Here is a 72089-nt window from a genome sequence, read left to right as displayed (position 1 = left end):
GTATATTCCTGGACTACCTTGAATCCCCATGGTCTCAGAAAATTTTACCTAGGTTCCTTAGTTGGGAAATTCTACTTTACCCTAAGTTAATGCCAAGTTACTGAGAAATAACCTTTTACATCTTTCTCGGGGAAATGACAGGGGTCTATTTTTTTTTCTTGCTTATTCTAACCGAGTATCCTATTTTGAAAATGTACAGGTCACAATGCTTGGAAGTTTGCTCTGGGTCTTCCTGTCAGTGTTTCTGCTGGTGGAGGCAGGTTCCACCCTCAAAACTTGACAAAAACATTTGCCTGCTTGGTTGCCTCAAAGCAATTTTTAGGAGGCTGTTTTCCTTCTGTAAAGAAGTAATAAAGAGAGGCCTTTCATTCCTTCCAGTCTTTATTTTAACAACACTGATTTTTTTCCAAAAGAGTCTAGGCCTGTTGTCTTATCGAATGTTTGACATTCTGTTATTAAGCAGTATTTTCTTAGGAGCCTGCAAGCCCCACAATGTGGGATGGATGTCCCTTCAGTAGAATGCATTGTTGGGGGGAAGTTGATTAGTCTCGTACTGGCTTCTGAAAGAATCCACACTGCAATTAAACCCGCCGGTTACTAAACGTGGCTTGCTGTGCTGCTCCCTTGTATAACACTGCAATTGCCTTCTCTTCTATTCATGTCCCAGATTCCACGGGCCAAGGCTTTTGTTTTCATCATCAAGACTTTAACTGAAAGTATTTTGGATAAGAGAGAATAGTTGCATTACAGACTGGAACAAGTTTAAGACTGAATGTCAGATATCGCTATTCCTGTATACTCACTGGCCAAGCTCCACCATAAGGAACTTCTCGGTAGATACATTCTTCACTAGATTCCGGCCTTCCATTAAGATGCTGGTTTCCCTAGCCCTTTAGAACATTCTTTTCTTCTCTCTCCCTCGCCTCCTCTCTCATCTCTAGAGGCATGCACAGAGCACCACGCTGCAGCCCCTCTTACTTTACTTCAGAGGAAAATTTACCCTTTATCTAAACCCATCTAAACTAAGTTATACATCATGCAGCTCCACCCTTAGTAGTCAAACAGGGATACTACCATTATTTTCTAAAACAAGGAAGAAATTGTCTCCTCTGCCATTTTCTTCTAGGCTAATGGTTCAATCTGGAGTTAGCTCTTAATTTATTTTTCTCCCTGGTGTAGTGTTAGGTAAAATATGTAGAAGAAATAAATTGTACTCACAGAAACAAATATGTTCTAAAGACATTCTACAACATCCAAAGCAAACTGTGCTCTACCAGTTAACTAACAAAACAAACCCTGGTGCATTTGAGAAGACAGGGCTCGTGGATCTGGTTCAGAACCCGGCATGGAGGAGAGGGTGACCACCACTTCTGCCAGCACTCAGATGCTCACAGGACGTGCCAGCGGGTCCTCTGAAGCACGTTGCTGACTGGGATGCATAGCTTCCTTGTTGGCCTGCGCAGTCCTTCCCGACAACAGAGTCCTTTCCCAAGGAAAGTCAGGTATAATGAAGTTTTAGAGACAGGCTGCAAGTGGTGTAGCAACTTCATGTCAAATAGAAAATACATCTCTTTGCTTCTATGTGATCAGCTTTTGCAGAACTTAAAAAATAAAAATAAAAACACTCGGTTAAATAAACTTGCTTTTTACTCTGCTACAAAGGAGTAAGAAAAATAGCACTGAAAATTTTCTAAGCATCAAAAGCTGGGGTAGCCTCATCAGTTGAATATATTATTGTAGCTGTTGTCAGAACCCCACCTAAGCCCCCTCATACATTCCCCTTCAGCACAGCCTGGCCTGACTCCCTCTTGCCGGGCACCTACATCGCTGTGCCTGAGGGCTTTATCCTGTTGTCAGAGCCTGATTTGCTGGGGCACAGCAGGCCAGAGGAGCTGAGGAACTGACATCCTCCAGAACAGCCCTCAAACATGATGGTTGAGGTTCCCGGTATTTCAGGGGATTGGGCACTGTTCCCCACAGTGCTGGCTGGCTTGGGCACCCCTCACTCGCCTTTCTTGTCTTACTCCCACCACTCCTACAGGTGTTCCTTTCACCCCTCATATAAACTCAAATACTGTTCTCAGGGTCTGTTTCTGAGAGATCTACATACATAGATAGTACCGCCTAAATAGTTGTAAAAATACTCATGCTCCTACAGTACAAACACGAGTCTTCTCAGATCTTTAAACCATTATTCAAAGCAGTTAACAAAATGTAAATTAAATATTCTTATTATAGTTCCCTTAGACACCCTAAATAAATTCTCTCTTGTAAGTAATTGATACACTTTTTACTTTCATTTTCTTGGAAGAAAAAGCAAACACAAACCAAATTGTTTTTGTTATTGTAATATTAAAATATGATTAAAAATTTCATGTGTTATATTTTTCGTAGGATAAACAATCAAAACCCAATTTATGTCTTCCGCTATAATTTAATATCACAATGGAAGAACATAACAGATTATACTATTGAGCAGTATAATTTAAATAAGGCAAATAGGGTTTAAAACAGCATAATATAAAGAAACTAGCAAACCAGTTGGAAAGAGTAGAAAAGTCAGTAGTTAACCATATTAAGGCACACATTAAATTTTCTCTTTCACATTTAAAAATCAATAATTATGGCTCCCTATTAATGAGTGCTCTTGAGTATAGGAGAAGAAATGTCCATACTACATTATGACAATTATAATAAACTGTTATTTAAATGACATGTTCTGACCTCAGTCTAGAAAAAAGGTTGGCAAACTATGGCCCTTACGCCAAATCCAGCTTATTACCTGTTTTGTGAATACTATTTTATTGGAACACAGTCATACCCATTTGTTTATATATTGTCTACAGACGTTTTTACATTACAACAGCACACCAGAATATTTGAGACAGAGACTTTGTGCCTTTCAAAGCCTAAAAAATTTATTAACTTCCCTTTACAAAGAACTTTGCTGATCTTTGCTTTAGAACACAAGAGTATAGGGTGTTTCTAAACTCACGCAAATTTCGTGAGTAGACTGCATGACTATATATCCTGTGACATGTTATCCTTTAAACTTTTATTTAGAAATAATTTTAGAGTAATAGAAAATTTGCAAAAATTTTTAATACAATGTTTTAGCTCAAATATATTTTTGGACTTTTGAAATGTTTTATAGCAGTTGAAATTTTAAATGAATTGAGTTTTTAGTAGCTGGTTATACTGAATTTACTATTGGAAATTTAAAGAATAGCCTATATCAAGTTATATTTAATATTTTTATTCCCATAAGCATTCTTTTGCTATTTGTACAAAAGGGCTGGTTTTACATTGATAGAATGTCATTTTCATCCAAATAGAATTACATGTCTTTTTAAAGTTGTAATTGTCCACTAGTCTGGTCACCACAGTTCTCAAGGACAACTATCTCATCAACGTCATGACCCTAAGAAAAGAACTCAGCACTGGTAAACAGGTAATATTTGGATTTGTTTATTTAAATAAGATGTTATACAATTTTAACTGATTTAAGGCAATATTGTATTCTTAATTAAACTTGTACCAGCTGAACATTTAAGTTTTCTTGGTTGCATTATTAAGGATTTTTTGTTGTTGTTATCAGGTATGATTTCATGCATTCGTTAGGTATTTATAAGGAGAAATTTAAAACTTAAATTCTTAGATTTTGTTAAATTAAGAATATTTTTTCTGTGCACTAATGGTTTATATCAAGAGTCTTTACACTTAATCACTCTGTAACAAAACATTACTTTAATAATTATTTTCTAAAATTTTAAATGGAAAATTTCCTAAAGAACAATTTAGCCACTTTTTATTCATCATGATCATATAACAAACTAATGAGTCTACAAAAGTTTTTATAGAATGATGTATATAATTTAAAGTATATTTGTGTTTATATATATGTAGATATACATATATATTTATATACACTGTATAAAAATATATACACACATATGTGTATATATATTTTACTTGAGAAAGATCACAATAGCACTGTTTTTACTTGCAGTTATAGAAATAGAAATACAGTAATTTTATAGCACACATATGATATGATTTAAGGTGTTCAAATTATTTTATAATACTATTAATCTCAGTTGAATAAATGCACAAACACCTTCTGCTCTGTGTAAGGGTCTAGTGAAGAAATTAATATACAGCCATTAAAACTTTTATTTCAAAGTGAAAATTTAAGGGAAAAATTTCACATATGACATATACACACTGCCCATTTTTGCTTTTTTTCCCCTCCCAGTTTGCTTTTAATATATAGTAAGGAAAGAGCCATATTTTGGCTTTATCATGCATGGCAGAATGCTGCGTTATAAAATGCTTATTATAAAATCCTATTTTACATGACAAGTGATTCCTACTACTAGACTCACAGCGTACATTACCACTGCTTTCCCAGCATGGAATCAACAAAACTTAGCTAACATTTAGCAAAGATATATTTTAAAGCCCTATTATCTAGTAATTATTAATAAGGAAATACAGTTTTTGGCTCAGGTAGATCAGTGGTTCTGGGGAGTTCAAGGACCCTGTTGAGAAGCTACCAAAGCTACAGTACTTTTTGTAGCTTTTAAAATTACAATGTACTGTAAAGAAATGCTTAGTAAGCATACTTCCCTCACAAGCATAATCAACTAATTTCATTTTATCCATTCTTAAATTTTACAACAACCACTGTTTTATGAGTTGTATAATTATCCGAACAATGTTTTGAAAGCCTTTGAAACATCCAAAAGACAAAGGAATTCTTTAACATGTGAAATAGCGACACAAACTCTGAACTTTATTACCACTAGAAGAATTCTTACCTTGTCTTTTTTAGGCTTCAGTTAAGAAGACCATCACCATGCTCCCTAGAAGCTTCCTACTATTCTTTATTTTTATAACAGCTTTATTGAGATATCATTCACATGCCATACAATTCACCCATTTAAAGTGTACAATTCAATGGATTTTTAGTATATTCACAGATCTGTACAACCATTATTACAGTCATAGGAATTTTTTGCAGGAGCAAGAAATTCATACATTTTCTCACACATGAGTACTTGACATTCAAAATCCCTGATCCTGTATTTGAATGCCTGCATAATATTAAGTATGCTGAATACTGTACTTTTTTTGCAGGAGACAACTTAGAGATTTTTAAATAAATCTCAGATTGGTATGTCAAAGCAAAAATTGCACCAAAGTTAAACAGGTAAAGGAAGACTATTCCAGGCTATTGAAACAGGGGAAAGCAGCCAGAACTCAGTCTGCATCACCTCTGCTGAAACAGAGGGCTAGAGTCTTTAAGAAGTGGAGTGGGGAGATTATTGGGCATTTGTGTTTCTAATCGGTCTTACCCAAAGGAAAAGTAAACATCCCCTATCTTCATGACCAGGCAGTAGTTTTACAACTTGGGACGAGGTGCCCATTTAATCTAGGCTCCTACTCTCTCTTTGGAAACTGGGAGATTGAGGTGCTGTCTTTTACGATTACATTTCAAAGGAATGGCCCCAGGTCCCTGAGAAAGTTCTGGGATGTAAAACTGTCAGGAAGCTTTTAAAAAGATTTACATCTCAAAGGGGCAGAGAAAAAAATTACATGTTTTTTAAGTTAAATGTTCTAAGCAAAAAAAAAAAAATAGGCTAGAGGCGATAAAAAGCCACTCTAAAGTTTAGTCAAGCTGGGGGAAACTTAAGGCCCCCTGGGTCAGGTATATGGTATAATAAATACGGTACTGCCCTCCTTAAGGTGGGGCTAAGTGAACCATTATGTAGGATTCTTTGTGAATAGTTCTCTGAGTTCGAGCTCACAGGGCCATACGACAGATCAGAGCAATTAAGTTCTACTGTTCCCTGGAGGATCAGATTCCTCCTCTCACTACTCACTCCTCAAAAGACAATTATAGGTGGAGTCATTACATTTAGAAAATTGAGATGTTATACTGAACTGTGACTTGGCTAATACTTGATATCCCACTACAAAATTCATATATCACTGCATTGCCTTTTGCTGACATCTGCTGGCCCTTTCATGAAAATATACTAGAATTTGGTTATTTTTTGAAAAATTATTCTGGAAAGAGACAGCCAGGGGTCCAGTCCCAGCTATGACAGAGTAACTGGTGTTGGACTTGCCTTCCAGTCGTAAGGGACCATAAAACTGGACAACCACACCTGAGGCAACAGTTCTCTGGCATTGAACAAAAGGCAGTGCAAGACCCAAGACCTTGCTCTTTGAGGAAAGACACAACGTGTGAACCACATCCGTCACCCTTTCTGCCTGGGGCATTTCTTGGCTACAGCCCAAGTGGATGGGGTCCTGCTGAGCTGAGAAGGCACAGCTGAAGTCCTGAATGCTGAAGTAGCTGGGATTTGTTGGACAGTCTATCAGAGAAGAGGCAGCTGTGCAGAGGGAGGCTGGGGAAGCCTGACTGGATTCACCCTGGTCTCCCAGGCTGGGTTGCGTGTGCAGGCAGGAACAGACCCTGCGAGCCTGAGCTGAGAGCAGCTGCAGTGAGGCTGACCAGGCCTGGAGTTTCCAGCCAAGCTAGAGTGGAGAGGGGCATTCAGTTGAGATTCCACGAAAGAAAAAAAAAGCACAAAGGCTTTAAAACTAAAGACCAAGCTCCAAAATAAGGACATGTGCCCTAAGATTAAGTTAAAAACTGAAATTGATCACCACAGTTAAGAATAATACCAAGCCTGACAAGCTCAAATGTAACCCCGGTTACTTAAGTGCCTGCCAGCACAAAACTCAGGACCCTTAAATGAAGATGACATAATCCACTCTCCTTATATCGCCAAGGTGTTGAGGAATTCAAATTTATTTATGAGTATTGAAGTTTGGGATGAAAAATGTTTGAATCAGAACTGGTTTTTCCTTCTCATTTAAAGTAATAGAATCTGAAAAAAATTGAGTGCCCATGATCTACTCACCCAATTGTCTAAACCCTGGTGAGGGATTTTAGGTTTTAATTAACAATTTGAGTGAAGTGGACAGTGAGTGGTATGCAGAATGCTTTAGTGCTGCCAGCTATGGGTGCTCAAGGCACAGTAATCCTTGAGGAATAAGGATGGTATTCTGACAGGCCTAATAATGCAAGTGGGTTATGGAGATGCTATCTTAGAAGAAATTAAGGTATGGTTGGGTTACAAACAACTGGAGTGATTATTCTGAAGTGCCTCTACTAAAATGCAATACTGGGATCGATTTAATAAGTGAATGGTCATGTTGTCCTTATTCTTTTTTACTGAGGATATTGTCTAGGTCTGCCCAATTTCAATTGATCAGTAACAACATTTAGAATTGCCTGGAGGGTATTCTTGTAAAGAAAATGGTTACAGTGGGTTATAATGAGAGTATTATTTCCTACTAAATCCCCTTTTAATATTCCTGTCTGGTCAGTATGTAAAGCAGACATTCTGGAGGTTAAAAGTAGGCTATAGAGAATTAAACAAGTTGCTATCTTTGATTCTTCACTGTATCCAATATGGAAAAGACTGTACTGGAAGTGTGAGCGATCAGTTGGGGATCTAATGCTTTCTTTTCAATACAAAATTGCAGCCCAGTCAGGCTCTGTTTGCATTCTTTTGGATGGAACCCAGTACACATTTGCTGTTTTCCCAAAGGGACATGTGAATTTATGGGCATATTGCCATAATTAAGTGAGGATGGACTTGGAAATGATAACCATTAAGAGCCAATTAGTGCATTACATTGACGATATCATGATAATTGCCTTCTTGGAGGAATAAGCAGGAGACATTAATAACTGTAGTCACTTATATGAAAAATAAAGGCTGACTGATAAATACAGCTAAAATTCAAGGCACATTGAAATTCTTGGTAATGACATAGGTTGGAGCAACCTATTGCCATTTGGTGGTTCAGGTCACAGACTACGGCTTTAAACTACAAATCTATTCTGGGGGCTTCATTTCATAAATGCGAAAACATATTTAGACAGTTAAGTTTACAGAGATACTTGAAGGCTAAGGAGAGACTAAAATCCAAGTTTTCTTACCATGAGTTTAGCTTTCTCAACACCACAATAAAATGAGTTTTTAATTCATTTATAGGGTGAAATATTTCGATCATATAGAGAAGATAGTTTAACAAATACCCATTCTCCCATCATTCAGATAAACTTTTTTTTATATTTGCTTAAGATAAATAAATATAACATTCCATATTCTGTTCAGATGCCCTTTGAAATGTTTATTATCTCATTACTCTCCCTCCCTCCCAGGAGAGAAACTGTCAATCCTGCAATTGTATATTTTACTTGCCCACATTTTAACATTTTTATTACATATATATGAATTCTTGTTTTTAGTTCTAGTCATCTAGAGATTTATTGATCTACTCTTGTGCCATTATGCCAGTGTTTGGATTACTTGAGTTTTGCAGTAAATTTTGATATTGTGTAGGGCAAGTTCTTTTTTCTTATACTTATACCTCAAAATGATTTGGCTATTCTTGGCTCTTTATTCCTTCATAAGAAGTTCTAGATCAGATTGTAAAGTTTCAAAAAATAAAGAACACCTGCTGAGAATGAAATCAAAACTGCTTTGAATTTACAGGTTAGTTAAAAGAGCATTCTATTTTAGATATTGAGTCTTCTTCTAGTTGTGCATACTCTACTAAATAAAATTTCACAGCATTTTATTTAGAATCAATGCCTCAATGTTAACAAAAAGTTTAGTATACATGTAATTTTATATTGTTGTTTTATTCTGGTTTTATTGCAATGGAATACATATGTAAAATGGATTGGGGGGGGTCTCTCTCCTTTTTTATTCTGTGATAAAGTAGTTTGAATAAAGTTAGTGTTATCTGTCCCTTGAGGGCATATAAGACTTATCTGTAAAACCACCAGGACCTGATATATGTTCTTCTTGGCAGGGAAGCAAAATTACTGAATCAATTTCTTTAATTTTTAAAAAATTTTCTTCTAATTTTCTTTTCTTCTTGAAAAAATTATGGTAAGACGTCTTTCAAAAGTACTGGCATTAGTTTTTGCTTTGAATTTCATTATGCTTTTTTTTTTTTTTTTTTTTTTTTTTTTTTTTTTTTTTTTGAGACAGAGTCTCACTTTGTTACCTGGGCTAGAGTGAGTGCCGTGGCATCAGCCTAGCTCACAGCAACCTCAAACTCCTGGGCTTAAGCGATCCTCCTGCCTCAGCCTCCCGAGTAGCTGGGACTACAGGCATGAGCCACCATGCCCAGCTAATTTTTTTGTATATATATTTTTAGTTGGCCAGATAATTTCTTTCTATTTTTAGTAGAGACGAGGTCTCACTCTTGCTCAGGCTGGTCTCGAACTCCTGACCTCGAGTGATCCACCCGCCTCGGCCTCCCAGAGCTAGGATTACAGGCGTGAGCCACCGCGCCCGGCCTATGCTTTAAAATTCTCTGTAGAATCTGCATTTGAGGCACCTTTTCATTGTCAGTGTTAACTTATACCTTTATGTTTTTCTTGATCATTTTGCTAGAGTTTATTTTAGTTATTTAGACTATCTGAGGAATAATTCATTTAGTAAGAGAATTTCAATTTTTAAAAAATATTTAACTTATGTCAGTCACATAGAAGTTGTATATTTTGGAGATCAAAATTTTCATGCAAGTATTTATCTTATTATGGCCTGATATTAGAGTTGTACATTCAGAGAGAGACAGTTTACACACATTTCAGGTTTCTCCAGTTTAAACTCATTTTTTGTACCTTCAGAATTGAAGGATATTTTCCTAACAAGCTCCTCTAACTGTGTTTAGGTGAAATCAAATACTGGATTAAGGTTGCCCCAGTAAATTTTTTCAGTAACTGATAAAAAGGATTCAGGGAAGAGCTACTCAAGGTGCAGCTGTCTCTGTGAGGACAGCTCCCAGGTACCCCACAACTAAATCAAATATATATATTTTATATTTTATATATACATACACATATTTGGTGAAATAAAACAAATCTAAGATATAGGTCTAAAAAATAACTGTGGATGAAGCTACTCACACATTGAGCTGTCAGAATCAAATATCAAGTATACAACAAGCCTACTATGTTTTTGAGAGACATGTACAAACAAAGGAAGAACCAATTCATACTGTATATAGATCATGACTGCCTGGCATTAAAAATTACCCTTGGTCCCTTAAGCATCTCTGGATAAGAAGCAGGTTGAGAAAAATGCTAGTTCCAAAGGAGGATATATTCTGCAATTTACAATTTAGATAGGGTAAGGTGGATAATGGATAAATGAAAGCTCCAGATGGCGGAATGGAGGACCCTGGAGAAAGAACACAGACTAGGGAGTCAAAGGAAGAATCAAATTGGGGCCTAATCGAGGGATATTTCCTACCTTCACAATAGAGGGTCTTCCTGATATTTTGACAGAAGGTTTTAGAATTTCTGTGTACCAATGACTGCTAAGGGTCCCTTCTCCTCTCCCCTCTGAAACAGAGTTTACCACGGCAATCCTCTCCTGTTGTGTATTGGGTTTGTTGAGGACACATGGCTTAGCTTTCGATTTTATTGGTCTTTGGATCACGAGGTGCCACATCTGATTCTTTTATAAAGACAATGTCTTATGAGGACGGGGAATTTTCCTTAATTAGCCCCAATTCACCTTCCTGCCTTGACTCCCTAACTCCAGAAAGCCAACTCAAAAAAAAAAAAAAAAAGTTTCATTACAGGAAATTTCAAAAAGCTCAAAGTCCGGTATTATTGGGTAATATGCTATAATTTCTACTCCTGTAGTGGAACTAGTTTTGTTTGTTTGTTTGTTTGATTGTTTTAGTTACCTTCGTAGGGATAGGGTGAGTATATTTTGCCCAGAGAAGTGAGGTAGGGTAAAGTATTTGGTGACGAGAAGGACAGATGTGATAGAGGCTAGTGCAATTCACCAAATAGTTTCATATCTCTGTTTTACAGACAAATATTGGTTTTCTCTGCCATTTTCTGAGGTTAGGAATGACTCTGTAACTTATTTTGGTCAACAAACACGAGTGGAAAGTTCCACCTCTACGGAACTTTAAGGGCTCATGCATGATTTATCTTTTTTCTGCCTCCATAGTGATCAACATTACAGGTGGTGATTATTCTGTCAGCGTAGGTAAAGCATTGTAGAGCAATCCCCCAGATGATGTGCAAGAGACATGTGGTGTAAGAAATAAAGCTCTACTGTTATAATCCACAAATATTTGAGAGTTGCTACTGTGACCTAATCTATGCTGACCAACACAAGAAAAAACCTGGCAAGATGTAAAGCTCTAAGAATATGCACTGTTAGAAGAAAGTCCAGAAAAGCACAAATAGAAATTCTTAATACCCATGTTCAAGTATTACACATTCTTTAAAGTACATACAAAATTTGAGTTTATGAATTTTAAGTTACTTGTTTGTATACGTATCTATGGAGACATTGCAAAGCCTTCTGCCACAGAGGATGAGGAAAAAAAAAGCTGTCAGCCTATATGAGGGAAACTTCCAGATTAATGGTGAAGGCAAATAGTATAAAATTAGTAAAGCATTTAGAAAGTCAAATTAATTTATATGGGTTAGCATGAAGAGGCAATAAAAAGTTCTTTTGTTTTCTAAGTTATGCTATTGTTTTTCTAAATGTAACAAAGCATTTGATCCAAAAGCAATATCAACTCATCAAATAGCTGTCATTCCCACGCTGCCACATATATCCAGTGCCAATTAATGGATAAAATGAGTCCATGAGAAATAAGCTTCTTCTGTTTCTACGAGGAGCAGTGATTATGAAAACCATTGAAAAAAAATTGTTTTAGTTGTAGCCAGAACAACAACGTTGCAAGTGGTGATGACGTGCTTTCTGTTAGGTAACCCAGGAGACCCACACCATTCCTTCAGCTCTTCCCAGACAAGAAAGTTGGTTCCCTCACAGCTCAGTGCTGGTCTAGGAAAAGTCACTAACTCTTTAGTTGTTTTCCTTGTCCATCCAAAGGGAAAGAAAACCCAACCCATGTTTACTTTACCTGGCGAATGGAGTTCTAGAGAATAGAAGTTGTTGCCACTTTCTTATGCTCTCCCTACACTCAAATACATTAATCTCTTTTTACTTATTTTAAGTAGCTGGCTTTAAGTTTTCTCAATTTAGTTGATACCATCAGTAGATTAATTTTAGGTAATTCAATTCTTATATTTGATTTCAAGAGCTTAACATTTACTAAAATACCAAAGACACCCCTACACACACACACACACACACACACATTAAACTAAACTCATTCTCTCAAGAAACTAGCCAAGTTCTTGATGGCTATTCTAGGCATAGAACTCAGTGGGGTCAGGTTTTTCTATTTATCTTTATTGGCATATAAGCCAGTGATTCAACTTTAAGTGCATTTTAGTATCACTAGGGATACTTTTAAAACAATGATATTCTGATCACACCCTCAAAATCCTGACTTAATTTATCTTGGATGACTCCATGCGTTTATATTTATTTAAAAAGCTGCCCTAGAAAAACCACTGGATTAGACCAATATACAGGAGTCGTGATCCAGAGTGAAAGAACTACCAAAAGGAAAACAAGGACAGAACACTCAAAACGCTGAACCTTAGCCAAGTAATCTTTCTCTAACAGAGTTCAGTAGAAAACTGCTCAATGATTCAGGAGAAGGCCATAAAAACCTTGGCACAATATTGTGTGGAAAATAATCAGATAAAGTCACTATATTTTAAAATTCTGGTTTTGCTTCCTAGTGACACACCCATCTAAAACTTTAGCATTCAAGATATTATATGACATGTTTAGGGCCCTATCCAATTAATGAAAGAACCAAAAATTTCTCATGATTACATATAATTATATGTGTAGTTTATGTAGTATATGTTATTTGTATTAAACTCTCCTGTATTCCTTTGCTACCATTTCTCTTCTCTACTGTGAATAGGAGATGAGAAATGCCACATGTTGTATAAAAACACAGTGAACAACAATTCTAAATGGTACCATTGTATAAACCTTGAAGCATTACCTTTGTCGAACTGAGTGCATGATACTCATTAATATACTAGGCATCACTTTACTGCCATTATTTTCCAGAAATAGAATGAGACATCATTTATGGCACAGAAGAGGTTACTGTCTAGTGAGAGAACCAGATTGCCAAGCATATCATTTCAATGTAATGTATTCAGTACTCTCAGTGAGTACACATATTTAGATTATATTTTCTTTTCTTTTTTTTTTTTTTTTTGAGACAGAGTCTCACTTTGTTACCTGGGCTAGAGTGAGTGCCGTGGCATCAGCCTAGCTCACAGCAACCTCAGACTCCTGGGCTTAAGCCATCCTACTGCCTCAGCCTCCCGAGTAGCTGGGACTACAGGCATGAGCCACCATGCCCGGCTAATTTTTTTGTATATATATTTTTAGTTGGCCAGATAATTTCTTTCTATTTTTAGTAGAGACGGGGTCTCACTCTTGCTCAGGCTGGTCTCGAACTCCTGACCTCGAACGATCCACCCGCCTCGGCCTCCCAGAGCTAGGATTACAGACGTGAGCCACCGCGCCCGGCCTAGATTATATTTTCAACACTCATGTCATTGACACTAATTACAAAGTGAAATTCTAGAGATAGTCTCTGTCATTCTAGTGGTAATAGTCTAGCTACGTATAAGAAGCATCTTTTATTAAAGGAAATATTATTATTTGGGGAAAATTTTCCTATGAGTCACCTATACCAGCAGTGGAAATAAATGCATAAAGAAAGTTAGGAGTCATAGCTCAGATGACTGTCTCCAAAGGCCAGCAGAGCAAGAACTTCCTCTTCTGCTTCAGATAAAGAAATTTCAGGAAAACCATCAAACTAGTAATGATTGTGAACTGGGAACAACACTTGGCTTCTTCAGTAAAGAACATTGTAGAAATCTGTGTGGCCTGAAGAAACAATAGCCTATGAACTGAGGGTGAACGGTTCACCAGGGTTTGATGTCATAACAGCTAAGGGATGGTTAGGAAGACAACTTGCTTTAAAGGAGAGCTCAGATTGAGTCTTTTGGCCCAATGTGTTGCTCTGTCATTTTTTGTTAGCTACATTATACTATCAAACATGTAATTGAGTTTCTAAAAAGCTGTAGTTAATAGTTTCTCTATTTCTACATTTTTATGGTCATGACAACAAATGTAGAAGAGCTACTGAGTGAACAGTCACTGAATTTAAGGAAAGAAACTGATACGAATGTCTCTGTTTTCCCTTGCCTGAGAAGTATCTGTTAGAAGCCCATGAAGTGGGATTCTATTAAGCACCAATTTGTCCCAAATTTTTGTGACTCACTGTTATTTTCATACTTCAGATTTTCTGCCAGAGTAGATGTGAAATTTTTTATGTGGCTCTAGTTGTAAATTATAAGATTCTTTTCATTATATTCGTAAAATCTTTCTTTCCCCCTCTCTCTCTCTTTCCCCCCTCTTTGATGTATGTCTAATGATAAATTGTACATCCTTTATTTGTCTCCATATATCTCATCATTCTACTATGATGAAATAGCTGTATATCAACAGATCATTGTAAATTTCATTTTTAAGCAAAAGAAGTAATTATAGACAGTTTTGACATAAACGTATGGAAATGACATCTAAAATCCATATTACCTCTTGGAGAAATCCATCACAAATTTTTAGATTCTAACATTTGTGGCATTTGGAAATGTCTGCCTAGAGAACATAGTAAACATGAAGTCTCTTCATGCTACAAGCCACAACAATTAATACACATGGTGAAAGAACTATAACAAGTGCTGTATTTCCCTCTCACTTGGTCTTGGGATCTCTCTCTTTCTGGAGAATGGCTATGAACATTAGCCCTTCCCTGCAGGGCTCCAGGAATTTGGTCATGGGTGTTTACAGTGTGCCCTTCACCAGGTACTTCTTTATGATGGTGGATGGCCTAATGCTTAAGGAAACTTGTTTGTATTGGCAGACACCCTTGTGGCTCTTGTCTGATCTGTGTCCAGTTTATTCCTACCAACATAGCCACTCTCCAGAAGAGCCCTGACCAAGGAAGAAGTTAGGTTCTGAGGTGTCGGTCAGGGGAGACACAGAGAAGGCAACTCAGTAAAACAGTAGTGTATTATTTACAGATCCCAGAGAGAAGAGGACAGCATAACTCGTAGGACCAATGGGAAGAGGGCAAGGACATGCGTGTTCAACCACCAGGTGGGGAGTACGAGACAGAGAGAGAGAGAGAGAGAGAGAGAGAGAGGGTACCTGTGGCCTAAAGCCTTCGTTGGGGTCCAAAGCATTACCCAACAGGTTTCCCACGGAGAGTTCCAATTGGTGGGTTTACAGCAAGTAGGCATGAATTCTGTGGAGTCACTGTGGCTTATCTGCACACTCCATGCAGGGTGTGAGGGTCCAAGAGGCATCCCTTAGGGAACTCTGAAAGGTAGTGAAAGTGACTAGAGCTTAGTCATCAAGGAACTGCCCAACACCTTGTCCACCCTTCCACCACAAACTGGAATAAAACTGAAGGTAGGATGGTGAACAGAGAAAGCAGAAAAACCTCAAACTGGCTTGGGGGAGGGCCAAAACCCAAAAGCTGTTGCATATTTTCTTATGTGTCAAGTCTTGGTTTTAAGTTCACACCCCTAGTGTGGGGTGGGGAAAGCAGATGAGATTTCCCAAGTCCCAAGAAGTCTGAGGAAATGCTGAATGGATGCGAGAACAATGTGTGGTTGGTTTTCCAATAACTGGAGGCATGTCCAGGTGAAGGCATTAACCTTACTTGCCAATGCAAGACAGAGAAGACCGTATGGGATGGAATGAGCAGAGCCTAACTTAGTGCCTATCTACCATCCCCCAAAGCAATGCGATTGAATGATATTTCCACCCCTAACTAAGATCACCCTCAGAATAAATTAGAAAAGAAGAGGGAAAATGGAGATAGAATCCTAAGAGGTTAAGTTTTTACCGGGAGAAGGGGCAAAATTACTTTAAATTATCAAGATTACATTATTTGCCAACCTAAGAAATTAGGTACAAGAGCAAATTAAAATATAAGAAGTTAGGCCGGGTGCCATGGCTCACGCCTGTAATCCTAACCCTCTGGGAGGCCGAGGCGGGTGGATCGCTCAAGGTCAGGAGTTCGAGACCAGCCTGAGCGAGACCCCGTCTCTACTAAAAAAATAGAAATAAATTATCTGGCCAACTAAAATATATATATAGAAAAAAAAAATTAGCCGGGCATGGTGGCACATGCCTGTAGTCCCAGCTACTCGGGAGGCTGAGGCAGGAGGATCGCTTAAGCCCAGGAGTTCGAGGTTGCTGTGAGCTAGGCTGACGCCACAGCACTCACTCTAGCCTGGGCAACAAAGTGAGACTCTGTCTCAAAAAAAAAAAAAAAAGAAGTTAAAAGAATTACAGTATACAACATAAGTTTATGACTGTGAAATTTTATACTTGATAAAATATTGTGACTTCTAGATAATCAAGAATAATTGATGATAGGACAGGAGACAGCAGTGCTTAACATGGAATATATCCATGTTGATGCTCACCGTTTACACGGGAAAAAGAGCAGCTCCGTGGTGGCTGAGATATAGTTCTGCTAGGAAGCAGAAATTCAGATAATTTAAGGTTGCAGAAATTAAAATTTATGGCTGTTAAGAGGTCTTTTTGACTGTTCTTATCTCACTACTGCTATCAACCTCCTGTGAGACCCCAGGAAAACAGGATTTTCTTTCTTACATTTTGTAAAGAAGTAAAGAAAACACCATTAAAGTTGCATCTCTGCTTAATTCATGAAATATTTGGCAAATTAAATAAAATTCACATTCTATTTTCATATTCATTTAGGGTTACTTAGCACAATTATGCATTTAGATGAGTGACAATTCTGGCAATGAATGAAGGGCTATAAAAATACACAAGCATCCCTCTTAACAGAGAGAAGGGGACACCATTCAGGTTACCCAGTGCTCAGTTGTCACTCACAGTGGCTGGAGGCAGGAGGAGTTTACACTGGCCCAGGTACTGACTATTGGAGACCCTCTTGGGCTCCAAGCTTGCTGAGTGTGAAGGCCAGTGTTTCTCAACCCTGCCCTTTCGATGGGAGATTCCTTTTTGCAAGAACATCTATCATGGCCAAGCACTGGAGAACCCATTTCAGTAGATCCTGCATTGATCCCAGCAGCTTTATTTCTTAAAATCTTCACAGATTATTTCGATTTGGGCCAACATTGGGAAGCATCATGCCAGATGCTGGGATGTGTCAGCAAACTTTAATTAACTAAAGATATGGGTTGAAATGGGAACTAAAGAGAGGAAAAATTGAAACTTGTATTGACATTTACACATATGCTATCTCCTCTTACCTGCTCAAGGAGCTTCAACTTGTTCCTAACAGTCCACATATAAAAATGTTCAATCTTCTCTAGCTCTTGAAAATAAAAAAAGCTATTATGTAGATTCAGATTAAAGCCACAATGGGATACCACTTTACACATATTAGAATGACTGAAATAAAAAGTACTAAAAATTCCAAGTGCCGATGAGGATGTAAAACAATGGGAACTCTCATACACTGCTTGTGGGAATTTAAAATGGCGCAGCAACTTTGAAAATGGTTTGGCAGTTTTTTATAAAGTTAAACATACACCTATTATATGACCCAAGCAACTCACTTCTTGTTATGTACCATAAAAATACTAAAATTTTATTATCAGAAAAACCTGTACAAGAGTATTTATATATAGGCATGTTAATCTGATTTTTTAAATTTGTTCTCTCATTTTTACATACTTTTAAATACTCAGTCTTTTCTCCTTAATGACGTTTTAGCTAACTCCAAAGCCAGACTGTCTTTCTCTCATAAGAAAATTTTTGAATTGTGTTTATTTTCTTACATAACAATTGTATTGTGGCACTGTCATAGCATTCACCCTTTTAAAATGCGCAATTACTGGTTTTAGCGCATTCAAATAGTTGCGCAACCATCATCACTGTCTAAAAGCAACTGCACTCACTAGCAATCCCTCTCCATTTTCCTCCAACCCCAAGCTCCTGAAAAACACTAATCTTCTTTCTGTCTTTATGGATTTTCTTCTGAAAATCTCATATAAATAGAATCATACAACGTGGACTTTTGTGCTTGGCTTTTTTCACTTAGCATAATGCGTTCAAGGTTTACCCATGTTATAGCATATAACAGTACTCGATTCATTTTTATTGCCAAATATATCCACATTATTACAGCACACTTTGCTTATCCATTTATCACTTGATGGGAATTTGGTTGTTTCCACTCTTTGGCTATTACAAATAATGCTGGTATAAACATTCACATACAAGCTTTTATGTGGATATAAATTTTCATTTCTCTTGGCTGTATCCCTAGGAGTGGAATTGCTGAGTCATATGGGAACTCGATGTTTAACATTTTGAGGAAATACCAAACTGTTTTTCAAAGTCACTGTACCATTTTATTTCCCCACCAGCAATACATGAGAGGTCCAATTTCTCCACATATTCATGGATACTTTATATTGTTTGTCTTTTTTATTTTAGCCATACTAATGAGGATGAAGTGATATCTCATTATGATTTTAATTTGCATTTCCTTAATGGTTCATGATGTTGAACATCTTTTATGTGCTTACTGGCCATTTGTGTTATCTTCTTTGGGTAAATGTCTATTTAAATGCTTTGCATTTTTATTTGGGTTACTTGACTTTTTAATATTGAGTCCTAAGAATTCTTTATATATTCTAGACACAATTCCTTTTTCAGACGTATGATTTGCAAAAATTTTCTCCCATTCCATGGATTGCTTTTTTTTTTTGGATGGTCAAGAAGCATGAATGTTTTTAATGTTTAATGTTTTAAAATTTTGTCCCTTGTGCTTTTGGTGTCTTATCTAAGAAACCAGTGTTTAACCCAAGGTCATGAAGGTTTATTCATGTTTTCCTCTAGCAGTCTTGTAGTTTTAACTCCTGTGTGTAAGTCTTTGATCCATCTTGAGTTATTTTTTTAATACAATGTGACGCAGAAGTATAATTTCTCATTTGCATGTGGATATCCAGCTGTCTCAGCATTATTAATTGAAAAGACTATTTTTCTCCATTGAATTGTCACTCTTGCCAGATATCAATTGACCATAAATATAAGGATTTATTTCTGGACTCTCAGTTCTATTCCTTTGATTTATGTGCCTATTCTTATGCCAGTCCCATAATATCTTGATTGCTGTAGCTTTGTAATAAGTTTTGAAATCAGAAAGTGTGAGTCCTCCAACTTTGTTCTTTTTCAAGACCGTTTGGCTACTTTGGATCCCTTGCTTTTTCATATGACTTTTAGGATAAGCTTGTCAATTTTTGCAAAAACAAAAAGGCAGCTGGGATCTTAATAGAGATTATCTTGTATCTATAGATAAATTTGGGGAGTACTAACATTTTAATAATATTAAGTCTTCTGATAACAAACATGGATTTATTTCTATTTACTAAAGTTTTTAATTTCTTTTAGTGATGTTTTGCAGTGTTTTGTGTACTTGTCTTATACTTCTTTTGTTAAATTCATTCCTAACAATTTTATTGTTTTGATGCTACTGTAAATATATATATACTTTTTGCTTTCAGTTTTTTAATTACTAGTGTATAGAAATGAAATTTATTTTTGTACTTTGATCTTGCATTGCCTTTAAATATCTTTAAATCTTTAGTCTTCATTTAAACAGGTGTTGCCTTCAGTAGTTCTGAATCCCAAGCTTTGAACTAAGATAATACAAAGAATGTTTTAAGATATTAAGAAAACAATAAATAAACAATTCATTTGAACATGATGTCTGCAATACTTTGACATAAGAGTTTACCTGTGCCAATTTTAGATCATATAAATCTATTAATATAAAGCATAAATCTATATGTTTTAAGAAAACAGAAAAACTTAAATTTCTATGATTTTCATAGTAAGTTCTAAACATCACAAGTAAATAGTAACAATTAGCCAGGTCCCTCAAAACTACTTTTACTTATACCTGATTTTATTTGGTTGTGTGTGTTTTTGTGGAGACTTGTGATATGTGAATCAATCAACAAATAATCCAGCTCCACTTGACCCCTACCATCTGCCAGGCCCCAGCCTGAGTCCTTCCTTGCTCACTGACGAGTCTTTATGGTTTATGGCCTTGGAGTTACGGGGTGAAAAGTAAGCATCAAACTAAAAGCAAAATGATGCAGAATTGTTCCTCTTACATAACGGGGAAAAAAAATCACAGAAATGTACTTTACTTTGGAAATCAAGGGAAAAGTAGAGGCCGCAGTTGATAAAGCTATAAAATATCCTTACACAATTGACATTTTCACATTTTTGTCATCTTATTTCCTGGCAGCATTTAACTTTTCCATTATCAGAGTCATGGTAACAAAAAGCCAGTGCTACTGAACTATCATAGTAAATCATCTGTTCAAAGGAAATTTTAATTTACAATCACAGTTACTGAATGCACTCGCTGTAATTATACAATGATCAAGCCATAGGATTTGAGAGGGGCTGCATAATGTTGATTTTCTAAGTTATCCATAAATCACTGAAATAGAGTGCATGTGCTCAAGTTAATGGTGTTGACTGAAGTTATTGCACTTTTAATTATGTCAGTTATTCCCTGAGATGTGTGATCTCGGCAAAGAAAATTAATGTAAACTATGAGTTATGAAGATCAGAAAGATTTTACATCCACTGATTATTGTATTTGTGAAAAGACTATAATGGGGGCTAAAAGATGGGGAAACTCATATGAGGTTGAAGGAATACATTCCAATTATTATTAAAATATTTATTGAATTTGTGCTCACGCTCCACACTGAGAGTTTGTATTTAGAGAAAACATCAGGAAGGAGGTGCTTTGGGTTAAATGTTACAGGATAGATACATGTTTGACAGGAGGACTTGAAGACCTTTCAAATTAGAGCAAAGAGTGAAAGTTGCAAATGAGTCACAGACCTGGCTGGGACTGGTTTTGTAGTCCTAATCTCCTGGGCTCAGACCTAAGCGCTGGACACACAGCCCATGAGAGAAGTAGGAAGCTGGTAGGGTGGAATGAATATTCAAAGTTACATCCTAGATGGAGGACTGATGTCAAAGCCACACATTTGAGGGAAAAAAACAAACAGGCTCTTCAATCAAAGGAAGTTATGGGACCAACCGAGCTGAGACGAAAAACAGACCAAAAACTGAAGAATCCAAGAAAGTAGAGCAATATGATTCACCAAATGTGAGATGGTTTGGAGCCAACCCAGTGCCATGGTGGCTTTCCCCACATCTGCCGGGCTGCACTGGAAATGCTCAAGGGGTAAACTTAGACCAGAGTCTTCAAACATCCTTCTCAGTCTGCACGGACAGATGATCATGGAGATAATACAAAGGATACCATGGTCAAGTCAGTCTCACGAGAACTTCACTAAGCTTTACTAAGAATTCCAAGATGCAAGCAATTGTGAAGCATGGGAAAAGCATGGGGAGGTAGGGGACCATCAGACAGCTCCCAACGTCCTTTCTTGCTGGTTCAGGGTGCTCTATGACCTAGATTAACATATGAAATCTCTAAGTAATGTATGATGCTACATTAATTACATAAAAGGAAACTTCTTTAGTCAGGGAACTAATATACTTTAAACCTAAATAGTTACATAGCTTATGTTATATTTCCTAGAGAGCTATGCCCTATAAATTCATAGATTCCAGTTTGTTTTCCATATGCAAGCTAAATAGACCAGCCACATGGTGCTAACAGGGCCCTCCCTTTTGGATTTCAGTGGTACTAAAATCTAAGCAGTCTCTCAAGCTGGAGACTTCAGACTCTAAACTTTTCTTTGTCTTCCCAGTGTGTTTGGCAATTTTACTCCCTAAATAGCTCTTGACTCCCTATTGCCTGGAAATGACAGGCCCTTATCAAATAACTGTTCTTTTCTCAATGCAACAGCCTCTAAAATTTGACTTCTGCACTCAAGCCTTGTTCCTCCTTCTCCTCTAATCCAGCCTTGAAGCTGTCATCAAAATCAATGTCATTTTCTTCCCCCTCTAAAATACATGTCTCATTACCCTCTATTGAACTCACTCTAACGATTTTAGATTGTCAAAATGCTAAATTTAAGACGCTGAAATTCTCTAGCCACTTGTAGCAGAACTCTGCACCGTATATGCTACTTTAGCAGTATCAAACAGCTATTTAAAGCATTTTCAAATTTCCATATAACTTTGATTATCATTCCTCCACATTATCTTCCTGGTAAGAATATGAATCTTTCAGAACCCCAGAATTCCATTTGGATGTTGGTTGCTACATGTTTTCCTTTATATGTTTTACACGATTCTATAGCACTTTTAAGTGAAAATGAATTTTTTAAAAATACTTTATTTTCTTTTTATGGTCTATCCATCTATACCCTGTGTTTTGGAAACACAGCCTCTCTGGAAGTCATCTCTGTTGGTTAAATAAATGTCACCCATTGTGTTAAAAATATGTTGTAATATGTTTGGGAAAAGTTCAAAAGAAAAAACAAACATAGTTGTAGTCTTTTGTGAATTTTATGTTCAACTAAGCAGCAAGAAAGACAATTTTTTAAAAAATTTCTATAAAATGTGGAAGGCAAACTAAAACATTATTTCATGTAATATGAGGTTAGTAACAGACCCTTGGTCAAGAGAACATAACCAGTGGAACAATACTTAAATGTTCTGTAGCTAATAATTTTGACTGGGCGTGAAATTTTTTAAAAATTATGTAAGATCAAGTGGGGAAGGGTTAACATCTGTTAATAAGTCTTATGTCTAATTTAAATGTCACAAAATTTCAGCCACATGTAAAATAGGTATCAAAACAATTGAAAATGCTGCATACCTCAAAATAACATAAAGAACAATTTTTATTAGATTCATTATTATTATAAGACACTAATGAGTAAATTGGATTATAGATTTCTAGAAACTGTAAAATATACTTGCTTAATTCATAGCACTGATATTGGAAGAAAACACTGTTTTAACTAGTTTATATAAACAGCATATGAACATTATATTAAATAGTCTTATGATTTAGTACATTCTTATTTGAAAATGCTTATTAAGGAATAAAGCCAGTATCTAATTGCAAATATATGTACAAATAAGCTTGAGATGTACTTTTTGATAAGGAAATGTTTACTGTGTTTGATAACCTTTGTGTAATGATAGGCAATCATGCAAAATGCATACGGAAGAAACTGATTTATACTTCAGACAAACCAGAACACATTTGGAACAAACCCTCCTGTCTAGAGCAGTAATTCTTATCAAGGGATACATTGCGCTTAGATAATTAAACTGTTATTCCCTATATTTCATAGAGACACAGGCTATCAAAGTCTATAGCGTAATCAATTTTATGTTTCCTTTGAGAAAGACTTTGAAATGTCTTATTTATTTGTTAAAGAATAATTGAAAAGAAACTCTATTCCAATTCAGGTTTTTATTTCTTAATTATAGAAGTTCTAACAAATTTAATGTGAATGAATGCAATGCCCTTCTTAGAAAACAGAAGGGCACAATGTCCTCTGTAATGAGGAACCATGACAATATTTAGTTGTATCCTGAATGATTAATAAAGATGAAACTGATGGTATGGAACTTCACTGTAATTTAGTGTGTGTGTGTGTATAGTGTGTGTGTATATATACACACACACCTATATATACACATACACACATATTTTTAAAGTCTCTGGCTCTATTCAATATAGTAAACATTTAAATATGAAAAACTAACACAAGCAAAGTGATTCAAATTTTATAAAACATTTAACCTAATTATTTCATTTTACCCTCACAACAGCCCTGGGAGATAAGCACCATTATTATTCCTACTTCAAGAGCAGAGGAAAGTGACCTGCTTAAGTCAAATGATCTGACAAACAGTTCAACGGGTAGGTGGTATACATGAATTGCAGCAAGGCATTTGGCAGATTCTTTGCCATTCACACTTGAGAAGAAACCTGGCTAGCTTCAGATTTTTATTTTATCACTGTGATGTTAGCAATATTATTTAAACTCTTTAAGTCTTAGTCTTCTCATTCATGAAGTGGAGATAATAAATTATTTAAATCATAATATTAATAGAGAATTAAATGAGACCATGCAAGTTAAGAAGCTTAGCAAACCATCTGATACACAGGAAGTGTTCAATTAATATTAGCTATGATTATCTCAAAAGATGGAAATGAAAAATGCTAACTATATCACCAGTATAGAATTATAAAGGTACATGATTCCATTTTGTGAAATATGACTAATGTATTTTTGGAGAATTATATTTATTTATGTTTATTTATCTGTTTATTTATTTATTTTGAGACAGAGTCTCACTATATTTCCCAGGCTAGTCTCAAACTCCTGGACTCAGGAATCCTCCCACCTCCACCTCCTGAATAGCTGGGACTACAAGCATGTGTTCCACTGTGCCCAGTTTATTTTTTGAGAATTATAAAAGGATGTCACTGCTATTAATCTTTAGGGACATTAAAACGGTGTTGAAGAAAAAAAAACAGTTAAATCAGAAGCTTGGTACAAGCTATAGTCATTTTTAAATAAAAATGCAAAGATCAAAAGCAAATATGTCAGCCTCCGTCATTCCTTTCTCTCACTCTGCTCCAAAATATAGAACACCCTATATTGTTTATTTATACACTCTAATTGTTTAAAAAAGAGGAACATCTTATGTATTATTCTATTTTATTATTATTTTATTTTTGGCAGAAATGCTACCATAGGACAATGATAATTTCAATCCATGAAATCTTTTTTCAACTAATTCAAACACACATATGTATGTGAAGGTACCGAAAGTTCACAATGGGATTTCTCCTCTCTTTACAAGAGGAGGGATTTTTGTCTGTCTTATTTACTAATGTTTCCCAATCATACCAAGAAAAGTACCTGACATTTAACAGGTGCACAATACTTTTTATTGAAGTAAGGAAAATAACAAATACAAGAATAGACTTGGGTGTGTATGTATATGTTTTTATCAATGAACCAGATCCCCTTTCATCATCTTACATAGCATAGAACAAGAATTAAAAGTTTTTCTTTAAAAAAAAAGGATATTATTTTTAGCATTCCTTTCTTATCTTTAGCAGTAGATCTTTTAAGTTGGTGCTTATGTTTACATGTGATATTCAAGTTCTCATTGAAGTATCATAAATCCTTCCCAATCCTTTCAATTTCATCAATCAGATAGTCAACATCTGTTTGTCTTGTGGCAGGATTAGAAAAGACCATTCGAAAAAAATTTACTTTGTCTCCGCATGGCTGGTAGCTTATCATAGCTGTGCCTTCTACTATCATCTGTGCCTTAATCTTTGGAGCAATCTGTGTGAAAATGCAATTATTATTAAAAAGAAATTTTACAAGTAGATATTCTTCCATATTCCAGATGGCTACATAACTATCATTAGCTTCAAGTAAATTGTAGTCAATTTAAAATTGTCGGATAATTTTTAATAAGGGGCTTACTGCAAAAAAAAAGCAGCATGTTCTGCATTCAAACCATAGCTCTTATTATTCCATAATTTATAATTACCAAACATGAAATAATACAAGTGTGCTAGAATGCATTAAAGAAAAACGTGGCATTTTCTTAAATTTACAGGGCAATTCAAATAGAAGTACCCGGGAAAAAGGTAAAATGAAACAGGGAATAGAAAAATAGTAGTATGTTTTAGTATTATGACTTGCATTATTTGCATTATTTGAATCATCATTATACATCTTGAGTTTTTCTACAAAATCACTGTTTTGCAGCAAAATATGATTTCTTTGTAAATTTCACAGAGACAAGCTCTAATTATCTTGTTCAGCTCCTAAAATGACACTATGCAGGTGGCCTAGGACTGCATTAGTACATCTTTAGGCTATCTTTATAGGGCAAAATGGCATTAATACTTGAGAACCACAAAGGGGCATTTTATAACTACTCAACATGCACCTCTTCTCAATCTATTTCTGCACACAACTGACCTGTAAAATAATACAAATGGCATGAATTATTTAACTTTCCCATAAGTCTGGCAGTGCAGGAGCAGATATACATAATTTTCTTCTATCTTTCAATAGCCAAGAGATTTCTTATTTGATGTCCTTCCCTATTTAGTAATTTAATTAATCAATGTGACCATGCTATACTAGATATTAGTTCTTGTCTACAATATCGTTAAAAATTGTTTTATAGTCTTCCGTTGCTTTCTATCCAGGAACACAGGCAAAAGCCTAAAAGTGGTTTGTGTGTACCTTTAGGAGCCAGCGTGCTAAGTCAGTATAAATATGACTCTCACTAACTCTCAGCTAGTGGTAATTACCCTAGTGGAAGATGACACTTATATGTTTAGAAAAAAATTAACAGCTTCATTTAATACTTGCCTCAAACAATAAAATATTTACATAAAGAATATTCTGAAAAGCAAAAAGGAAAATGAAAAAAAAACCCCTCTATTTTCTCTTACAACTTACAAGCTCAGTGAAATTTACTGATGATATAAAAAGTTGATGCCCTAAATACATTAACTGCCATGTGAGTTGTATTTAACTCATGCTAGTTTTGAGCCCGGGGCCTCATGAAGCATTTGTAACTCACACATCTCTTCACTTTGGGAGCCACATTAACTATTTTTCAAGTTGCATATAACGCACACACAGAAAACAATAAAAAATAACAAAATTTTCATTAAATTATAAAGGGTCATTTTCTTTTCGAAGTTTTTATTCTATTCGTAATAAAACACTGTGGCCCCAAGGCAAAATTTTTATTTTCCAGTGTGGCAGTCTTAAACACTAATATCAGACAATTTATGTTCAAATTATCCTAGGGCACTTCAAATTACCTAAAATAAGTGAATGTAATATCATTATATTGCAAAAAATGGTGGTGATATTATGAAATAAATATTTTGATGCATGCTTAAGGTTAGGTAAAAATTTACAATAAATATATGGATAAATAACATGTAACAGTGGTGATGTCCCTTTTAATTATTAAGGTAAAGACAAAATATCCCTATTGATATTCGTTTGAATTTTTTCGGTATTGTTAGTGGATCTATAATAAAATACCTCTCATATTCTTGCACAGATGACCTATGATTAAGTACGTCAAATTTCCTAACATTTCTCTATGTACCTCTTCCACTGCTCTTTAAAATTGTCATTATTTATATTCTTTATTCTCTCCTAATAAGCCTTCTAGCCAACATAAGACAGGAAATCTGTCTCATTCCTTTTACACCCTCAACTCCTATTGGAACACCTGGAAATATTAACTAATGAATGAATTAACAAAAGGGTAGGAAACCCAGCTGCTTGCATATTAGGCACTCAAATACTTTTTGGATATATAACTGATAACTGAATTCAGTTGAAAAATGACTGATGGGTTGAGATTTTAGACATCCCTACACAATTTTTAGACCAGGAGCTTGGGACCACTTGACCACCATACACTAACCAAATTAATCAGACACATCATTTAGAGGCAATATTAAAGTTAAAATTAAAAATGCCACATGCAAAAAAAAATTATTGAAAAAGCAAACAACACTTACCTTTTGTAGTTCTCGATCTCTTTCAAATCCTTCTGGGATGAGGTTAAGTCTTGGTGGGAAATACCAGAAGCAGACATTGGTGAACTCAGGCTAAATCAAAGATAAACATTTTACAAGTATCCTTAGAGTCCTAATTAATTCTTTCATGACTTACTTATTTCAGAAGTATTTTAATTAATTAATTTATTTTTTTATTTTATTTATTTATTTATTTTTTTGAGACAGAGTCTCGCTGTGTTGCCCAGGCTAGAGTGAGTGCCGTGGCATCAGCCTAGCTCACAGCAACCTCAGACTCCTGGGCTTAAGCGATCCTACTGCCTCAGCCTCCCAAGTAGCTGGGACTACAGGCATGCGCCACCATGCCCAGCTAATTTTTTCTATATATATTTTTTAGTTGGCCAGATAATTTCTTTCTATTTTTAGTAGAGACAGCGTCTCGCTCTTGCTGAGGCTGGTCTCGAACTCCTGACCTCGAGCAATCCACCCGCCTCGGCTTCCCAGAGTGCTAGGATTACAGGCATGAGCCACTGTGCCCGGCAAGTATTTTAATTTATTTAACTTAATTTTTATGTATTTAAAAAAAATTTCTTGAGGGCATAATACATGTCAGGCACTGGATACATAGATGAAAGTAATAGCCACTGTCCTCAGAGAGTGCCCAGTCTGTCATGTGCTCTTGTTGCTTCTCTGATAACCTCTCCTATCATAATTCCTATGATTTTCATATATATGTAGATCATCTTCCCAATATTTGGTCTATCAATTCCTTCAACTATCTCCATTCATCCATTCCATGATCACAACTTCAAGTATTTTAAACAAATAACGATAGTGCCAGTTTTATACTGAGAAAGATCACTCTAGTTGAAGTGTGGACAATTGATTAGTGAGAAGTAAGACTGAAGAGAGAATATTAGCACATAGAACGTCATAGTAACATGGGAGAAAATGAAGCGGACTTCACTAAAGCAACAGCTGTGACATAGATCAGAGTGTTTGCGTTTCCAAAATCTTCAAGAGAGAGAATTGGTCAGCAGGATGACCAATTCTAGGCTTTTGAGATGAATTCAAGGTTTCTGGGTTTGGTGACTGCTTTTCCCATAGATAAAGGAGAAAAGAGAACTTAAGTCAATTATCAAAGCTTAATTCAGAGAGGAAAATAAACAGATGATGGATTAAAAATAAAAACAAACTACTTCTAGTTTCCACTTAAAACTCAGGGAGACACAAAAATTAAGACAATAATATAGTCAGAGGGAGACAATTTAGAAGATTAAAAAAAGCACCTTTGTCTTTCAACAGTTACTCTTACTAGCATGACTTAATGGATGTCAGCAGAAGCTTGATTGGGCCTTGGGGAGAAAGATGGATATATACTGTAATGCAATCAAAAATCTCAAAATTTTTACTAAAATCTACTTAGTGCCTTAATAATGATTTACCAAAGATTATCATATAATTTAAAGCTTATCTTCTCTTATATCATCTACTGTCCAGAAACCTAATTTCGTATTCCAACATACAATAAAAAGCTAAAAACAATCAAATTACTCTTAATTCAGTGCCAGAGAAGTCAGAAAAGCAGTTAAAGGCAAACAGTTTTATTGCTTTAAAAATTTAAAAATCGAATGTAATCATCAACTTAAGTTTTTTGGACCCTTGGCCTGTAAGACATAGAACTTAAATGAAAAGGGATTTAAAACTTAACTGATTTGAACTTAGGTAAAATAAAATAATTGCGATAATTGTTGAGTACACCTATGGGGTTCTCTCAAAGTAGGAGATAAGAGAGAGATTCAGGTAAAAATACTCAAAAATGAAAATACAGGTCCATTAAACTATCTCACCAAAAATAAACCCTGAGTCCTTACCTCTGCATCAAACACAAGTTTAAAGTTGTCTTTTTTCTTTAAAACCTTATAGAAGTATTTTGCAAGTTCCATATATCTGTTGATTTCTGCCTCAAAGCCACAGGTTCCCTGTAATTTTAAAATAAATCAAATCAAAGGCTCAAATCAAATTAGTTACTTTAAATTACATTGAAGAAGTTTCTGAAATTTATTCAACTTGCTTTAACATACATACTTAAATAGATAATATGTGATTAATTATTATCTTGCTAATAATAGGTTTTCTCTATTACCATGAATTTGTATTTATATTTTCTTAGCCTGCCTTTACCCCCTACTTTCTGTCAAATCCCAGGCATGTTATTAATACTTAGCTTTTCTAATCTTCGGTTGCCAGGATCTACAAATATTTGCTAAATGTTTTTACATGAGTTTTTGGTCTGTCTAGTATGTAGGACAATGTTTAAAAATTACATATAATGATGTTATGAATAGGAGAAATACTACAAATAAAGCCCTTGGCATACTTGCCATAGTGTATTTAAAAACTAACAATTGTTGAGCTTCTGCTATAAACAAGGCATGTAGTTCAATGCTTTATACACTTGATTTTATTTACTCTTATAGGAACCCCATAGATATAACCAAGCCAGAGAAAAAATGACCAGTTTCCATCTTCATTTATCTTCTTTCCCTTGGTATGTCAGATGTTTTCATGGCTCTGAGTACTATGTACAGTCATGCATTGCTCAACTACGGGAAGACATTCTGAGAAATGCATCACTGGGTGATTTTGTCATCAGGCAAACATCACAGAGTGTATTCACAGCAGCCTAGATGGTAGAGCCAGGCTATGTGGTATGGCCCATTGCTCCTAGGCTACAAACTTGTACAGCATGTTACTGTACCGAATGCTGTTGGCAATTGTAACACAATGCTACATATTTGTGTATCTAAACATAGAAAAGGTATAGTAAAAATGTAAGATGATACTCTTAAGGGACCATCATCATGTATGGTCCATTATTGACCAAAATGTTGTTCTGTGACACATGCCTATATAGGCTGATGACCCTCTCACTAATATTTTTAGCTGAGACTTCGTCTCTGAACCTCAGACTCATATATTTGTTGACTACCTATTCAAACCTCCACTTTGATGACTAATAAACATCTCAAAATGACATGTCCAAAACTGAACTCTTGATGATTCCTTATACAACTTGGTTCTCCCACAGTTTTCCCAGTCTCAAAATATGTCAGTTCTATTTTTGTTGCTAAAGCCCAAAATATTGTCATTGTTCTCACCCTTGACCCTGCTCTCTTTCTTATACTCCACACCTAATATGTTGGCAAATTTCAATGGGCTTACCGTCAAAATGTAATAGAATCTGATATTTTTTAACATAATCACTACCACTACACCAGCCCAATCACTCTCTCCTGCATTATTGAAACTGCTTCCTAACTAGTCCCTTCACTTCTTTCCAGTCATCAACTGCCCATGTTGAAAGCATGGCATTCACATTTACTCTAGGCTTATGCGGTGTAGAGCCTTTCCAGCCCTATGACATGTTAGTTCAACACTGAGGCCTTCTTTGTGATCGGGTTGGCTTCACAAGTGTACAACCTGTACAATCACCCAGGGCCTCATGCTCAGAAGGGTTTCATGTTAATTGAATGCTCTACTGCCACTGTTCTGAAATTCTTTAAAATTTTATCTTGGACTTGTGTTTTGTAAGTGAAATCCAATGGAAAAGTGAAGCATGCACATAAGTCAAGGATGTACATGCAACGTACATGTCTGCCGTTTTTTTGCCACCTCATTCACACATAGCATTGCAATGCACCATATGATAAAATTCCAGTGAACGCATGACACATGGGAGCTTAGTGACACTCAATGTGAGTACTAGGTAAGCATGGGCTTCTACAACACAGTAAGTGGAAATGCTGAGAGCACCAAGAGGACACACTTTCTCTTCAAACTAGAACTTGTTTCCAATGCAGACGGAAAGTCATGCTGTTCTAAAAACCATTAATAGTCAAGGAATCCTTTCATATTCTTTCTTACTTGTGTTACTTTCCTGTGTTAACCATCCTCACTCCAATCTAGCCATACTGACCTCCTGTTGTGCATCAGGCACAGCACGCATGCCTCTGTCTCAAGGCTTTTAAATTGAGTTTGCTTTTAGCTTCATTTCTCCTAAATACAATGTCACTTCCTCTGCCTCTTGAGATTTTTGCTTTATTGTCACATTCTTATTGACAACGACCATTGTAATTAACATTATAAACACTTACCCCTAGGACTCCTTATTCTTTTTTGATGCTTTATGGTCTCCATAGGAAATAGGGATATATAGGAATGGATCTAGCTAGCTAAATGATTCATATTTGTGTTTATATATGTGAATCAAAATATGTTAAGAGTTTTGATTATATAAACTTATGGTCAGATCTGGCAACTCTCACAACTGTGAACAAACATTGACTTGGCAAAGGCACTGTTAGTCTTTGAAATGCTTAAGAATAGCTATGACTAAATAATGGTGAATTAATTTCTTGAGATAACTACTTTAATATTTGATATTATGTCAGATATTTATCTTTGAGGGCAACTGGTTCAGGGGAAAGCTGTAGGTAGTTAAAAAATAAGTACAAGAAAAACTTATAGAAAATTTAATAGAAATTATTGATAAAGAATGTTCCTATTCTTAATTCTGAATAAATGGGACTAAGGATCACTGAAGTAATATCTATAGAGCTTATCACACTCCAGGAATTTTCGATAAAGGACTTTTTGGTGGCATTCGTGCATGTTGAATTGACAATAAAAAGTATCAGGGCATGTGTCCATATTGTAAATGCACTTTTAAATTTCTTGAAAAATATCTACAAAGATTGAATAGCAAAAAAGAAAAAAGGCACTTATAGTCTAAACTTTATGAAACTCTGTTAGCTCAGATCCTCCCAAAAGCAGACAGCAAGATGCTATTAAAAATGCAAGAATTTTATTAGTGGAAGTACCTGTGTGAAAGACAGTGTGGAGGGAGGGAGTTTGACAGAGAGTTCACCAGACCGTGAAGAAACCTGACCCAAATAAAGGGGAGGTGAAGGGGTTGTGGGGTAGAAGCATCTTTGACTACCATGAAATTCAAGGAAGATTCAGAAAAGCAACTGGGATGTCTTCACACCAAGTCAGCTATCAGAAAAGTCTCCTGTCTCCCAGGAATGGGACCATATTAGGATCCCTGCCATGCTCAGTCATTGGCTTAGAATAACCTTTGGGAAGCACAGCCTCAGGGCAAACACAATGGTGGCTTTAAGAGCAACAGATGGAGCTCAGACAGTTAAGCTCCCTGCAGCATTCTCATGGCCAAACAGATTTATTTTGTGAATCCAAAACCAGCCCAATCTATGTAAAAAATCCATCCTAAAGGAGGCTTTTGCATACATAATTAAAGTTTGTGGAATCATATTTCTATATAAATTTTTTCACTTATTTTTATAACCTAACAGTATTTTACATAATTAATTATATTTACAAGAAATATAAATTTTACTAATTATGGCTCCTCTTTTACCATCAATGAAGTATTTATTGTGTAATTGGAGCAAATGAGGAAAAAATAGAATTTTTTCATTTATATCTCTAGATTTGCATTTAATTCCCATTTGAGGTGACTCACATATTAAATGTTTAAATATTTAAGTTATAAAGTATACTAACAAATTTTCAAGTCAATTCCTCTCTTTCAAGCTCACCATGGATTTTTATCTGAACCTGATTTCCAGTGTATAGGAATGCATCAATCAAGTCAATTTTATAATAAGACCAAACATGGTGGTCCAAGTAACAGTTCTCTTACGGTCTGCTTTAATCCAGATCAAATTTACATATCTGTATCTTTTGAACTGCAGGTCATAGCCCATTAATGGGTAATAGAACCAATTTAGTGAGTCATAACCAACTTGTCTTTCAATAAAATAGAGTAGAATAGAAAATATAAGAGTTTCACACATGATAAGTGTTTTTTTCTTCCTGAAACTTGTTTTGTTACATTTTGTATGTGTGTTACTAGACCAACATAAAATATATTTCTTACTTTGTGTTGTGTTAGAAAGTTTGAATGCCACTTTTATTGCATCAAGGAATAGATGAACTATATAATCCTTGAGATAAGCATACGTATAATTTATTTTTAAAATGTTTTGATAAGTATTAAAAATTTGTGAATTCAAGGTTGAACCTCATGACAAGTATCTAGGTATATATACTCTGATTTAAGCTAAGTCAAGCTATAGAGTTTGACTGGAAGCTAAGCTATGTAAGAATTGATAAGCTCTTACAAAAGTTAAAGGGGTTCATGAAAATATTTAGATAAATAAAATCTGTACAGAAGCAGATTGAGGGGCATTAGATTATCAGTGTTTGATAGATCTACACAAGGCTGCAAGGCTCCAAAAATGTGAGATTGAAAGATTTTTAAAGCAGGTTTACCTAAATGTCCAAATTGTCCATTCAAAAATCTTTAGGAAAAGAACTTGTAGAATATATATCTTTGAACAATGAAAATTATCAATGAAATCTACAAAATGACATAATTGCCAAGTATCATCCTGGTTAACTGATTAAATAGATTCCTATATCAGAACATTGGATATATACCAGGTTATTGGTGGATGATTTCTATGAAAACATTATCTCTGGCTTTGGAATAGTGGATTTTTGAAAAAAGAAATGACTTCAATTTAAATACCGAGGCCAATAATATATAAAAGATGCTGTTGGTTCATGGCAAAACTTTCATCTGCATGGAATCTAACGTCCGTCTTTCTATAGAGAACTGGGAAGGGGATGACAGAAATAACTCTCTAAAAGCATGTCAATTATTTAAGCTAGGCAAAACTAAAGGGCAGGAAGAGAGTGGAGAACATATAATCCTTACTATGTAATCCTCGCTATGTATCTGTGGACCTTGACTGTAAGGTAGATTGAACATTCAGGTAATAAATAAGCATTCACATCTGAAAAATCTACATTTAATTCAAGTGGCTTAACTAAACCTATTTTTGTTAGCAAAGGGGAAAAAGTGGCTTAAAAAAGTTCCTAACAAATTTTTATGTTCCTAACATATTTTTATTCCTGAAATTTCATAGAGCACATGGTAATGATGAAACATGTCAAAAAAATTTTTTCACCTCAGTTAGAATTTTGACCTGAGAAACCAAATTTCCAATTTGCAGTTAGAAATGCCGTGATTTTCCAGAGAGATCTTTAGAAAATAATATAATTTTAAAATAAAATATAATACATAAAAATATGTAATTTGGGGGCTAATAGAGTTCAAAAAAATGAAATAAATGTAATAGTCTATACTTCAAATACAAATAACTAGGACCTAAATAACCATAGATCGAATAAAAGTAAATATACTGACAATGAAAGTATCATATATTGGAACAGTTCTTAAAAATTCAAAGGCAAAGAAATCTACAGAATTTTAATTATATCCATTTACTTAGTCATTTACACTATTTCCTTGTGACCAAAGTCATGCAATATGAGATGAGTTAAGAAATGAGTCTGTGACTTTGACCATTTTCCTGATTCATATCATATGACAATGACCATAATCATAGCTAATTATGATTGAACTCCTGACACCATTATTAGCTTTCATATAATGGGCATAGGACATGAATATGTAATGACTCTTTTAATATTAACCATATAATTGCAAGAAAATGATTATTAATTATGCTTGACATTTGCCCACATTCTGATGATTTCCATACATATTTCCTTTTGTGAAGTTTTCTCTATTGTCCTTTAACATTAGCATTACATAATAAACTTTAATAACATCCAAATCACTTTTGAGTAATTTTGCCCCTCAGTATTTACTTCCTAGTAGATTTAGTAGTTTCTGAAAAGATTTTTTAAGTTCTGGGGCTTTTCTCTCAAACAGCGTTTAGGAATGAAAACCACACATGCTTCCATTAAGTTGATTTGTTTCTTTACAACTTTGTAAAGCTAAAATTTAAATTATGTGTCATAAAAGAGGTACCAAGATGCCCCAAGCTCAGCAATACAAAAAAACATAATTGCATTTGATCTTGATTGAAATTAACTTGTAAGTAACAATGACAACCCCTTAGATTTATATGGTAAATTATAGCATTATAGTTTTTAAGATCATATGTAATATTTAATTTAAACCCAACAACATCTGTATAAAGAGGCGGGTACAACATAATTGTACAAATGAGGAGCCTGAAGCTGAGAGAATTTAAATGATTTGCCTAGGTTCTTTGCATATTATAATTTTCTTGTGACATTTCTCCTAGTGGTCTAAGCAAGAAGTCATGGTAGATTGGCCTTAGGTGGTACCAGTAAAGCTAATGAAAAGTAGGTGGATGCCAGAGATATCTCCAAGGTAAAATCAACTGGATTTACTGATGGATTAAATGTAGGCTACAAGATGAAGGGAGTCAAAGAACATCCATCTACTTTTCATTAGCTTCACTGGTACAACCTAAGGCCCATCTACCATGACCTCTTGCTTAGACCACTATGAGAACCTCCTAACTGGTCATACTGCTTTCCCTCTTTTCCCTGTCATCTATTTGTTACAAGTAGCCCAAACAATCCCCTTTAAAACATATATCTGATTGTCACTCCTCTGTTAAAAACCATCTAGTGGTTTTTCATAAGAGAACAGTATCCAATGTCCTTGTCCTTAATGCGTGACCTCTAATTGCTCTACATTCTCTAACCTCGTTTAGTTTTCTTTACAGTATTGCTAGCTACTGATAACTCACTGATTATTGTCTATAGCACCAAACCCTCCAGAAACCTGGCTTTTTTGCTTACTGCATTCTCAGCACCTAGACTGGATCAATAGTGCTCAACAAATTATTGTGACTGAATTGTTGACTTTCATCAAAACATCTGGTGCATTGTTTCACACCAATTTAAATGTAAACTAGTCAGGCTGGTCATATAGTCTCTAGTTTTATTATTCCCTCTTTTCTTACAGCCTGTTCATTTTATACACTTACGTGTCTGTCTGGCTTCTGACAACATTTAGAGGTTCTCATCTTAGGAAGACCCCTGAGGTTCATATGTTCTCTACTACCTCATGATCTAAACTGTCAAAATCTCAAATAATAAAAGTCATCAGATTCATCAGTTAAATTTGCTCTTTTTAAAATCAGCTCACATAACCCTAAGACTTTAAAATTTTGGTGCTTCTTTTCAAATATGTAATTTATTATAAACTTTACCCCTTTTCTCTTTATTCCAATAAAAAGTAGAATGAGTAAAAATAAAGATGGCAAATTCCTACCTTTGCTTTCCACATTAACCATAGCTTGAAGACATCAACATGTCGGCCACACTGAATAGTTTTATCCCCAGTGTCAAAGTCGACATTGTAGAGCTTATCTGGCTGGAAAAGATATCCAGCTTGCATCTGGTTACATGCTTCTAGAAGACCCTGAAAAAGGAATAATATATCTAACATGTAAGTCATATGCATTTTAATAAGAAACAATTATTTATTTTATTTAACTTATCATTTCTGCTTTGCATGCAAATAGAATTTCATATATTTTATATAAAAATGTCACTTCTCTGAAAATATTTGAGCATATTCAGTTGTTCCTTGGATTTATCTAGAACATGCAGGTGGTATAATTGAATTAATACTTGTCTATTTTTCTTTAGCTTTTCTTAAATGCCTTGAAGTTTTGCTGCTCTTTTGAAATTATGTGACTAGAATGTAATGATATTAATGAGAATTGAGTGCCTCTTCCACTTTAACTGAACTCCCCTGTGAGTCAATAGCGTAGATCTCAGTCAAATAAACAGCTCTGATAGCCTCAGTAGAGAATAAAATAATCTGTGCATTTAACCCGTTCATTTGATTTTGTTCCTTTCTAGCTAGCCATTTCCTCTCAGACAAAAAAAAAATGTTGAAAACATTCCTCCTCAGTGTTAAAGAATTGAGGAATCTTTACATTAAATGGTAAAGAAATAATCACTAAAGGAAAAACATGTTTCTCATCACCCAGTTAGAGAGAGACTTCTCTCAAAGTGTGTGTGTTGTTTCAGCATGACCAAAGCTGAATTTGTGTGCAGTGACAGTATAATTTAAATATACATCAAGCATAACATCTTCTGTAGGAAATAAATAACGATATATTTGTTATGTGTTTTTTATATGCTTGCCATTTCACAAAGGTTACATCAGTTGAGTCTCACAGAAAACTGATGGCATAGAAACCATTATATAATTTTTATAGATCGAAGAAACTGAAACTTTAACATGTTAAGTAATTTTCAAGGTCATATCTATCTATACAATGATGAATTTGGGAGCCAAAAAAAGGCAGTTTGACTTGAGGTTTGTGGAAACTCAACAAAGAAAACTCATACTCTTTTTATAGAATAGACTTATGAATCTATGGGGAGGACCACAATGTGGTGGTTAGTGTTGAAGTATCGGGGGGAAGTAGAATAGAAATGATACCTTAAAAAGGAAAAGACCTTATGCATGTCTATCTTGGATGACGTATTTACACATATAAAAATTATCTGTTTAGTATATCTCAAACTCTCCTTTTATTCTTTTATTAGAGATTAATAAGATAATTGTAAAACCATACTTTTAAAATTTGGTTTTAAACTATTTAAAACCATTTAAAACTATTTAAAATATTTTAAAACCATGCAAGCTATGAGTTTTATCTGATGTGATGATTAAGCTAGTCATTAAGAAACATATATTTATAGCACCTACAAAATGTACACACGGTTCTGAGCCAGTAGATTTGTGGTGAGGAACGGGTGGAAAACTCTGCCCTTGTGGAATTTATAATCTGGGTTGCAGGAGGCTGGTGAGTAAGGCCAGGGCTGGGCAATAAACAAAATTTTGCAGATGTGAATGTCAAATTACACCCATAATAAATGCCATGAAGGAGTTTTCATGGTGTTATAGGGGAATATTCTGGTCTAACAGTCAAGGATTCCATCTAGCGGAGAAGTCAAGAAAGGCTCCTGAGTAAAAATCATTTCAGAGCGCAGCGGAGATTTAACAGGGAAGATGTTGTGGGGAGGGTGTTGTGGGGGGTGAAAGTCGAGTCAGATTATGACAGATGGAGGAGAAACATGTACTCAGGATGTAAGAGAGCGAGCTGTACTACGCCTTCAAGGAAGTCAGTGGATGTGAAGCAAACAAAATGAAACCCAAGATGGAGTGAGAGTGTGGAGAAAGGCGTGGACTACACCTCCCGGGTCCACCAACAGGGTGCACGGGGTGCCTTTTCTCCACACTGTCACCTATGCTTATCTATTATGAAATAAGAGAATAGTTGTGAAGTGCTATCTTATTATAGTTTTAACTTTCATTTCCATGATGATTAGCAATGTAGAACATTTTTTCATATACCTGTGGCCATTGTATTGTTAATAACTAGGTTACGAATGATCAGGTTTTCTATAGACCTTATTATGATCTATTGCTTCGTATCAGATCTTATCTACACATTGGGTTACTTCCTGTCCACTGTAGTCATTTGATTTTGTGACACCTCAATTACCCAGTGACTGCTACTTAAAGACGGAGTGGGAAGGATTGGTTTTCCTCAGTAGGGCAAAGTGTGCTACATTATGTTTAATTCAGTGAGGCCATCTTTTTTTTTTTTTCTTTTTGGTTTTAAACATTCTCAATCAAGCTAGTCATTACTAAGATATCCATTAGTTCACTTCTTAAAAATAGAAATAATTTACTTTTTCCCGGATCAAGATAGCAGAGCATTGAAGAGGGACACCCATTAGTTTGTGAGGATTCCAGGTCACAGAGTTGGCCCTAGATGATAAAACAGCTCCAGTCAGTGCTCACAGTCCAATGCCAGAGAAAAGAAGCCAAAATGGGTCCTTTTGCCTTCACAAAGAAAGCCCCAGGTCTTACCTTTCAATGCCACTGAGTTTATAGGAGTAGTTTCTGGATAGCAGCAGTCCACCTCCCCAAGCTGCCTGCAACCAATACGAAGGACATGTGCTCTTATATAAATTCTTTCTTTCTAAGTCACACCAAATATTTTTTCTATGCTAAATCTATTTCAAAAGTTGATGAAGAGTTAATTGTTACACTAGATGATTTTAAACTTGGCTATAATTATCCTATTTATAAGAACAATACATTTTAAAAATTTCCTCCTATGAATTCTCATTATCTATTCATGACACAGTAAAGTCTTAGGTTCTTAATTAATTCAAGGAGATACCGTCTGTATAATTTCCAAAGACAGATTTAAAAAGTTGGCATCCAATTTGGCAATACTACAGAAAAAAGGAAAATCTCCATTATATTTCATAACTTTAGATTTTTTTCAACTCTAACCAAAGCCAAAGACATTTTTGGTAGAAGTCATTGTATTAAATTAATAGCAACAAAAGTTTTTTTTTAATTTCCTTAATAGATATTAATAAAGAAATGTATATTAGAGTAATGGGCCAAATCTTATTTCAATTTCAAATCATGTTGAACTATTTCTTCACATTGATATTCTAAATTTTGGGTTAAATACTGATAGAGATTTAGATTTTTAAAAATCATTTGATATGTTTTTAGCCCTTTTCATGATATATTAAGTCCATCTAAAAATAACTTATACAAATAAGATTATTCTTTCTCTGCATTTATTCATTATAAAAATTAAGTTACAGAGAAATTTTTTTATTTGCCTACAATGCCTACTAAGAATCTGTAAGGATCATTTGTAGGATTTATATTTTTAAAAAAATAAATTATAGTTCGAACTAAAGGAGGGAACTTACATCCACGTGCATCCAGAGTTTGTGCTTCTCACAAATATTAGCGATGTCATGGAGAGGGTCGAAGGCTCCATACACTGTGCTCCCGGCTGTGGCACTGACACAGAATGGCATTTGACCCTAGTGATGACAAAGGCTGAATTACTCTCATATTCCCATGAAGTCCCCAAGAATTACATAGGAACTTAACCTTTACATTTCTGGACATCAGGAAGCTGGGTAACTTTGATTAAAGACATTAATTAGCTAATAATTTCAAATATTCTAATGTATTGAAAACACTAGAGAAAGCAGCGTAATCATAAGACGAATTACTATCTCTGCCTCTGAGTTTCATTTATTATTACATCTGTCTAAATTTATTTTAAGAAAATAACACCAAAAAAATAGAAATGACCAATTCTATTATATAGAAGATACCCAGATAACTTTTCATATTTAATAGAAACAATATTATTAGAAATACTGTAATGCTACTAATTATACCACTTCAATTTTATAAGAGATTTCCCACATTTAGGGGTTATTTTATTTTTCTTAGCAATTATCAATTGTTTTTCACTAATTAAATTATAGAAAATAGAGATTCATTTGCATGTTAAATATGAAACTGTAGAACATACCTTTCTTTTAGCTTGCAATATATTTTTCTCTAACTCAGCAGGAATCATCTTTCCTCTTAAAATGCAAATACACATTGATTTATAAGTGAATATACATATCAGTTTTACCAATTAGAATAATAAATGGCATGCAATATTATTTTTAAAAATTACTTTTTAGTGTCTCCTAAGGCTATTTATAGCCATATAAACAGGTATAAGGTAAATGTTCAATTCCTTTAACCATGTTTGAGTTAAAGAATGCTTACTTTACTATTTATCCACTTAAAATCTACATTACTTACTAATCTTCCTAGGAAAGATACAGAAGGTAAACTTACTTTCTTTAGAACTTTCTCTCTCTTTCTCCCTTCCTTACTTCCTTTCTTCCTTCCTTCCCTTCTTCCTTTTTCTTCATTATTTACTTAAAGTTACTAAACTTTAATTATAAAGTAAATACCTCTTGATCATGATAAAAATATCAGGTATCTAAGTTTGAGGGGAGTAGGGAGTGGCATGAATTAAAGTGTACTGACATTTCTTCAACAGAAAATTTCCAAGAAAAATTAAAGCCAATATTTTTCTATTCCAGCTATGAGACTAAAAGCCAATATGCTTAGAGATGATTTATTGAAAAGATTCCTATTAAAGTTAGTACTTAGATAAGGATGCTTACTATCTTTAATATTCTATTTTGTTCTGAAAAAGTGATAGATAATAAAATAGGAAAAAACCCTAATTCAAGTACATGTTTGTATAGTTGAAATATGTACGGTTTTTTGGAAATAATGAGACTGTTGAGCAAGTTAGGTAGTTAAAAACATAAATTATATTTCTACTTGTTAACACTAATTATTATAAATAAATAATAGAAAAATTCTATTCATAATGGTAGAAACAATATAAAACATCTTAGGGAGGTTATTCTCAGAAAATGTGCAGGGACTATATAAGAAAAATCAAACAACTTGAGATGATGTTTATTCAATAATAACTTATAAAAATATATTTGCAAGATATTTTATAATCATTTATTTTACATTTCAAAATTTCTAAACATATAAATATTTCTTACAAGCCACTAAAAAGTAATAAACTACCAATTAAAAAAATGGGCAAAAGACATGAATGGGCAATTCACAGAAATAGACATTGGCAAGTGAGTACATTAACAGATTTCCATTGTTTGGAACAACAATGAAACATCATATTTGTCTATCAGATTTTCTAAGTATAAAAATAGTAACAATATTTGGGTTACAGATTGTAGATAAGGGTATCAATTAACCAAAAACTGTTTAAAGGGAAAATGAAAACATTTTTATTGAATTATAAATGTAGATATACTTTGACCCAATAATTGATGTGAGAGATAGTCATACAAAGATATTCAAATATATTTATACAATTACATTCATTTAAGCATTGCCCTTAAATACTAAAATCAAGGAAAACCTCTTAAGTGTCTCTTTAAATAAGACTTGTGAAATCATGTTATATTTATAAAATGAAAAGCTCTGAAGTATCTAAAAAACAATAAGAAAAGTCCATATAAATTCATGGCACAAGATTCCCAAGATCTATTGTAAAGCCAAAAAAAATCAAATTACAGAATACAACACAGAACTGATGTATGAGTAAGTTTGATATGCATAAAAATTATCTTCCAGAATATATGTAATATTTGTAATATTGCTTATTTCTAAAGAATGAGATTCAAGGAAAATAGAAACACATTTTCACTATATACTCTCCTAACCCAGTTGATTTTTTTATCTCCAAGCATCATTATATTGATAATTTAATATATTTCATAAATATAAAATAGGGAACAGATATGTGGCATTACCATTTATATAAGGCTATATTTAGTAAATAAATTTTAACAATAAGATAGGTAACTTCAGTGCTTCTTTCATAATCACTTCTTGTTAAAATTTAAATGAAACTAATATGGGTGGGTATTCTTGCAAAATATTGGAATATAAAGAAAGTTGCATTTTAATCTGTGAAGTACAGTAATAACATTTTTGAGAATATATTAAGAAACATACCTTTCATCACATTTTACTTCAATTACATTATCAATTCCAATACCAAGGATTGCTGCAGCTTTTTTTACTGAATAATGTCCCTTGGGCAAAAATAAAAGTAGAAAAGACATTAATTCTCCTGCATTAAATCATTAATTGCACACTAGTGCATTTGGGGCGTATACGCATAGCTTTGAGTGGGTCTGTGCATGTATACGCACACAGGTCTCAAGGCATATTTTCAGGTCCTCATCATGACATTTGTTGAGATCAGGAAGGCTGTAACACCTATTTCTAGAAGGTACTGCCATAGAATAGAACTCTTCACATGCAATGAGTGGGGGATTGAATATTCTAGTTCTCAGTATCCACATGAAAGCACGTCATTTATAAATTTAATGGCATTATCCTCCAGAAAAATCCTTTCCTGCTCTGGACAGCTCTAATTCTTACATTTCAGATTTTTTTTTTTTTTAACAATGAAGGCTGAAGAGATGCACTGATTCCTCCAGTGTCTATAATTCTTAATTCTGACTCTGACACCAACTTTGATTTCTTGCCTTCTAGTTTACTTTGTCCCTGCATCACTCTGCCTTATATAAATAACACCAGTAAGACAGAGGTAATAGCAGCTTAAAAGATAAACTTGGCCTGGGTTATTTTTAGTTGCAAGGAAAAGACTAGACATATGAGATTAAAAAAATACAGAAATTAAAAATTCCAGCACTGTTTCTATCTCAATAAAGAGTATACAGGTTAAATACAAAATCGTTTCTTAAAGATAGGCATTATGAAATTTCAGCCTATTTACTCATTATGTTTTTAAAAAGCTGTATGTCAAATTATGAAAATCACATTTGTAAAGCATGTTAAATTATATTAAGTTTTATAATACATTGCATGCAGCTGTAGTTGCCAAATTGATAACGTACAGTAAGTTCTCACTTAAAGTCATCATAGGTTCTTAGAAACTGTGACTTTAAGCAAAAAAAAAAAAAATGTATAATAAAACCAATTTTTTCTCTTCAATGCTATAACAAAACAACCAACACTATTCTGCTGTACATCATTCTGCTTAGAGTCGCAATGACCTATTTAATGAGGACTTACTGTACAGCTATATAATAACAATTTGAGTTTGGCAATGGAAGGACACTGCAAAAACAGAAACATTTCCATAAAACTCCTCTGTTTCTAGGTAGTTTTAGGTAGAGTTCTCAAACTGAGACTACTATTACATTTTAAGATTATAAATGCTGCCATGGTAGATACAAACAAAGTGATCAGATTTATTAGATTATAATAAATTGACTTTTTTTTTTTTTGAAATAGGGTCTCACTCTGTTGCCTGGGCTACAGTGCAGTGGAGTCATTATAACTCACTGCAAGCTCAAACACCTGGGCTTAAGCAATCCTCTCACCTCAGCCTCCCGAGTAGCTGGGACTACGGCACGCACCACCATCCTTGGCTAATTTTTCTATTTTTTGTAGCCATGGGGAGTCTCATTATGTTGCTCAGGCCGGTCTTGAACTCCTGGCCTCAAGAGATCCTCCTGCCTTGGCCTCCCAAAGTGCTAAGGTGACAGGTGTGAGCCCCCGTGCCTGGCTCATAAATTGACTTTTTAAAAAGAAGTTTCAATGCTATGCACAAGAGTGTAAGGAACATTAAAACTAAAGGAGATATCAGTGGATGTATTGTCAATATCTGAAACATGTGGCTGAGGACCTAGTCTGTAACTATTGTTTTCTTTTCAACTAATTCCTTTGGTCTTAACTGGGAAGATAAAACATTAATCACATTCTTGTTCCCTTTATTCGATGTTAAAAAGAACCACTAAATCTTTGAACTTTTTACAACTTATTTTTTTGGTGAAGACAGCATAGTGTTTTATATTTATAATCACATTTTCTCCTGTTAGTTTCTCATAGGTTGAAATTAAATTTTAATCCTAAATTTGAACTATTTTTACTGCTTATCTCTACAGCCTATATTTTTTTGGAAAGTCATTTTCTCCCTTTATAATATTAATATTCGGATCCAGACTCAGATTATGTGAATACATTTAACATAAGCATGATATTCTAAGTCTTTATTTTATCAGGTGACCTTAAAAGTTGGAAAAACCTAGACTTGATACTTACATGTTCAGAAACAAATAATACAATGCATGGAAGTGCAGCCATGCCTTTTGTTTTTAACTCTGGATATCGCTTATAACGGGCTACTAATATACCATAGAGGTTTGATATACTCCCACCTGTGGGAAAGAAATAGTGATTATTAATCTAATTCCAACTATTTGAAATCATGACAATTTGAGAGCTTCCTGAAACTAAAGTGTTGCTAAATCACTGATGTTATTTTAAAATATCCTTCCTAGAAATTGCTGAGAGAAAGATCAATACAATTTCCACTTTTAGATTTCTGGAAGCTTGGTCTGCAGTTATAACCTACATAATGGCTTATCTCTCAGAAATAATAGTATTAGTTGAAATACATTTTCAGTGTCTTCTAATAGGTATTTTTATTTAGCTAATAGAAAATTACGGAAACTACAGGAGACTCCACACGAAGAGGCTGCAGAGGAGAACTGGAAGGAGGAAGGCCCCCGAGAGGCTTGGAGACCAGCGACAAGGGTGGGTGGGGCAGCTGCATTTCCTCTCCCTTGCGTTAGGACTGCAGGTGGGCTCCTGAGCGGAGAGACCTGCCCACTACAGCCCAGAAACAGCCACTGCCAGTGAGCCCTGAGCCTCTTGGACAGGGCACCAGGCTCCCAGCTCCCTCGGGCACCTCCCACCTCCCGGTCCACAGACCCAAGCCGGTCCACAGGCACCATATTGCTTCATTCTCCCCTCCCCCTTTGCCTACCAGCCACTGCCAAGAGAGACAATTTAGCCACGACCCGGAGGCATCTTCAGGGAAGGAGACCTCTCCTTTTGGGGACCTACAGCAGACTGAGGGGTACTCACATTGCAAGCTCCCTACCCCCCCACCCTCCCAGGTGCCGCTTGCCTGGTGACTCCAGGAGAGTGGGGCAAATCCTGAGGCGGAGAGACACCGATCCAGCCTGGGCACCCCGTGGGGTGACTTGAGACCAGCACTCCTCTCCCTGGAAGGTCAGGGACTGATCTCCAGGGCCCAGGGGACAGGCCTGCAGACCAGATCCCGTACACTCAGGCCTCAGTCGCATTGCCCTGGGGCACAGAAAGGGGATATTTGTGAATGACCGTACTGAGTGTGTGTGCCTTCAGGGGCAGACCAGCACGCCTGAGGGGCAACCCTGCTCTCACAGGGGTCTGCGATCCTGGGCAGGGAACCTCCCGGCCTGCAGGACAGCCAGGGCAGATCCACTGGCTTGAGGTCCTGCCTGCAGACAGAGGCCCAGGAGAAACTACAGAACAGGGGAGGGTGGAGAGGAGCGAGGCTGCTCTAGACTGCAGGTCTCAGACAGCCCCACCCCACACGCAGACTTTCCTGCTGAGAGGGGCCACTCCAGCCCCTCCCTGGCAGCTTTGCCCTGAGGCAGAGAACAGACCTTCGACCCCTGCTAACAGCATTTGTGGAGCTTGAGGGCAGGCTCAGCCAACCCAGCTTCACCCAGCCTCACTCTCCGACCTGCCCCCACTGAGGTGCAGAATAAGGACACACCTGGAAGTCCCACCACATGAGGCATTGGAGCACCTCTCCAGAGGAATGAGAGCCTGTTACAGGACCCAAAAACAACACTGCAGCCTGCACCTTCCAGCAAGCGCCACCTACTGACAGGGAGGTCATTCTGCACACCCTTTTACTGCATCTACTGACTCATCATACAGAGTGTGGTCAGATCTCACCCACAACCACCTAGTGGCTCAGAGACTAAACAGGGTGTGTCATCATCCAAACGAAAATCTAAAGGCAAGAAGCCGCAGCTGATCCAGATGGGAAGGAATCAGCGAAAGAACTCCGGAAGTATGAAGAATCAAACAGAAAATTACTGTTTCCTACCAGGTGAAAATATTCCATCTGCCTCTGTTTCTCTCCAGCCAATAATTCCACACATTTTCTTGAGAAGAACTTTCTCCATGACAGTAAATACTGGGGCTATTTCATATGTAAACCTGTAATACATATAGAGAAATTCAACTGTGAATTATATTACATAGAGCAGGAAAAATAAAATCACATGCTAAATAAGATGACACACTTTTCAAATTGTATGGTAGACTGTGCAAGAAATGATTACATTTTATATGTTCTGAATCGCCTGTTCCAAATTTAGTATATTAGTTCTACAAAGAAAGTATGATAGCTTCCATTGTTTTGTGCAGTAGCTGAGAATTTTTTTTTCCACCTAGAGGAATTTTAAAAGCAATTCCCATCCCTCCATCATACACATAATACTGCTAGAGTAAGAAAATACCCAGTTATCAAGAAAAAAATATATATATATGTATATATACATGTATATATGCACACATAGAAATGTACAAATGTATATATAATTCACAAAATTATGTATACATATGTGTCTATGTGTATACATGTAGACACAAACAGATATATTACCTAATGAGCAAGTTGGAGAGATAGAGAGCTATAATACATAATATAATATAATATTTTGCAGAATATAAAAGAGGCAGGAAAAAAGGCTTTTCTAGAAATTGATTGAGAAACATCCTCTACTTTGAACAAACACATCAAAAATGGACTAAGAACTACTATGTTTTCAATAACAACTATGAAGCATGAAGATGGCACAAGACAAGAACAATGCAGGACCCACGGAAGAGAACTCAGAGAGGATCAGGTTGGGGACTCTCCTCTGAGGGGTGCTTTGAGATTAGAGTCAGCCCCTTGGAAAAAAAGAAGCTGGAATTTAAAAGGCTACAGGCTTTCCTCTGTGCATACTGTGTACAATAAACAATGAAATATTTACAGTGGGTTCTGAAATCAAAGGTGGATTCAGTTTTTCTCTAGACAGCCTTTTATCTGTCCTTTATGAGTTTTTATACATAGATATTGATACCAGCCACCACTCCTGTGCCACTTCAGATACTCTCAGCTTGTTCTGTCACTACGGTCATTGGACATTAATCAGGCCCAGCCACCACCCCTGTGGCCACTCACTTAGACACAGTCCTGAGCTAACAGCAGATTGCCTCCCCTCCTGACAGTAGTCACTGACCTCCCATCCAGAAGCTACACTTTTACCCTGAACCACGACAAGTCCGGGAATCTACTGGGAGTTCCAAAAATGCCCAGACATTAGGTATGGGGACGTGAATGTTCCACAGTGCAATCCTTTGGCCCTAGGAGACCTGGTTAAAGATAAATTATTTTGCCTTCCTCCCCACAGATGGACTGTCCTGAGGAGAGGTCATTTGTGGGGGGCATACATCCCAGGGTACCAAGCAGCCAGTTGTGCTCGCATTCCCTTGTGCTAGGTCTCTAATGACCCCTCATACTGCCCTTCTGCCCTTGCCTGACTCCCTTCATTTTTCCGCAACCCTGCTACTCAGACAGCATGCCCTCAAAATGCAGTAACACATAAGCTCTTGCCTCTCTCTGCTCAGAGACCCAGACTAAGAAAACCCATTGACTATTAGAATTAAGATTTTAGTTCTAATCTAAGAGGAACAAAGTAAGAGGAAATCCTTACACACTTGTATTTCAACAAGGCTGAATTCTGCCAGAATGTGCTGTGTCAATTTCAGCTTCTATACATTACCTTTTTGACTCTATTTCAATTCCATGGAGTAGCTGTTATTATTTTCAGGTAAAAGACACTCACTAAACTTCACAGCACTGGAGAGCAGGAAAGTAGGAATTGAATTTGGTTTTCTCTAACTCCATACCACTTGCTTTTCTGCCATCTCAGATAATGGTAAGAGATATCCAACTATTAAGAATGAGGAAACTTCAAAGGTACAAAAAACTCTGTCTTAAATTCTTTCTCTTTACTACCCCCACTTGTTCTTTCCACTATTTCTCTGTTTAAACTTGAGAATAAATATTTTCTTCATGTGGAAAATAATTAAGTCTCATAACAATAGGATTCCAAACAGTGGAATATGATTTATAAATTTATTCTATGTAATAATTTATATAATATATAGAATGCATTATATTGTCTGGAAAGACTAATTTTTTTAAAGTATTGTTCTACACAGGTTTAACTAAAGCACCATCATCAAGGAGTAAAAATTAAAATAGCAATAAGCTGTGTAGGACATTTTTATTTGCATTCCTATCTATAAAATACTAATTACTACCATGAACTATGCATCATCAAAATCTTAATGATAACTAAACAGTTAAAATAAACCTCCATTTTCCCACATAGAAAAGCAGTCTCTTATAAATGTTTAGTTCTTGGTTTTAAAGTTTGAAGCTTTACCAGCTCTCTCTTTTGATGGCCAGTTAAACTACATTAACAACTGACACCGACTATTCCTTTCAATTTAGTATCCAATCATTTCCCTATCCCTTTCAATCTTAAAAAATACTGCTCGAAAATTAACTTTACCTCAAAACACTGCAACAGGTTATCTAATTTCCTTGAGTTTTCCACAAGTTTTGCTATGGCAAAGGTTAGTATTTTAAAAGAATCACGTTGGAGTTGAATTTAACTTTTCTTTAAAAGTTTATTCTTTTCATCTTCAATAAGATTGAGGTTCTAATTTATATTTAGGAAAGTTTTCATACGTGTATATGTGCATTTTAGACTACTGTGTGCTGTGAGCTGTTTCAAGTAGTGTTGAAATGATTCCAACCCGAACTACCCTAGCCCCAGTAATGACTCAGGCTAATCCACTGAGCTTTATCCCGTACCAGGGAATTCAGGTCCTGAAAGTTCCCAGACAGAGAATGTCCAGAGGACCAGGTAAACCTCAAACATGTCACACGGAGAACATGTAGCAGCTTCTTTGCATTTCTCCCAGGGTGTCAACTATTTGGTTTTGATACAGCAAGCATCATATCCAGCAAAATGTTACTTCCACAATCTACATCTTTACTCTTGCTGACATGTGTCTAATATTCTCACATTTCTCAGGTGCAGAGGGACACTCACATGTTGGTATTTGCAGTGGCTGTCAACCATTCCCCTGCAAGTCCTATTACATCTAGCCCACTGGACAGCTGGTTAAAATAGCGAGGATGTCCTAGAAACAAAGAAAAAATTGCTAATGGGACAAAATAAAAACATAGAGCTAAGAAATGGTTAAATTTGATAGCAGCTTCTCAGTTAACAGATACTCATTAAGCAAACTTAAACAAATTATGTCATTCAGTAAACATTAGTGAGCAACCATCACATACAGGCACAGTCTTAAGTATTGGAGATACGGTGGTAAACCAGATGGGCTCAGTTGCTACCATGTGGATCTTACAAACTGGTAGAAGAAAGACATAAAATAAATGACACAAATGTGTCTAATCACAATTGTCAAAAGTGCTACAAAAGAAAACAATGGGTGTTAAAAGTTTGTTCCTAGGGGATTAAAGGCAGCCAGGGGAGTGGGCAGAGGCAATCTCTAGAGAGAGTCTCTTGGAGGAAGTGATGTTTAAGGCAAGATCTAAAATTAAGCATTGCCAGACAGAAAGAGGTGGAGAAGGAGCAAGATGAAAAAGAGCTCAATATGCTCAAAAATCACGCAAGGTCCTGTGTCTAAAGTAGGTCAGGGATGGGGGTATATAAATCTACCTCAAGGGACCACTTGGGTAAATGGGGGACTAGCCACCTAAAAGATTAAATAATTTTCACTGAAAAACTATACATTTTTATATATAATAATAGATCCCCTTCACAATGATTTTTGAATATTCACATTAACCAAGGGTCTTTAAGCATTAGTTGACAAATTGCATAATCTATATTCAACTCAGTTTAAATTAATCTTCCCCTTTCTTAGCCCCCAGATTGTTTTTTTCACTGTCATATGACATAGTTTACAGATGACTTGCACCATAGCTCTTTGTGAATTCCTCTTTTTTCCCCACTAGTATGTTATACACATTTCAACACTGCCTTTCCCAAAGCACCTACATGGTTTGTTAACAAATAGATGTTCTAAAAATGTTTTTAAACTTGATGAAATTGATGTCTGGAAGTTGTGGACTGTGATAGCACACTGTCCCTTTCTGTTATTTCCTTTTCAGTTTCTCGGCATCTTTGTTTTTTCCCTCTGCACTTGAGATGTGCAGAGACGGAGATGGAAAAGTGGAACGTGGGTCCTTACAGATTCCGTCTACATCTGCAGTGCTGGATACATGAAGGAGAAGGAACTTTATTTACACCTGTCAGAGGTGCCACTCAATTGCCCCACTCAACTGCCCCACTATTTTTTCAGAACTACCTTTTACTATTTTTATTTCTAATCAAAATTTATTTTAATTTCACATTTGCTTTACATGACTGAATTTGAGCCTTCAAATATTTTTTGACTCTTACAAGACTTTTATATTTTTATTTAATAATAGTTTTCTAATTATAAATATATTACACATTATAGAAATGCATAGAATACAAAACAGTACATACAGAACAGTGATTTTTCTAGGCATATATAGGATCCTACTTATCTATCCAACTACCTATTTATAATCAATACATTCTACAAATGATATTTACAAAGCTATTTTAAAGTGATACAAAGATATCTTACAAAAGTGTTCATTTTAAATAGGTAATTATAGACACCTGTATATATGTGTGTCAATATATACATATACACATAAAATTAAAATATAATTAAATAAAATTGAAATAATATTGAGCATATTATTTTGTGGTATACCTTTGCACAAGGATCAATATCCTATGAAATATTCCCCATGACTTCCCTAGAACTTTAAATTGTAACATTGCATAGTATTTGTTTCCAAGGATAGTCATAGTTTGTTTAAGATAAATGTAAAAACAAGGATACTTTATTTTTTTGTCATTAAAATTAATGCAGCAATAAGCATTTTCAAATGTAAATCGTCTTGGTGCATTAATGTGGCAAATAAGTTTGATCTGAAGATAAAATATTTGTGGTGTTTAAAGTACTGGTATATAAAAGTATGTAATTACAACAATGCCCATTTATTTGAATTCTATCAAATATAAGGTATCATACACAAATAATTTATAATTATTAAAGCTATACATAAATATTTTCCCTGATCACATAATAAGAAATGAATAAGCCCAGGAAGGGATAATGTATTTGAATCCAAATTTTGTCACTTTTCAAAGACAATGTTTGTTCCACTATACTATTTATTAATAGTATAAGATTTTAGGAAAAGTAGTCCATAGAGCCTATATAAATATTGCTGACTCCTTAAAGTATCACTTTAAATGGTTAAGAATAAAGTTATAGTAAAGTTAATTTAATCATAAAACAATTTAAGAAATATAGGATATATTTATGTATCTATCTGATAATTTTGATGCTATATATTTTATTGGTTTAGAAAGATAATCAATTGAGCATCAATTCTGAATATGATAAAAATAAATAGATAAATGAAAAGAATGATAAATAAAAATTATACATTTAGTTTCCATTAGAATGTAATTCTCCAAACAAAACTCATTTTATTTACTTTCTTATCTTAATTAATAGGCAATTTATATATGACAATACCAATTTGAAAATAAACTAAGCAGGTGTTTTAAATAAGAATGAATAAAATTGTGATCATTTTTCAACACAAATGTAAATTCAAAGCTATTCAATCACTCTATAATTTAAGAGCATCAATTTGAAAAAAAAATCACCTGTTTTAACACCATATTTTAAGGTATCTGTGCAATCAACAAGTAATTGTTCCAGAGATTCAGGGAGGTCAGACAGTTCTAAGTTAAACCCATCTAAACCTTCAAGGAGTTGATGAGGATGATGAAAGTCCAATATTTTACTCTTAACATCAAAGGTTTTTTTGATGTAATGCAAAAGAATATCTACTATTTGTAGCAGAAAATATCTTGTTAAATCTTTGCCCTCTTTGGACGGCAACAAATCTAGAGAGAAAAGAGATTAACAGCAAGGTCAGTAGAGTGCCAAAGAAAATCTTGAAGGGATAGAGTTTTCATCATTAGAAACTAAAGGTATTAAAGGGCCACGTCAAACAGCAAGTAAAGTAGCATTTGCCCAAATTCTATTAATAATCTTCATTCAATGTTCCATCGTATAACAATTTTCACCCAAAATCAACCGTTTTACATTAATGTCATTGGAACAGGTGTCCCTTCAAGATCTCCTAGAGATGAACTTTATTTGATAGTATTGCCACAAAACAATCTGTTCATTTTACTTCTGAAAATAAGTTAAAGGATCAGATCTTAAAGAAAATTGTAATTGCTACAATAAACTCGTAGATCACAGGGCATTCATTTATTAAAAAGAATAAAGGAGTTACACTTGTTAATGACATTCATACCTGAAGCATAAGCATTTGATAAATCCGTCATTACATTCTCAGTGTGAGCTTCTTTTTTCACATCTTTCTCAGTTGACTGAAAATTATGAGTAGGTTTTTTCCTCATCTGTTTATTATCTAAGTTAAAAAGTAAATATTTTTGATTATTAAACTCTGTTGATACTGTATATTTACTGCTTTTATCTATAATAAAATGGATGTCTCTAGCAAATTCATAACAATTGCAGCTCTTATTTCTATTCTCTTCTAATCTCTGGAAGATAGATGTAAACTGGAGAAAAGTATTAAGAGAAGTATTAATTCTACTAAAATAATGTAAAGAACAAATGAAACACTTCTTGATTGTTAGTTTTGTATCAGTAAGGTGTACAGGATTAAGAATACAATAATTTAAAAAATCATGTTAAGCATAAATGACAATGATTATTCCGTAATAAGATCCTTCTATTATCATGTTACTATATATGAAATGCCTACTATATTTTAAAATCCCTAAGTGCCTTGCATTCATTTTAATCCTCAAAATAACCTTATAGTAGAAGGGCTATTTCTTAAGTATGCCAATAAAAAAAAGGATAAAGAAGTTAAGTAATAGTAATAACTAACAATTTTTGATCATGTACTATGGCCCAGGCACTGTTCTAACCATCTCAAATGTATTATTCTATTTAATCGTGATAACATAGAGTTAGGATGTAAGTTCATTATTAACAAAAATAGCATTATATTAATATGTTGAAATTTGGATTTATAGACAGATCTGTTTGAATCCAAAGACAATTAAGTTATTCTCTTTAAAAATTAATATTTAAAAATAGTTAAGTCCTGAAATTATCTTTAATCAAAATATTGAACCAAATGTGCAGTCAAGCAAGCCAGTCATTCTTAAATATCTTTTCTGGGCAATGTAGGGGACAAAAGGAAGTATGAACTATAGTTCCTAAAATCAAGATAATTACTCATATATACATATATGTATGTAGAAATTACAAAGTAATACAAAAATTATTTATAACTAAATTTTGTAGTTTAGTTTTTATAAGCTTGTAGTATTATTTTCAGTGCTAATGGATTTTTCTTAAAGTAAAATAAACTCTTTTCCTTTCCAGAAATTACATTTTTAAGATTGTAGCAAGACCAATTTGGTTCAATTTTTAAATATTGATGTAATGTTTAAGCAGTTTATGTATGACAGATGAAAATGCTTTATTATAAACAGAATAAAAATCCTGCTACATAAAAAATTTGTGCATGATCAAAGTGGACTAATTACAGTAATTTGAAATCATGCAGTGAACTTAAAAATAAATTTTGAAATTATACATTGACACTGTAGACATATACTAGGTTAATTGTATATTTTTTTCCTAGAAAATGCAGTTATTTTTAGGTTTCCTTGCCGTGAACCATGAAAAAATTCTAAAGTCACTAAAGTCTTACCACTTTATTAAGAGTATCACTTCTTTTAAATAATCAGTGGAAACAAATTCACAAGAAAAAGTGAAATGTTTGAAGAACCCTCTACATGAAGAAATAATACAGAAAGCTTACACATAAATCACATAAATTTTGTAGAAACCAACAGACTTGAAATATTGGCATAAGATCTATACTCCATTAACAATTTGACTACACATTGAATCTACAATCTAAAACTATGTTAAGCTTGTACTTATATTTAATAAAAAATAGTTATTTTAAGTGCATAAGATAAAGATTGCTAATACACTTCTGGCAAAATATTTTTATTATTAATAATCATATAAAATAAGAACAATTATTGCTTGACAGTCTGCAGTTTTTGACAAGTAGCAAAATCTCAAAGTTCTCATGCACATTTACTCTCTCAGTTAATAACAATTGCCATTTCTTCTCACAAAATTTCAACTTACTTGTCTGCCCATATCCACATTCCTTGAAATCCATGTGCAGTGAAATAAATTTTATCTGCTTTAACAGAATACTTGAAGCCAGAGAGAGTTTTCCTGCAATGAAAAAGAAGTCAACCATTAAAGATTTGTAATTGCCATAATTTATAATATAGACTCTTTTAAAAGTTCTTTCTTCGTTGGCACAGAAATTTAAAATAACTTCATTATTTGTAATATAGGCGGGGATTCAATGCTTTTGTTTGTTTAAAGAATTAACTGAGAGATGGTTTTAACGTATTTGTTTTTAAACATCCCTTGCTTTAGTGTTTGATTTAATGTAAAAAAAAAGGAATGGATTTCAACTTCCCTTTAGACAATTACAACTTTTATCTACAGGGTTAAGTGTTAGGCACTTAACATTCTAGGGTGGAAATTTAAAAAAATACCTGGGAATATTAATAATACAATTCATATCCTTGTAACACAGGAATTACTTTTTGCTTTTATAGTAAAACTCTAAAATTTAACACAAATCATAAATATATAATGATCATCACTGTGAGCCCCATTTGCATGTATATATTTTCTCAAGAATTTATCAAGTATCAACTTATCCCTTGGAGTTTACAACTATTGTGTAATGTTCAGATCAACATTATTTTTCTTTATTAAACAATTTTTATGTATGTTAATAAAAATGTGAAAAGACTAAAAATTCACACAACAAAAGCATTAGAAAATACATTAGCCTTTATCTGCCATTTAGGTGCAATTTATAAACAGATGAAGTAACTCTTAATTCAGTCAAATAAAAATAGAAAAATATTGTAAATTATCAAAGTCCATTGACAACTTCCAAACCCAATTTGGGCCAGGTACTGCAACTCTTATTTTTTCATTAAGGAGTTCACTAGAGCTTCTAACAAACAAAAACCTATATTTGATGATTTGAAAAAACTTCCACATTTCCTTTCCTCATGCTTTCAGTGGAGGTGATCAATGATTGTGGAAATGGCATAGAAGTAGGAAAATAAGGGGAAATAGCTCCAAGGGCTCCCTAGCTATGCTCTCTTTCCTTCAGTGACCTGCTTCTGTGCTCTAATAGTGTCACTGTCTGTTAAGGAAGATTATCCCATTATCTTCATTTAGAAGAGTTCTTCCTCCTAAATCCTGGACACCCACTCATCTCTGTTAATAAACCCACACACGTATTCTACTGTGTGTATCATCTGTGAGTTAATCCTCTTCTGTCCTCAGCACTGAGCACCCCATCCTGCAAAGTTCGCTATCTGACCCTCCTCATCCTCGTCCTTACTCATCCCTCCCCCTCCATTATAACCACTAGCACTTTCGGTTCAAAAGGACTCAAATAATCCCATTTCCAAGGAAATGGATTTTGAGCCATAAAGCACTTTCTAGCTATTATTCCATTTCTTTCCCTTAATGTCCTAGCTTTTGACACTTAGACCTTTATTTGTAGACATGCTGAACATGAAACTTACCCTCTCAAGGCCCAAGGGGAAAGCAATGGTTTTATTCAGCCTAATTTTACACATTTGTAAAACCCATATAAACTGAAATTAAAGCCACTCAAAAATTTTCTCTACAAAGCACATGAATGCTTTCTTACATTGTACTACATTAGATAAAACTAAAAAAAAAGGAAAGAGGAAATACCCTCCTCATAGGATTGATAATAATAATAATACTTAAACTACATATTCCTCTTATTGGACTCCTACTGTATTTCACACAGTGTCAAATATTTTCACGTGTTGAATTCTCACAGAAGTTCTATGAATTAGGAATTAATATTGTCTTGTTCTGCTATTATGTCCTCCTTCATCTCATTTTCCCCATCAATACAATGGGCATCGCAATAAACTCTACTAATGGATTTGTGGTATCAGAAGAGATAACTCCTCTAAAGTGCTCATAACAATTTTTTAATTCTTTATATCATTCTTTTATCTGGCAATTCTGACAGACATAACAAAAGCAAAACAAACATAAACCAATTTTGAAGATCCTACCACTGTGACCAAAAACTTCCAAGGACTGTCTATTTACTGTATCATAAAGTCCTTAAGTTGTCTCTTCTTGCCTTATCTCCCACCACTCATCTACAGAGACTTTGTGCATCTCAAAAGTAGGCTCATTCGCTCTCTCTTGCACATCACTCCTTTTCTTACTTCCCTGTGTGATATTTCATGCAATTTCATCTGGTATAAATGCCTTCCCTCCTTCTTTCTTTTCACCTAAAGCAACGTATAACACATGTGTACTGAGTATTTATATGCCAAGCATTCTTTGAAGTTAGATTTTTATTAACCCATGGAATTCTCCCTGTAACCTCATATTATAACATACACTGCCATTTACTCTCTCCATTTTCCAGACGAAAACCTAAGGCCCAGGCAGGTCAGTTTGCTTGCCAGAGATCACATAACTAATAAGTGGCAGATCTAGGATTCAGTAGCTGCCCACCTCTGCTGCCACGTCAGAGAGGGACCTACCCTGCACCCACCCAAGCTTTCAGCAACAGCCTGGGACCAGCCCACCCCTCCACACAACCATCCGGCACCTGCATTGTCTGTGACAACCACAGGGGAAAGGAGAGCCACAGGACAGCCACATTCTTATAGGCCCACAGTGCATTTGCCCCTCTCCTACCTGAGTATTTTTCCATAATAGGACTCAAGCAGGCCATCCACAGGCCTGGAAACTGGGGATTACCTAACCTAGTCCACCGCCACTGGAACCTGAACACCCTCCCAGAGGTCTGAGTTCCAGCTGACCCAGATTACCAGCAACACAGCAGTGGGTACCTACCTGCATGAGCTAAAGTGCAGTGAACCTCTCCCTATCTACACTGAGCAACGTATCTTCCAGCAGAAGAGAACAGGTGGACCTCAAAGATATCAGTTTTTAACCAAGAGAAGAGATTCCAGATGAGAAGGAACCAGCATAAGAGCATTAACAATATGGAAACACATCCTCTTTCAACAGCCCCAGAGGATCACACTAGCTCTCTAGCAATAGGCTTCAACCAAAAGGAAACTTCTGAAATTTCAGATATAAAATCCAAAATATGGATCACAAGTAAGTTCAATGGGATTCGTGAGAAAGTCAAAAACCATCTCTCTCTCTCTCACTCACACTCACACACACACTCACACATACACTTCAAGACATGAATGAAAGAATTCACTAAAGAGATAGTATAAAACAAAACATAACAGGCCTCCTGGAAATCAAAGTGTCATTTAGAGAATTTCAAAATACAGTGGAAAGTTTTGATAATAGCCTAGACCAAGCAGAAGAAAGAATTTAAGAGATTGAAGGCAAGAATTTTGAATTAACCTAGGTATTCAAAAATAAAGAAAAAAGAATCAAGAGAAATCAATAAAGTCTCTGAAAAATATGGGATTTTATAAAATGTGCAAACATAAGACTGATAGGTATTCCTGAGGAAGAAGAAGAAAAAGCAAAAATCATGGAAAATCTATTTGAGGGAATAATGGAGGAAAACTTCCCTGGTTTTGCAAGAGATTTAGACATCCAGATACAAGAAGGCCAATGAACTCCTGGAAGATATATTACAAGTGGAATATCATCAGGACACATCGCCGTCAGTCTACCCAAAGACAAAGTGAAGAAGAAAATTTTACAAGCTGCAAGATGAAAGCATCAAGGACTTACAAAGGAAAACCCATGTGACTAACATCAGCCTTCTCAGCAGAAACCTTACAAGCCAGAAGGGATTGGGGTCCCATTTTTAGTCTTCTAAAACAGAATAACTGTCAGCCAAGAATTTTGTATCCTGAAGAACTAGGTATCATAAACGAAGGAGAAATAAAATCTTTCCCAGACAAGCAAACTCTAAGGTTATTTGTCACCACTAGAACTCCCCTACAGGAAATGCTCAAAAGAGCTCTAATCACCAAAGAGAACGCTCAACATTCACCTCTGTAAAAGCACTCGAAACTAAAAACTTGCAGTTCCAAGGAAACAATAACACAAGGAGAGAATACAAAGCAAACAGGTAACAATAAACATAATCACTGGAACAGTACCTTACTTATCAATAGTAGCATTGGCTGCAAATGGTCAGTTTTAATTTTTAACATTTCTAATGCAGTCAAAACTGTTAGATGTAACCCACATAAAACAAAATTTTGGGGGGTCTTGAATAATTCTGAGAATATATAGGAATCCTAAGACCAAAAAGTTTTAAAGCTACTGCATTACAAAGTGCTGCCTTCATAACATACATATTGTAGACATAAAATTATTCTAAGTAAAAACTAAAATTTCCAATGGTATTGTCTTATTTGAAAAGAGACAAGTTAAATGTTTTTGTCTTGTGGAGTTTTATTATTCATTTTTAATGATATACAGGTTTAGCAGCTGTGCTAGTGTTTGCATTTGAATTTCAGATGATCATCACTGAATACAAAAAGGAAAAGAATAACATCTAGAAATCACAAAATAAACCAATAGAGCAAATTGGCTCATGAATAGTTAATTTGCACATTAATTCACCTACAGATAAGCAAGGGTTGCAGAGCAAATGAATAAACTCATAAATATTCCCTGAATTATTTAACCATTTAGTCTTTTGTAGAAGGCAGTAGGTGTATTATGTAAAAAATTTTGCTCCATAAGCAAATGACATAAGTATACGAATAGTTGAAAAAATGCCTTTTCCTTATAATCACTGGCCACTGCTATGCTAATAAAAAGCAAAGAAGATAAAGATTTACATAATTGAACAACACTTGAAAATGAGATATTAGTTTGATTCATGTTTATACATTAGAAAACTTTAAAACTCTCAGAGATGATGATGATTAACCAGAAAAGAGTAGAAGATGGCACATTTATCTTTCATTTCTCTAGTTTTTATGGGAGTGAGGATGGAGTTCTATTTCCATATTAACTCTCATTCATTGAGTTTCCTGTGTGATCTATATATGTAAGAGGGCAGGGTCTTTTATATATGTCCACAATATATTTACTTGTTTCCGAAAGTTTACTTGAGTGAATTAAAGGGTAATTAGAAGTGAATTAATGGTTAAGTTACTTTATTTTGCTATTTACATGGTTGTGCATGCCTCCTCAAAATTTCCTCTATCATTTGAAGTCCTACTTATTCCTGCAAGACTCCCTTAGATACTTCCTAATACCATAAGGTGAAATAATTTTCTGTTTTCTCAGTATTGCCATAGAATATTTTAAATTTTGTTCTGGGTTTTTTATCTTACAGTATTTATCATATATCTTGCAATTTATATACATTCTATTTCATTTTCTATGTTATCAGTTTACTACAATGCAATAAACTAGCATTGTGTCTTCCTCAGCTTTGTCTGTGTTGATATGGTGCAAAGCTGAGAACTTAGTAGATGGCTATTTTGTGTTAATTAAAATGACTCAAACAACCTAAGAAAGTTCTGTCAACTCAACTCAAGTATCCTGGTAAAGGGATCCAAAAATAAATTTTATCTAAAAAAAAGTCAAGCACCAAAAGTATCATCTGCATATTCCTATTGCAAAAGAAAGAAAATCAGTATATTGAAAAGATATTTGCGGTCCCCATGTTTATTGTAGCACTATTCACAATAGCCAAGATTTGGAATTAACGTAAGTCTCTATCAATGGATGAATAAAGAAAATGTGGTACATATACACAGTGGAATTATTCAGCCACAGAAAAAAATAAAATCCTGTCATTTGCAACAATATGAACGGAACTGGAGAACATTATGTCAAGTGAAATAAGCCAAGCACAGAAAGACAAATATCACATATTCTTACTCATATGTAGAGCTAAAAATTAAAACAACTGATCTCAGGAGATAGAAAGTAGAATGGTGGTTAGCAGAGGCTGGGAAGGTAGTGGGCAGCAGGGGATAAAAAGGGCTGGTTAATGGATACAAAAATATAGTTAGAAGGAATGAACAAGATCTAATATTTGATAGCACAACAGAGTGACCAAGTAAACAATAAGTTTGTGTATACTTTAAAATAACTAAAAGGGTAGATTGAGAATGTTCCTAACACACACACACACACACACACACACACACACACACACACACACACACACGATAAATGACTGAATCAGAATCTACAGAGTCTATTTCACTAAGATTAAACCCTAATGTTGGGACTGCTACGGATTGATGGTGAAAAGGTGAATTCACACTAAGATGCTCACATGGTTGTAATATTCACTGGGGGTTGGGGGAATGGGGGTGGGTAAACTCACAACTAATGGATGCAGTGAGCATTGTATGGGCATGCCTCTAATCCTGGCTTGGGTGAGGCAAAGTCATAACATGTAACCAAAATGTTTGTACCCCCATACTATCCTAAAAAAAGAAGAAAAGGTGAATTTCAAATTCTCAGTTTACATATATGATGTGTTATACATAAAGCAAAAATATCCATATGTAGTCTTCCCTCAGTATCCATGTGGGATTGGTTTCAGGACCCCTGAGGATACCAGAATTGGAGGATGTTCAAGTCTCTTATATAAAATGATCATAGTATTTGCATATAATCTACATACATCCTCCTTACACTTTAAATCATGTCTAGGTTACTTATAATACCTAATAGTAATACAATGTATATGCTATGTAAATAGTTGTGATACTGTGTTTTTATTTATATTATTTTTATTGTTATATTGTTATCGTTTAATTTTTATTTTTTTCAAATATTTTCAGTTGCTTAATCCACAAATGCAGAACCTGCAGATATAGAACTGTGGATTCTACTCTTATATTTTAATTTATACTACAAAGAAAAAAAGGAAAACACGAACCAAAAGCATATTATATACTACTAAGTTATTTAAACTCCTATGTATATAATATAATTAATACAAGTTCAGTACAAGAAAAGAATTAAGAATAATCCCTCCATTTCCTCAATAGCTTTTGGATGTTGACATTCAAATTTATATTATATTTTTATATAAATTATTTAGGTTAATAATTTATAGGAGGCATTAATCCAATACACTTGGGTAAGCAAGCTGAAAATACTATTAACATTATTATTAATTGTAAAGTGGATCATAGTCAGTCTGCTTTATAAGTAGAATAATAAGGCTTCCACAGTTCCTCAAAATCAAGAATATTAATGTCTCTGGAGTCTAATCTCATCTCCACAGTTAGGGGATGTAGGAAGGGAACAAGCTAAAGATGCTATTGAGAGAAAAAGTTCTTATTTATTCTCATGAGTTCTGTAGATTCTTGTCCTGTATAAGTTGATTCCTGAGAGTTAGAAGTAAAAGCAGACATGATTTTTAAAGTTATGACGGAACATTTTCCTGATTACTGTGAATGACATTAAATGAAAGTGAATTAGAGAATAATTAAATGAAAACAATCTTCAATTTATTGGCTATATTACAGGGTGAAAAGAAAAGAAAAGAATAAGGGCAAATACTGTTCTCAAGAATGAGTCAAAGGAAATAGACATTACAATTTGAGAAAATCATTTTCTTGTTTAATTTTCGAAGCATTATACGTCATTATCTTAAAACAAATTTAAAGTGGAACTCCTCGTCTTCCTGTTTCTTTCATGTTGAATTGGAGTTCTCAGGAATGGCAACCTCTGATCATAAATTGTTTCCAATCATCTACCATAATTACTACTATGACTATGTATGTACTATTGAAACCATTCCTCATCTTGCTACTATCCTTCTGCCTCCTTTTCACCTTTCTTTCAGAAGGGATTTCTACTCTGATGCTATCCTGTTGACAAATTTGTCAGACTTCTGTGAGCATTTCCATTTTCACAGAAAGTAGCAATTATATTTCAGAAGATAAATCAACCTGGATTTTACTCAAAGCGGAATAGTATTTCCTCCTGATAAGCTATAAGATTTGCAAAAACATTGTGATTAGCAATTTGACTTTCTCAAAATCTTGAAGTAAATAGCATAAAATATGTAGGCTTCCTTGCAGCTACTATAAACCAGAAACACTTTAATCAATGAAATGTTGAAATTTACATATACCCTGATTTTCTTTTGATTACCTACCTCATGCAATCATCTAGTCTAGAAGTTCCCACCCCACATATTGCTTTTAGATTAATTATGGCTTTTTGTTGACAGCCAAGTTTTATCAGAAAACATACAATAATAATTAAATATAAATACAGTTTAAGAGACTGTGCTGTAAATGAATTAGTAACCGTTTTTCCTTACATTTAGGAAAGATAGATTTCTATACATAGATCATATTTTATATACATAGGATACATAAGATATATACAAGAGGAAATCATAAAGTCATCAGCTTGATTTTATTCCAGATTAGTTTCCACTAGTCTAGTGTAGCTTACCTACCAATTTTCTTTTCCTGCTGTGTTTAATTCTTCAAAACAGAATCATTTTAAGGAATTCTTTTTTTTAATATGTAAAAGGACACATAAGGATTAATTTTTTCTTTCTGGGAAAAATCATGAAAAAAACTTCCTTATTCAGATCAGGTGTAAATCATGTTAAAGAGTTAACTATTTTTTGTGTGTATGTATCTTGGTTCATGATATTCTCATTGTCCGGAATACTTTTTTTTTTTCTCTTTTTCATACCCAATCAACTTACTCAGACTTCAGAATCAGCTATAATATTCTTACATTTGTGAATTTCCCTGTCTCTCTTAGAATTAATTTTTACTTTTCTAAACTCTTTCCAGGAGATCTTCAAACCATTATGGTCATGATGAGTTATGGCAACCAGTAAGTACAAACCAAGTGGTATCTCCAACCAGAATAAGATCTTTTCTGGGTTAGGAACCGCTCTTGTTTTATTCTGTATTTCTGGCCTTTAGCATATGCCTAGCAGATAATGTGTTTAATTAAGACATTTTCAAAATAAACAAAAGATTTATTTTAGTCTCAGAATAGAATTCCTGACAGTAAGAATCTCTGCCCTTCAAAGAAGCACTTAGGGGGAAGTCCTATGTCATCCTGTTTTTATTCAGATGAGTTCTAAATGGCTTGCTCCACCAACCCCAAAGTGAATTTCCCCTCTCCCCAAACTTGTGACCATAATGCAAATGTGATTGGGTCCACACTAATCTGGACCCAAATCTTGAACCCATCTTTTGAAATTAACAGATGGCCCTAAAAAGTTGCTTAACTCCAGGGCTTAGATTCCACATATGTAAACCTAGAATAATGATATTTTCTGGTATAGCTATTGTGAAAAAATAAATAAATAAATACAAAAATATATTTAAAGGGCTAGAGCAGTGCTAAGCATATCATATGTTAGTGCAACAGTAAAAATTTTCTTCCCTTTTATTCTTCCTTTTCCTGACTTTTGTTCCTGTTCATTCTCTCCAGAATCTTTAAATACAAAGGATTCTGAAACTTAGCCTGGTTGTAAATATGGGCCAACCTAATCTACAATAAAAAATAGTATACTGAGTTTTTTTATTTACAATGAAAAGCAAATTATCATTTACTTTCAGCCTAAAACACAGGACTGCAGAATATTTTTTACTTTTTTTATAATTTTGTGATAAATCTCATAAGAGATCTAAATGGTCAGAGGTGATAAAATTGAAGGACAAAAATTAATTTACTTGAAATATCTAGACAGTATTATTTTAATTTTAAAATTTCATATCATTTCTTTTAAAATTATTTCTGCCTATAATTTTAGCAATACTTCAAGTTTTATTCCAGTGACTAAACATTTGGAAAAAATTGATAGAGAAATTTTCTTAAGCACTATGTGAAAAGCTAAGGTGAAATACACAGAAAACACCAAAAAACTTAACCTAGGCATATTGTTCATGAATAGTATCATTGTACAGTGTGCCCAATCGATAAAGAGAACCTACTTACTTTGTCATGACACTCTACATTTCCAGTCTGCTAAGTACAGTCAGTTCTTTGCATCTGCAATTTCTTCTTTCAATGTGTAATTTGGTGATACGTTTTACAAAAGTCTCATCTGTTTGTTCTTTGAGAACAGGACCTCCCTCACACTCAGCCAACTCTCTAAAATAGCAATTACTTTCTTTCAAAGTTACTGTTTCCTTACAGTTTTCACATATTTGATTTCACCACATCTTTAGCTGTGTTTTTTTTTATAATCATAGAAAGAATCCAGTTCTTCAAATTTCCTGCTTAAAGGTTAGATACCTTGTAGGTGTGGCTGCAAAATTATTAATCATTTCTGAAGAGTCAAACAACAAACTTAGAATAGAGTAACATGTTTTACTCCACCACGAATGCAAGACCTAATATTCATAGATAAGGAACTCCGTGGGGAAAATATCTCTTTAATTTCACGGAAAGGTTATTATGAGTTATATTATTAACTGTGTAGAGCTCACTTCACAATATATAGTTTAAGAGAATTTTCATTCTATTGAAATAATCTTGGAAAGAGCAGCAAGGTGTATCAAATTTTTATTTAGAAGTTGATCAAGCATTAAAGATAAAAGGAAAATTGATAATACACAAACCTCACCCAATATATTACTTTGTAGGTTATGTTTAAACTCCACTCCAAAATATACTCATTTAATAGCCTCTAAAATTATTTTTCATAAGATTTTCATTTCACTACTGTTTATTTAGGAATTATTGCTTCTAAAGTTGCTGGTATATATCATTCATTCCTCAGTGCTATTTTCTCTCTTATTCCCCACAGAACTGAAGATTCTAGAAAGTGATCCAAAACAGTGTCAAGGAAAAAACATTCTATAGGCTTCAGATGACAGTTAATGGTGAAACACCCTTTTTGTGTGTTGCAATATAGAAACAATAGCCATTCCCTGCTCACTATAGAGTTAAATACTAATATTGTACTCTGTAAGTTAGATAAAGTATAAGAAAATTTGATAAAACTATTTTATTTTTTATTTTTATTTTAGAAGATGCTTATCTTTAAAAGAGAAAAGTTATACCCCATATTGGCTCCCTGTCTCCTCCAACTTTTTCCCACATCGGTGGTCCAATGATCCTTCTAAAACATACATCCCTCTAGTCTCCATCCTAATGAGATAAGACCTGTTTACCTCCTTAGTCCAGCATGGGAGGCCTTTCACAATCAGAGAGACTGCATCTCTACAAAAATTTTAAAAAATTATCCAGGTGTGGCGGCACACACCTGTAGTCCCAGCTACTCAGGAGGCTGAGGCAGGGGGATGGCTTGAGCCCTGGAGTTGGAGGCTGCAGTAAGCTATGATGATGCCACTGCACTCCAGTCCAGGTAACAGAGCAAGACCTTGTCTCAAACAAACAAAAAAAACGTGACATACAATGAATTAATGAATAGAAAACTCAATATCACAAAGATGTCAATAGACTGCATATTTTGTTAATTCTTATCAATATGCCAACAGGACTTATAGATGAAAAGTAGGAAAGTTGATTCTAAAATTTTTATCCCTTACTAAAACATGGAAATTTCAGGTGGGCTGTTTCTCAGATATCATCATCTTTAATAATGGAATACTTCAAGAAGAGAGATCAGGAATAGAGAGCAGGTCCTAGTCTAGGCTATTTTTTACGCCGCTCCCTAAAAATCATATTTTTAAAATAAATAAATGAATAAAGTCTTACCATGAAGAATTAAGATATGCCAGTGGGCGATGCATGCCTGTAGTCCCAGCTACTTTGGAGGCTGAGGCTGGAAGAGGTCTGCTTGAGCCCAGGAGTTCAAGGATGCAAAGTGCTAATCACTGCACCTCAGCCTGGACAACATAGCTAGACCTCATCTCTAAAATAATAATAATAAGAAGAAGAATAAAAATAATAAAATACCAAGAGAAAGGAAGTAAATGATAGTTCTTACACTTGGACATTTCATAGAGGTGATGAGAATTGGGTAACATTGTATTTAATCAACTGTTTGGGAAAAGAAGTCAACCAGCGATTGACAGGCTTTTTCCTATGCTTCTGAGAGAACAACATTATTATAAAGGGAAGAATCCAAAAGAAAGCCCACATGTTATGAGGGAAAAGTGGAAAATGGGCTGAGCCTGAATGTACCATATTTATCTGACAGATATTTGTGTTTCAGAGATGGAATCGGTAAGTTTTTATTGTGCACATTGAATAATATAAGTATAATGACATTATGATCATAGGGAAAACAACCCAAATAAAAATGGAAGATAAGATTAGAAAGAAAGCGTTTCATAAGAATGGTGGAACCAAGTCTTATTTTGTAGGTGGAGCGTGGGGTGGTGAGATCACTTTTTGTAAAAAGAAAAAGAAACAAAGACATGAAAGAAATTGCATTTGATTTGAGAAGTAATGCAAATAAATTCATTTAGCTTTTCAAATTTATTAAGAAAAAAGAATTAGTAGAGGTAAACAGTGAAGGGAAATGTTGCATACAAGTAAAGGTAGCAATTGAGTTTGCTCTGATCAGCAGTCACATTTGTAAAAATCAATTTATTATGTTCCTATCTGCAGTCAAATTGGAAAAATTGGGGGCAAGGGTTTGAATTTCTGGAAGGCTGAGGAAAGATGTCAGAGGAGGAAAGGATTTGAAGGAAGGTGGAAAATATGAGACGGAAACATTTGGGGATGGGAAGATTCAAGTGAGCGTGAGCATGTGCAACTTAATTCATTCTATTATTTAAATCATCAAAATAACTTATTTCTTCCTTTTCATTATGGGTCCACCAGAGCAGGGTTTAAGTTGCCAAATCAGTGGGTTGATGGAGGTTACATATTCATAACAGGAAGAGCTTCTGAATTTACATTACACTCTGAATGTACAACAGCAGCGGTGAGTCACAGGTGAAGATGGTAGGAGTAATGAGTAATTGGTATGAATTTTGAAACACATGACAGTAATATTAGCTGTACTTCTTTTGGAAAACAAAGGCTTGTGTTTTTAAAATATATTTTTTAAAATTCACCAGTTACTTTTTTACTTTAAAGGATATAATTCTTTAAAAGAGTTGAATAATATAGTTCAGTACTAATTTATGATACAGGGAACTGACGAACATTTTAAACTACATGAAGCAGATTTAAAATAGATAGATATAACTCGGCTATAATTGTGATCTCTCTGTTGAGTTCTCAATTTATTTACTTTGGTGCCCTTGCAGGCAAGACTTCCCCCACTCTTTCATTTTTTTCTTTTCCAGACAATTCTCCTAGCATTTTTCTGCCTTCCACTTCTAGGTTGACTCTACAATCTACTAATTTTTATCAACAATTCTCTTAGCCATGGATAATTTAACCCTTAGTTCTAGTCCTTCAAGGTAAGTATTATATTCTTAAACCCAAGAGCAACATCGTACAGAAAATCATAAGATAGTAAGTAAATATGTTTTATACTGTAAATTAACCACACCTATGTGAAGGGACGTATTAGATGATTGCATTAACCTGGGGCGAGGGGGGGGAATAAGCAACTTTCTTAACAAAAAGTTTAAAAATAGATTTGTTTTCCTAAAACAAAGAAAAAAGTTGAAAAATAGCACAAAGATTTCCCAGATTCCCTTCACCCTGATTCTCTGTACGCTAATATTTTAATGTATTTGCATTAGTATTCTTTGGCATATATTAATAATACTTACATGCATACTATATAGGTATATAACATACATATTATTCATATTATTATTTTTCTGAACCACTGGAGAATGAGTTTCAGACATAATCCTCCTTTAGTCCTAAATTATTCAGTGTGTGTTATATAAACACCACACAATTATCAAAATCAGGATACTAACAGTGATGTAATACTATGATCAAATCTGCAGGCCTTATTTGAATTTTGTCAATGACCTCACCAACATCTAACATAAGAAAAAATACATCTATGGATATATCTATATCTCTGTATATCGTACCTTGTGTTTATTTGGCATGTCTCCTTAGTCTCCACTAATCTGGAAGTGTGTGTTTTTAATTCAGTCTTGATATTTATTAGCTCACAAGTAATTGCACGTTAGTGTTTCAAATCTTGGTCGTTTCAGTGTGTTTATGTCTTCTTCTAGACCTGGGAGGCCTGGTACTACATATTTTTATAAGTGCAGTAGCAGATTTATGTGCTTTCAGCCTGAGGTTATTAATTTGTACTCTTGAGCAGCTGCTACTATCAGCAGCTAGAGGGGGTATTTTTAACTTTTATGTTTTTTTTTCTCAGGAGGTACCATGGTATGGTTTATTTCAAGGTTTGGGCTCCAAGCAATAAGTAAATTTTTAAGCAGCTGATGGGAGTATAAAGTGCCAGAGTATAGAATCCCCATCCTACAGAAATAAATATAATGTATTATAGAAAGAGCACTTTTGGTTAAAAGAAAGAACACTGCAAAAAAAAATGTAGGTACACCCTTATAGACAAGGGGACTAATAATTTTTTTTTCCTGAGTTTTTTCTTACAGAGATCAGTTAATTTGAAAACAGTCTTTGACCCTGGATCCAGGGCACATTGAATTCTATTTTATTGCTTATGTGTTTGCTTAGAAAACTTGCTCTGGGGTCCCTATTGCATCATGGGAGGAAACATCAGAGGTTTCAAATAAAAAGAAGGCATACTCATCAGTGGCTATAATCAATTGTTTCATCAGAGAAAATTGGGATGCTCCAAAATAAGAAATATGTGAAGTCTTTTTCAGTAAGTCATCAAATCTATGAGGTCCTGAGCTTAAGAAAAATATATAGTAAATAGATGATAGATAGATAGATAGATAAATAGATAGATAGATAGATAGATAGAGCGATCTGTACTGGGAGGATTCTATTACTCCAAGGATTCCGTTGGCCATAATGTATAAAATCTCAGAAGGTATCCTTTTGAAACAAGATATACTTTATGAGGCTTATCTCTGCATATTCAATAGTTTTACATAGGCCTCATAATCCTTTCTCTAACAATTATGTAAAAATAGGGAAGTATTCAATATTTAGCTAAATAATAATAAAAGGTCTGCTTTATATTTTAAGATTATATAGTGTCTTTTAATCTCCTTTCAAAAGATAGAACTTGCAGCTGGCCTAGTTTCAGAGGTCATGCTCTTAGGTGAATAGTCTAACTCGCTGACATATGAGATCAGGTATAGATAATAGGTCCCAGCCCTGGTGTTTTCAAGCTCCAACCTAACAGATCCCTAAGGGTAATGCAAGTTCTCTGGAAGGACCCCAGAATGTGCCAAGGCTGATACATAGAGGGATGTTACCCTGAAAAAAAAAAATCCAAACTGCATGGTGCTCTTGAGATAGCAGCCTCTGAAAGAGCCATGGGGATCAGAGGCTCTGCTCAATCTCAGTGAGAGAAGGCTGGATGCCCTGGCAAGTACTGCGAGTCTCTGATGAGACTGAGCAAAACTACTGACACCCAGCAGCTCCTGTGAAGGCCCCAAACCAGGCTCCACATAATGCCCTATTCAAGTATGACATTGAGTGTATCCACAAAGAGCTCATTCCACAATCTTTCAGAAGTGAGTCAGGGTTGGGTTCACAGAACTGGAAAACCAGGCATAATTCTCTCACTAAGTTCGCCTTAGAACAGAGGAAAGGGAAAAGACAGGTGTGGTTAAATCAAAGAACATGCAAGCCAGTGGTTTGTTTGTTTTGTATTTATTTCTTTTCAAAAAATAGAAATGAGAAGTGAATAGGACAGAAAAAGCATCCTGTTATAGGAGCTTCTGAACCTTTAAACATATGTCAAGACTTTCCTTTTAGTCAGGGTAATACATCTAGCCACTGCAACACACCCGGTACTTTCAGTAGCTTAATGTTTAGTTTAGAGGTTTATTTCTCATTGTCATTTAGTGAATTTGGGGCAGCCTTTAGGCAATTTTCCTCCAAAATAAATCAGAAATTTAAACACATTCCAACTTGTGTAGCTGCCACCTTTAACATGTATGCCTCCCAGTTGCAAAGAAAGGGAACAGAAGGAATTAGTGAACTGATAGGGGTCTTATGCCAGTGCTGAAGGTAAAATACATCACTTCCACACGTTGGCCAGAACTCAGTTACACGGACCTCACTTAACAATAAGAGTACTGAGGAGCATTTAGACAGCCTCTGGTGCAGCCCACTTGAGAGCCATGTTTGATCAGTAGGATCTAAGAGACTCTCATCTGAGACATCTCAATTCTATCAGAAGGAGTAGAAAGAAAGCTTATCCTCCTAGGGGCTCGTATTCATAATTACATTTAAAATAAGTCCCTAAAAACAGTATTTTATGTCAAATCAAATACTACTTTTTTGTCTATGCTCATATATAATGGTGGATGGTTATCTTACTTCTCTATTTTGGAGAGTGCAATTACAGCATAGAAAAAAACAGAACAGCTAATGTAACATGTAATATATATTATGTGGTTATGAATTAATGAGCTTAATTTGTTATGTAACTGAAAATAAGTCTCTATTTTATAAGTATACCTCTACTTCATCACTTCCTCATGTCATCATATTTTAGTTTCTATCTTTAAATACTGTCCCAATTTATCATATCTTCCATCAGACCTGATAAGGAACATCTTTCAATAATAATAGAAAAGATCAATGAATAGCAGTATTTTGGTACTTGTTACTACACTCAAACATACTAAAATCCAAATAAGAAACCAGGAGTGAATAAAGCTAGTTTGCTTTATTGAAATTTTTGACTTCTGGTTGATGTGATAGACTTGATAAAAAATAAACCTCAAGCTAGCATTCGATTATTAATAATCATATCCTCAAAACATTTACATTATATTCTTTTGCTGTTCATTGGCTTTGTCAGTCTTACAAATATTTGTTTCTTCTAACTCTTCAGCATGGACAAAATAAATAGCATCCGGCCTCTTGTCTGGCTCCAATAATCCGTTTCTCTTAAATAGAAGTATTCATAACAAAAGGAGGCCCTTCATGG

At 34.7% G+C, this 72089-nt stretch overlaps 1 protein-coding gene across 1 annotated transcript; it reads right to left on the bottom strand.

The window, feature by feature from the left end:
* Positions 1–25161: 25161 nt before the first annotated feature.
* On the bottom strand, positions 25162–56526 carry LOC123621729 (glutamate decarboxylase 1-like). Its single transcript, XM_045527628.1, has 16 exons — positions 56502–56526; positions 55229–55321; positions 53337–53453; positions 52675–52917; positions 49978–50068; positions 46908–47020; positions 45062–45177; positions 42941–43020; positions 40908–40962; positions 40288–40404; positions 39419–39483; positions 39238–39316; positions 36794–36943; positions 29460–29567; positions 27589–27678; positions 25162–25363 (listed from the first exon to the last, which is right to left on the bottom strand). Exons 1-16 carry the CDS (start codon positions 56524–56526, stop codon positions 25190–25192), a joined length of 1716 nt encoding a protein of 571 aa, XP_045383584.1. The 3' UTR covers positions 25162–25189.
* Between the last annotated feature and the right edge of the window lie 15563 nt (positions 56527–72089).

The sequence above is a fragment of the Lemur catta genome, chromosome 16 (genome assembly GCF_020740605.2).
Source record: "Lemur catta isolate mLemCat1 chromosome 16, mLemCat1.pri, whole genome shotgun sequence".
Classification (NCBI taxonomy): domain Eukaryota; kingdom Metazoa; phylum Chordata; class Mammalia; order Primates; family Lemuridae; genus Lemur; species Lemur catta.
Note: the sequence above shows the minus strand (reverse complement) of the source record. Positions and strands in the feature narration are given on the sequence as shown.

Bases quoted from the DNA above. Each gene is read 5' to 3' on its own strand.
- LOC123621729 (XM_045527628.1), bottom strand. From the start codon at position 56,526: ATGAGTAAGGACGAGGATGAGGAGG. The intron at 50,069-52,674 runs GTGATTTTTTTT...CTTTGTTTCTAG, and splicing joins AAAATATGGTGTTAAAACAG to GACATCCTCGCTATTTTAAC. The intron at 39,484-40,287 runs GTAAGTTCCCTC...TATTGGTTGCAG, and splicing joins AACTCTGGATGCACGTGGAT to GCAGCTTGGGGAGGTGGACT.